The sequence below is a fragment of the Zingiber officinale genome, chromosome 6A (assembly GCF_018446385.1).
Source record: "Zingiber officinale cultivar Zhangliang chromosome 6A, Zo_v1.1, whole genome shotgun sequence".
In the NCBI taxonomy this organism is placed as follows: Eukaryota; Viridiplantae; Streptophyta; class Magnoliopsida; order Zingiberales; family Zingiberaceae; genus Zingiber; species Zingiber officinale.
This window is the reverse complement of record NC_055997.1, coordinates 147,433,618-147,498,257: the sequence shown is the minus strand read 5'-3', so window position 1 is coordinate 147,498,257 and position 64,640 is coordinate 147,433,618. Positions and strand designations below refer to the sequence as shown.

The 64,640-nt window shown below is 40.5% G+C and overlaps 5 protein-coding genes across 5 annotated transcripts; 2 read left to right on the top strand and 3 right to left on the bottom strand.

Annotated features, from left to right (window-relative positions):
* The first annotated feature begins 13,265 nt into the window (after nucleotides 1–13,265).
* On the top strand, nucleotides 13,266–15,823 carry LOC121998608. The gene has a single exon (XM_042553594.1). It carries the CDS (start codon nucleotides 13,533–13,535, stop codon nucleotides 15,591–15,593), a length of 2,061 nt encoding a protein of 686 aa, XP_042409528.1. The 5' UTR covers nucleotides 13,266–13,532; the 3' UTR covers nucleotides 15,594–15,823.
* A 3,142-nt stretch (nucleotides 15,824–18,965) lies between these two features.
* Nucleotides 18,966–24,535, bottom strand: LOC121998607 (hydroxymethylglutaryl-CoA synthase-like). The gene is made up of 12 exons (XM_042553593.1): nucleotides 24,264–24,535; nucleotides 23,504–23,610; nucleotides 22,832–22,964; nucleotides 22,378–22,521; nucleotides 22,126–22,284; nucleotides 21,836–21,909; nucleotides 21,678–21,753; nucleotides 21,538–21,593; nucleotides 20,578–20,665; nucleotides 20,356–20,496; nucleotides 20,123–20,272; nucleotides 18,966–19,427 (listed from the first exon to the last, which is right to left on the bottom strand). Exons 1-12 carry the CDS (start codon nucleotides 24,336–24,338, stop codon nucleotides 19,263–19,265), a joined length of 1,368 nt encoding a protein of 455 aa, XP_042409527.1. The 5' UTR covers nucleotides 24,339–24,535; the 3' UTR covers nucleotides 18,966–19,262.
* A 9,078-nt stretch (nucleotides 24,536–33,613) lies between these two features.
* Nucleotides 33,614–35,187, top strand: LOC121998604 (probable sugar phosphate/phosphate translocator At3g11320). Its single transcript, XM_042553590.1, has one exon. It carries the CDS (start codon nucleotides 33,792–33,794, stop codon nucleotides 34,920–34,922), a length of 1,131 nt encoding a protein of 376 aa, XP_042409524.1. The 5' UTR covers nucleotides 33,614–33,791; the 3' UTR covers nucleotides 34,923–35,187.
* Nucleotides 35,188–36,059: 872 nt separating this feature from the next.
* LOC121998606 (myeloid leukemia factor 1-like) lies at nucleotides 36,060–42,671 on the bottom strand. The gene is made up of 7 exons (XM_042553592.1): nucleotides 42,516–42,671; nucleotides 41,643–42,098; nucleotides 41,378–41,541; nucleotides 41,211–41,291; nucleotides 40,640–40,715; nucleotides 40,458–40,556; nucleotides 36,060–36,374 (listed from the first exon to the last, which is right to left on the bottom strand). Exons 2-7 carry the CDS (start codon nucleotides 42,079–42,081, stop codon nucleotides 36,271–36,273), a joined length of 963 nt encoding a protein of 320 aa, XP_042409526.1. The 5' UTR covers nucleotides 42,082–42,098; nucleotides 42,516–42,671; the 3' UTR covers nucleotides 36,060–36,270.
* A 1,758-nt stretch (nucleotides 42,672–44,429) lies between these two features.
* Nucleotides 44,430–47,483, bottom strand: LOC121998603. The gene is made up of 2 exons (XM_042553589.1): nucleotides 47,104–47,483; nucleotides 44,430–47,038 (listed from the first exon to the last, which is right to left on the bottom strand). Exon 2 carries the CDS (start codon nucleotides 46,812–46,814, stop codon nucleotides 44,664–44,666), a length of 2,151 nt encoding a protein of 716 aa, XP_042409523.1. The 5' UTR covers nucleotides 46,815–47,038; nucleotides 47,104–47,483; the 3' UTR covers nucleotides 44,430–44,663.
* Nucleotides 47,484–64,640: the final 17,157 nt, after the last annotated feature.

Genomic DNA, 64,640 nt, shown 5'->3' with positions numbered 1-64,640 from the left:
GAAATATAACGAAGTTTTAATTATGTTTAAAACTTTCCTTATTTGTCAAGACCAAGGAATATAAAAGAGGAGGAGAGGGTGCCTCACCCAATAATACATCTATTATTCCTCTCCTTTCTTCCTTGATGGTGGCCGACCCTCTCCTCTCTACTTTCTCTCTTGTCTTTTTGTTGAGGTCGGCGGCACTTGGAGGTTTGTTTTATCTTGGTGGTCGATTGCTTGTGGAGAAGAAGAAGAGAAAGAAAGCTTCCCTTGAAAAATAGTTGGTGGACGAAACTTGCAAGGAGAATGAGGCTTGGGTGGATTCTCATCTTGGTAGATCATCGTCCACACGACGTCCAAGATAAGAAAAGGAATACGACAAAAGATCAAGAGATCTATAGTTACAAAGAAAGACATAACTAGTTGTCTTATTCCGCATCATACTAGTTTTCTTTGTATGGATTTTGAAATATCAAACACAAAATGTTAATGATTCTATGTTTCGAATTTATGATTCAATTTTGTGTTTGTTTTGTTTTTTGATCTTGTGATTCGATTGTTCTTAATGGTTAAACCTAGGGTTACTATAAGGAGATTAAATATTGAATTTCGTTGAAAAGCTTTGTCTAGGAAGTGGTGGATGATCTCATACCCAAGAAGGCCTAGTGTCTCGTCATGTTTAACCTGGAAGCCGATCTATAAAATAAATATTTAATCAAATTTGTAACATGGATGAATTTGGATTAATAATGTTAAGCATCGTTAGCGATCCAAGTCTAAACATCTAAGAACATATAAGTTGAATTTGGAATCAATAATGTTAAGTTCTGTTTGCGATTCCAAATTTAATTTCTAAAGAACATAATAGGTTGTTAGGAAAAGTTTAGGACTTGTATAAAAATTTTTGTACAAGGGAACCAGTACGATATTTCGGGTAGCAACCAACACTAGGGAAGAGATCCCTAACGTTGGCTCTGCTGACCTTAGTAATCAAGTTCATTAAATGCTATCCGATGACCGAAGGACACATGCCGCCGCACGCTTGATGTGATAGGCGGATATCCATTTGCGACACAACGTGCACTTTTTCAAATTCAACGGTTGGATCTGCTTCTAGGTTTCCATAACTCTAGATCAAACGACTGAGGTCGATAGGCTGTGAGGTTTATAAACCTCACATGCGTCGTCGTGTTCCTCACTTCGCGTCTTCGACTTCGAGCTTCCCGACGACGTTGCGTCCTTCTTCCTATAAGCTCCTTCCTCCTTTCAACCGAATCCTTTCGTTACTCTTCGATATCTTAGATTTCGATGGCAAGTACCTCGCAATCCCTTGCGACCTTGCCCCTATCCTTGAACTTTGGTACACTTCCATCGAGTTCAGGTTCGACGAGGACGATGCTGAGAGTTTACAAGCTGCTTATGAGCTTCCCCCGACTATGAAATTGTTCCTCCTCCTTCTTTTGATTGGCCGAGTGAACCACCACCGGTTGTTTATGCTTCTTTAGAGATCAATCCATCGTCGGCCTGCGGTTCCCGGTTCACCCATTTTTTCCCCAGTTTGTAAATGTTTTCGTCTCTCTCTCCACCAATGAGTCCCGACTCCCGAACTCTTTTAGGCTATTGTGCGAGGTCATTGTCCTTTTTCGCTTGCATGACATTCCTTTGACCCCTTAGCTCTTTCACTACTTATATTATCCTAAACTGTCTGAGCCGAGAACCTTCCTATTTCAAGCCCGAGTGGACTTGATCTTCTTCGATAAAATGTCATCCTCCAATAAGTATTGGAAGGACTATTTTTTCTTCGTTTGTTTTCCCGAGCGGTCAGACTTTTCGACCGGCTGGTAGCTAGAGGTTGCGAATCCGCCATCGCTCGGTAAGTACAAAGGCCTAGCGGACTATCTCCAAGCAGCCTCAGACTTGGCTGGACAAAAGTATCACATTCACAAGTTGCTGCTTGAGAGCGTTCTCTACGTGTTTGGTCTGAGCCCGATTCGCATGAAGCTTTCGTCCAGCCTAGGTATACTTTTTCTCAATCTAACCTTTGAATCCAACTGATTTCTCTCTTTCTTTTGCAGCTCGAGTTATGTTGCGCACACATCAGACCGACAAATCCAAACTCGCGGACACAAAGATCAATATTGTGGTCGTAGTCGAGCTGGAGGATCGCGGCTTGCAGCCGGTCGACACGCAAGAAGATCCGCTCGGAGAGAGCGAAAGAGCGCCAACGGAGGGGAGTGAAGGGGGACCAAGCCGAACAGCTGGCAATGGAGCAAAAGGGCGCCCGTCGATCGGACTTTTGAGTGATCTCCAACACTGACGGTCGACTCAGCCCACAAGTCAACTTCTTCTGGGGAGCCTCAAATAATTCGGAAGAGGCGCCACGCGAAGATTACTGCTCGATCTGCCACCTCCGCTACGCAAACTCTAACCAGAACCAGTCCACGTCTTCCATCCGAGCCAGGCGAAACCTCCACACCTGCGCCCGAACAAGCAACGATCTTCCCACATATTTCGCTTTCATCCGATCGGACGTCGTCTTTGTCCAGGTTGCCACAAGGAACAATCTGCGCGCCGCCAGTCGCTTTCATACCGCCTCCACATCTGCCGAAGGCTTAGAAGTCTTGAATCCGAACGACGTCGGCGCCCAATTGACTGACAGAGCAACCTCAACCCCGTCCACTCTGAGTGGCCGACGCCACATAACGGCAGTCATTCATCTGCCTACGGATGAGTTGCACAACCCCAACAGCACTGAATTCCGAGCCCCGAAGTACCAAATAATTATCCAGGGGCCGACGCCCGAGCCCGCGCAGCGGTCATGCCTCCAAGAGTGCTTGCCGACAGTCATACCTAGATATCCACTGGAGTAAGTATTTTACTTGTATGTTTCTATTTATCGTCGCTCAACCCTAATAAATTCCTACTTTCTCGCAGTATTGGATAGAGAGTCTAGCTATATGCCCAAAGCTCACATTTTTAGAGCAAGAAGTTAAACAATTGCGTGCCGCCCTAGTGACATATCAAGGGGTCGAGTCTAGTAGGTTCGATCTCATGAAACGGGCCTACATCTGCTCGGACGCCTTTAATTACAAGGTCGTCGATTGAGCACTCTGTCTATTCAACTTTTCTATCGACGGAACGCCCGACTAACTGAAGGAAGGCGACTACATCCGGAACGCTCTTACAAGCAAGGTCATCAGCCAAGGCAAGCTAACTGAGTCGCTGCCTGACAATGCTTTGGATTATCTGGAGTGAGCTTGCTTGAGTGAATGCTGAGTTATTTTATATTGCCCTTCATGCGCTTGTAAATTTTATGCGAGTATCAATGAATGTTCGCCCGTTCGGCATGCCTTTTTACTTTTAATATTTGTCCTTCGTTCTACGTCATTTTGCTTTTCCTTTTCAGATTTTTCGCTTTGTTTCACTGCGTTATCGCTCAAGAGCAAGTCTGCGAAGAGAAGCCTTTTTTCGTCGATCTCGGATTTATAGTCGTCGCTCGGTTGTTGATGTAAACGAGGGTTTAAAATCGTCACTCGACCGTTGATAGACAGAAGACATGGATTTAAGGTCGTCACTCGACCGTTGAATGGTGGAGACAGAGGTTTAAGGTCGCCGCTCGACCGATAATGAAGAATGGGGTTTAAGGTTGTCGCTCAACCGTTGATAGGCGTAGATAGGGGTTTAAGGTCGTCGCTCAATCGTTGATAGGCGTAGATAGGGTTTTAAGGTCGCCGCTTGACCGTTGATTGGTGGAGACACATGTTTAAGATCGTCGCTACACCGCTGATGACGACTGAGGTTTAAGGTCGTCGTTCGACCATTGATAGACGTAGACATAGGTTTAAAGTCATCGTTTGACGGTGGACGAAGACAAGGGTTTAAAGTCGTCGCTCGAGCGTTGATGAAGACTGGGGTCTAAGGTCGCCGCTCGACCATTGATTGTTGGTGCGGTTAGCACTAACGGTCTAACTCAGGTTTTGATGAATGACAACTCAGGTTAAGTTAGGTTTGTCGTTATCTAACACTCTGACCGAGTGTGTAGGCGAAGTCCAAACGAGTCGACGGGCTGACCGGACGCTTGGCACGAAGTCCAAATGAGTCGACGGGTTGACCGGACATTTGGCACGAAGTCCAAGCGGGTCAACGAGCTGACCGGACATTTGGCACGAAGTCCAAGCGGGTCAACGAGCTGACCGAACGCTTGGCACGAAATCCAACTAGGTCGAAGGGCTGACCGGATAGCTGGCGAGAAGTCCAGACGGGTCGAAGGGCTGACCGGACGTCTGACAGGTGAGTAAAGGTAAGTCACTAGAAGGGAGTGACTGTGAGGACGCGTTCCCGGGAAGGGAACATTAGGCGTCGATCCGATTAAGATCAATTTCGGATATCTGAGTCGAGATCGTGACTAGATTCCGGTCTCGGAAAGACGGAATCTAAGTCATACTCTTTACGTTGAACTAATAAACTGTGCTAACACTTTGTTTTGCAAGAAATTCATTATATTTGTCTCGGACTAACCTTGTCTTGCAGGAGAAGGACTCTTTCTGGAGAAAGGTGGTCCGGGCACCTGGAAGAGATCTGAGCGCCCGAAGGCAAATATTATCCAGTTCGCGACGCAGACATGTGGAGCTCACTGGTTGGGTCTGCCACGTCGCACCAGGGCGCCCGGAAGGGATCCGGGGCACCCCGAGCCTCCTATATAAGGAGGGTCAAAGGCGAAGCTCAGAACAACTCAGAACTCTCAGACTGCTCTACTGTGCTCCTGCGACTCTACTCCGACAAAGCGCTGACTTCAGTTTACTTCTTTTCAGTTTATCGGTATTAATTTTCTTATTAGCATTCCTGTAATTCTTTATTGTAACATTCTTCGAATTGCTAGTGAATTGTCCAACGAAAGCACCCTTGTGTGCGGGCCTTGGAGTAGGAGTCGCCAAAGGCTCCGAACCAAGTAAAATTGGTTCTTGTGTTAGCATTGCATTGTTTTACTTTTCCGCTGCGTTTACTCGACGAATTTTTGTAATTGATATTCACCCCCCCTATCGAACGATCACGGTCCAACATTGATGACGACAAGGGTTTAAAGTTACCACTCAACTGTTGATAAACATTGGGGTTTAAGGTCGCCGCTCGACAGTTGATGACGACAAGGGTTTAAGATTGTCACTCAACTGTTGATGACGACAAGAGTTTATAGTCGTCGCTCAACTTTTAACTTGGTCGGTCGGCTCAAGAGTCTGGAAAACTTTGGTTTTTATTCATATTTGTCCTACATCCAGAAGGCATATACACAAGTACATCTATATTTGCTCACGGACCTCTCAGCCGGGCCAATAGGATTGGAGATTATTCACGCTTCATGGTCGCTCGAGCCGTCTTCCGTCTTCGTCCTCCAAATAATAGGCATTGAGCGAAGTTTCTGTATGACCTTGTAAGATCCCACCCTTAGCGCCTCGAGCTTGGTGATATCCCCGACCGTCTTGATTCTCTTCCAGACAAAATTGCCGACCTGGAAAGACCTCGGGATCACCCTTCGATTGTAGTTCTGCCTCATCTGATGTCAGTATGTCATTAGCCGAATGACAGCTTTATCCCGTACTTCATCCACCAAGTCAAGCTCCATTAACCTCCGCTCGATATTTCTCTCGTTGTAGAGTTGCATCCGGTCAGATTCTACCCCCAACCTTCACGGGGATCACCGCTTCTTCTCCATACACTAGCTGGAATGGTGTTACGTCGACCGTCTCTTTTGGAGTCGTGTGAAGTGCCCACAAGACACTCGGGAGCTCGTCAACCCAGCTGCCTTAGGTGTGGTCGAGTCAAGCTCGTAAGCCTCTAAGGATCTCCCAGTTTGTGACTTCCACTTAGCCGTTGCTTTGGGAATAGACCATTGAGGTGAAGGTCTGCTGAACGTTATAGCCTTCGCACCACTCCCTGAACTTCCAACCCGTGAACTGCCTCCCGTTATCTTAGACGAGCCGGTGAGGGTTGACGAACCGACACAAGATGTTCTACCAGATGAATTTGATGACTATATGTTCACTCATCTTTACAAGTGGCACGACCTTCACCCACTTTAAGAAGTAGTCCGTCACAACGAGCATGAACCTCCGCTGACTAATCGCCATGGGAAATGGTTCCACGATATCCATACCCTATTGGTCGAACGGGCAAGACACTATGGATGTCTTTATCTCCTCGATCAGCCGGTGTGAGATGTTGTGATACCTTTGACCGGATAAGCATGTGACTACTGTCCGAGCAGCATCCTCTTAGAGAGTTGGCCAAAAATATCCGGCCAAGAGAATCTTTTGAGCCAGCGAACGGTCGCCCGGATGCTTTTCACAAGAGCCAAGATGTACTTTTTGGAGTATATACATCATGTCCTCCGGGCCCACACATTTGAGTAGCGGCCTTAAGAAAGACCTCTTATAAAGCTCGTCTCTGATCAAGGTGAATCGTCCAATCCTCTTTTTTAGTAGTCAAGTTGTCTCCTGGTCGGTTGGCGTGATACCTGATTGGAGGAATTCAATCAACGTCGTTCTCCAACCGCTTGAGAAGACCACTTCTTCCATCCGGTCGATGTGTGCCACCAATGAAACTTGTTCAATCGACTGGCTAATCACGACCAGTGATAATGAACTAGCTAATTTAGCTAGTTCGTCCGCTGCTTAATTGTCCGATCGGGGGACTTTCTGTACAGTGACCTCTTGAAAATTTACCTTCAGCTTCTCAAAAGTTTCTGCATATAACTTGAGTTGGAACCTGCTAATCTCAAACATCCCAGATAGTTGTTGGGCAACCAACTAAGAGTCCGAGTGAATGAGAACTTTTGTGACTCCAACATGTCGTGCTGCCTGTAAATTGATTATCAAGGCTTCATACTCGGGTTTGTTGTTGGTGGCCCGATAATCCAGCCGAATGGAAAGTTGCATCCGATCTTCCCGTGGTGAAATGAGCAGAATGTCGATCCCGCTTCCTTGTCGAGTGGACGAACCGTCAACATATATTCTCCGAGTTGCTGTTGGTTCGGCGTTCTAAATCTCTGTGACGAAATCAGCCAAGGCCTGAGCTTTGATTGTCGTTCGAGGTTGATATTAAATATCAAATTTATTTAGTTCGGTTGTCCATTTGATTAGCCGCATGGACGCTTCTGGGTTGAGGAGGACTCTTCCTAGGGTACCATTGGTCATGACGATGATCGGATGGGCGAGGAAGTACGGGCAGAGTCTCCGAGCGACTGACACCAGCGCATAAACCAATTTTTCAAGACACGAGATTCTACATCATTCAATATATGACTTAGAAAATACACGGGCTGCTGTTCAGGGCCATTCTGCTTAACTAATGCCGAGTCGACCGCATACTCGGTGACCGACAGATAGATCCAGAGCAGTTCCCCAACGCTTGGCTTAGCTAAACAGGCAAAGAGTTAAGATACTCTTTGAGCTCTTCCAACGCCCGATCACACTCCGCGTCCCACTAGAATTTTGTCGCTCGGCGCAGCACTTTGAAGAACAGCAGACTCCGATCGGATGACTTGGATATGAATCTGGACAGTGCGATAATCCGCCCGGTCAACCGTTGGACCTCTTTCAAGCTGCGAGGCGGGGCACCCGAAACCCTTCCGGGCGCCCGGACCTGAAATATTTCCAGATCGCGGTCAAATAGTGATCCATGCGTAGGAGATAAAGTTTTATCCCCCCAGGGCGCCCGGAACCTTCGGGGCGCCCCGACCAAGGTTATAAATATAGCCTTGGTCCAGAAGCTTTAATCATCTCTGGAATCAACTTTGTATTCAACTTTTAAGCAACTGTCTGAGCTTCAAGTGTGTAAAAGGCTTCTCCGTCTTCAGAGAAGGAGACTTTCTTAGTGAGTTCTTTCAACCGCCTTGGATTAACAACCTTCTTGGTTGTAACCAAGTCAACTTGCTTAGTCTTCTTGCTTTTCTTTATTTCATTTTCTTACTGCTTTTCTTTATTTCATTTTCTTATTATTATTGTTGCTATTATTTTAGAGTTGAAAAGCTTGAGAAGGGTATCTTTGATTTGCAAGCAATTCACCCCTCCCCTCTTGCCGACCCCGCTGCGCCAACACTAGCATATTTTTTTATACCTTTCTTAGTGATCCTTCATCTTCCCCTGTTTAATTATATTAATTATCGACAAGAGACATCCTTGTCTTGACTTCTTTGCATTCAATTATAGATGAAGTGTTCTCTTTTGTTTTCTCATCCCTTTATTAAGTATCTGACTTTTCCTTTTTTTATTATTTTATCGATTTATTATTAATATGTACAATGTCATACCCCAAGCTGAACAGGTGGCCCGCTCGGTCCACTCTCTTACCGACCGGGCTGACCGGACATTGGTTCATCCAGACGGCCGACTGGACAGTGGTTCCTCCGATCGACTGCTATAGCCACTTGTAACGACCCGACCCCTCAGCCCCTTGGCGGTCCCTTGGGCGGCCCAACTGGCAATCCCTTATGTTGTCGACCGACGACCCTCGACCGTGCCATTACTCACTAGGACTTCCCACCCTGGCCAATGGATTTTTGCCTTCTCCAGGATTCGAACTCTAGACCTCCAGGCTAAGTACTAGAGTTTATAAATTATGGTAGCCAAGTGAGTAGCGGGTGGGAAGACCTAGTGAATAACGACACAGCCGAGGGTCGGCAGTCGACGACATAAGAGGTCGCTAGTTGGGCCGCCAGTTGAGCCGCCCAAGGGACCGCCAAATGGGCCGTCAGTTGGGCCGCCCAAGGGGCCAAGGGGTCGGGTCGTTACACCACTTCCCACACGGGGTGACCTAGCTTGAGCCATGGTGTTGATCGCTTTAACTTTAACCTATACCGTGGCAATTGACCCGTGCTAGGTAGGCTCCTCCTTATCGCCGCATCATTAGTTGTTGTTATTGAAAAATTTTTAAATTGGAATTAGGGAACTCCAAGTTAGACAATTATATTTTATTTATTTAATTTCAATTTTAAATTAATTATAAATGTTGATTTAATTACATAATGTATATGACTTTATTTTTAAATGTAGATTATGAAGAGATTTTTTAAACCTAAACATTTTCGTAGTGAAGTTCTTCCAATGATCCTAATATTAGTGAAGCGATAGAAATCAATCTATTGTAGAATTAGGTTTAAATGATATTGCTAGTGATTTAAGATTATGAAAACCAATTGAAAAGTTTGATATTTCTAATCGAGATCAAGTCAGAAAAGAGTACTTGACTAGGGGGGTTGTCAACCAATTGGACATATGTATCTAAAAATATAGTTTGATAAACAATAAAGGAGTTTCCAAGATAGTTCGTATAAATATATACAAGGATAAAATATAGCCTATCCAAAGATATGGCATTTTGCTTATGGTGTTATTTTTTTAAACTATCAAATAAAGAAGGTCGGTAAAAAGAGGATGTCTTTGTAAAAAGAGGATTCATTAATAGAAAAAATGCATTAGAAAGATTTAATTTACATAATGGTGTCGTGGATAGTTGTCACAATCATGTTAAATACAATTTGAATATTTTCAAGACCAAAGACATACTGTTTTAAATATATTACGAGTACGTCACCAAGATAGGGAGGTTTCTTATCGCACCCGTTTAATAGCAATGTTGGATATTATGCGATTTCTTTTGAAGTAAAGACTGTCTTTCCGTGGACATGATGAGTCAAGTAGTTCTTTAAATAGAGGAAACTTTCTTGAATTGCTTCAATGGTACCGTCAACGAAATGAGGATGTTTCTAAGGTTGTTAATCAAAATACTTCGGGAAACAATCAAATGATTTCTCCAACAATTCAAAGAGATCTTATGCGCGCTTGTGCCTATGAGATCACACTTTCCATAATTAAAGATAATGGGAACAATGTTTTATTCTTGATGATTGATGAGTCTCGAGACATTTCAATGAAAAAACAAATGAGAGTTGTTTTGAAATATGTGAACAAAAGATCACATGTGATTGAACAATTCCTTGCAATTATACATGTATCTGACACTAGCTCTCACTCTTTGAAGGATGTTATCGATGTTTTATTTGTAACATATGAATTATCATTATCCAGACTGAGAGGTCAAGGATATGATGGAGCTTCAATTATGTGAGGTAAATTCAATGGGTTGAAATCTCTTATTTTGTAAAAAAAAAATCCATATGCAGGGTATATTTATTATTTTTCTCACTAATTATAATTAATTATTGTTGTTGTTGACCAGAGTAATCTCAATATAAATAATTTTTTTAACTGTCTCTATATTGTGAATATGACTGGAGCATCATGTAAACGGAAAGATCAACTTAGGTAAATTGAACATGATATGATTATTGTAATATTGGGGATCACACTACTTGACATTATCTCATCTATTATCTATGTGACCTTCAGTGATACAAGTATTAGAGAATATTTATGATGATTCCAATTCTTTTGATAGTAGAAGGATTGCCAAAAGTTTGATTCAAAAATTGGAGAATTGTAAGTTTGTTTTCATGTTGCACTTAATGAAGATGATATTGAGAATGATATATCTTACAATAAAGGGATCAAAATATTATCCAAGTCATAATTTAATTGATAGAGATAAAGTCAACACATTTTATGAGTTGAATGAGATCCCAATGTCAAATATGGAAGACAATTGTTTAATTGATAGTTATTCACCAAGGAAACGGAATCACTTTTGAAGGAAATTATTCACTAACAGATCAAACTGTTTTTACTTTAAAAATAAACATAAATTTTTCACTTTTTTCTATTCTTAGTATAAGAATAATAGTTAGAAAATAATTTTAATTCTAATGATTCAAAAAAAGTTTCTTGATCATTACATAGATGTAGAAGGTAAATCATCACCAATTTACATTATTATTATATAAAAATTTTCTATCAAGTATTATTTCTAAAAAAAATATTTTATTATTATTATATTCACTAATAAGATTTTCTTTAATTATTAATTATTATTATTTTTGATTTAGCTATACAAGAGATGATTATTCGCTTTCCAAGTTGGCATAGAATTACTTAATTGTATAGCATGTCTTTACTCAAGAAATTTTTTTTCTAAATTCAATGTTCATAAACTAATTCAACTTTGTGATTTATATCCTAAGAACTTCTTAACAAATTATTATATAGTTATTTAGCAACAACTTTAAAATTTCATTCATAATATATGAGATCCAAATTTTCTAGAATTGATGATTTAGAAAGTCTTGCTCAAAAAATGAATAACTATAAAAAATCAAGTATATCCATTGGTTTATCGTTTGATTGAGATAATATTAATTTTATCAATTGTGATTGTTTTTGCTTAAAAAATATTGTCAACGATGAAGACGATAAAGACTAATTTACATAATAGAATGAGCGACAAGTGAATGAATGACGGTCTAATTGTATACATCGAGAAAAATATCTTTTTAACAATTGAAAATGAACAAATATTACAACGTTTCAAAAGATTAAAAACCACAAAATACAATTGTCTCCTCTTTCTTATCCGATGACTACAAGGTACGCAACCAACACTAATATGTCACCAAGTATTAACTAATACTTCAATAAATAATAGTCTAATAGCAATTTTATAATTTATTAATTTATTATTTTATCATTAGCTTTTTGCTATTAAATATATTTATTATGTTAAAAAAAAATTCAGCTAACCCTAGCCATAAATTATCTCTGGATCCGCCCTGCAACTTATTCAAATGTTCTATTTCCGTGTGCATAAACTTTAAATTAATTATTATAATAAATGCATGATTCAACTTGGTAAGAACCGAACTATCAGAGTTGGATGGTCAAACAAGTATTGGAATAATTTGTTACGATGTGAGGAGAAATAAATTTCGACTATATAAAAACCATGAAATTAAAGAAAAGGTCGCATTGCAATTATAAATGTGAGCATTGGTCTAGAAATTCGGCTTAAATGTGAGAAAATATATATATATCGACATCTTTGATATATATTACTGACAAAAAGTCGTATCTGTGCCAACTATTTTGAATAAACTATATGATTTTCATTGGTTCATTCATGGTTAGACTCAGGATCCAGATATTTGTCTAACAATGCAGCCAGTGACGGATCCAGATAAAAAAAAAGAGGATGCTCAAAAAAGGGAATTGGAACTTATCTTTCTTCTCGTTGCTCCTCAAACTACAATATACTAGTAGAATTTTCCGGAAATCAAGAGTGCTCAAGCACACCCCCGCTCCCCCGATCCGCCACTGAATGCAGCTACTTAATCCTGATAAAGTTAGCTTATTCAACCGGGTAAATGCAATGCTAGAAGCCATCTAGGACACGTTGATACCACATGGTGGGTCCCTGTCTCCACATCAAGTCAACCCGTTGACTCAGAATAGATGTGCTGACTTTAACCGCACATGGAACAGGCTACATAGTACAGACAAAGCATCGCCATTGTTAGCCCCGTGGTGGATCCATGTCTCCACTACGAGTCGACCCATTGACTCTAACTCGATCTGTTTGAGCACTACCACATGAAACAGGCTCCAAAGACTACCACCCTTATGGTGATTGGATGAAGTCGGAGCACTCACTATGGACCCACATGACTCAACCAATCAGACACTACCAGCCACAGAATGGAACAGCGAATGAAAATGAGATGCGTGGAGAGGAGGGCATGAGACAATAAGGTCTCCTCGTAGTCATCATCTCTTCCAAGTGGTGGCAAATAATGTTTTCCCTACCTTTATATCACACTAGCAAAAAGGAAATGGCGAGAGCTACCTGGTTTTGAGTTGACCATGGAAGGTGTTTGGAAAAATCTTCTGCAGCTTGAATCATGATAAAAAATCAGCAAAGCTTGCTTCCTGCGGAAACAGGTGGCACACTATTAAGTAGCAGCAGTAATTTCTTAAGAAAAATATTGTGGTTGCTAAGAAGAAGTTGAGACAATCAATCAATCAATCATTCAGCAAAAACATGAAGTCAAATAGATGAAGACTATCTGGTGTGTTAAGTTAGAAGCACACATCAAGGCCTAGCAGACTAACCGCTCATTGTAAAGGCATTCTGTCCTCTTCCTTACCTCTGGTAGTGTTTATGGTCTCAAACATTTACCGGGCTAGTCGGGAGTTTTTAGAATCATTCAAAGTAAGAAGCCACTACCGTTTACAAATGGGTACGAGAAGTTCAATCCATCTGAATTGAAATGGTCCATGCAGTTGAAGGCAACAATAATTTCATAGTAGAAGGTGGACCACAAATATAAGACGACCAAATGAAGGTCAAGGAAGCAGTTAAACACATCTGAAAAGAAGTGCTAGTTGTTGATGATGTAGATTATCCAGTCAAGGTACCAAAAAAGTGGTTGACTAATAAAAAGGTTGCTATGAAGTTATAAAAATGGCATTTTTGGCGGTGGAAGGAGAGCATGAGATTAAAGAATGCACAAGGCCTGCATCGAAGAAATCAGAAGCAGGGATGATGTGCTCAGTTGAGTAATCTGACCAGTTCCATGACAGCCCATCCCCTCCGGCCTATGAAACGCCATGTCCTCCATCCTCAAATACTTCAGAAGGCCACGAAAGGCTACTGGAAGAGACAAAGAAGGCCACGAGCAAGAACAAGGAGGGGATGCGATCTCAGAGATGCAGTATTCTTGCATCAAGGATAGATGTGCCCAGATATGCTTCCCAGTACCTTTCCAAGAGCCTAGCAACGCTATGCCCCAAGCGAAAGCCACAAGCACAAGGATCTCACGTTCAAATTTTGTGAAGTCAACGATGGATTCAATCTTCCCAAATACCCACTTCACCGACCATGAATCCGTCCCTCCTCTCGCAGAGGCCTTCTCAAACTTCATAGCAATTTATCCACAGTACGGTGAGACGCAGCAAGCAGACGAGATCAGGAACAGTGAATACTACCACTTAGCTAGACATGTCTGCTTTGACTACTATGGATTTAGCCTCTTCTCCCATGCACAAATGCATTCTGCCTTAGCATCTTCATCCACTAATCCCCTGGTTTCAGGTCTCCTGCAGCCTCCTTTCTTCAACGTCTCTTACAAGTCAGCAAGCTTGAAATCTCAAGTGCAGCCTAATGACCAAGATAGCGTCCTGGAATCTGCAATTAGGACAAGGATTATGCATTTTCTCAACATACTGGATGGTGAATACAGCATGGTCTACACAGCCAACAGGACTACAGCTTTCAGGCTGTTGGCAGAATCATACCCGTTCCAGGAGACCAAGGGCTTGCTAAGCGTGTATGATTATGAGAGTGAGGCCATGATTGCAATGGAGGAAAGCGCCCAGAGGAAAGGGGCCAAGGTCATGTCCGCCAGCTTCTCTTGGCCAAGCTTCAGGATTCATTCTGGTAGATTGATGGAGAAGTTGAGAATGAGAAGAAGGAAAAAAAGAGGATTGTTTGTGTTTCCACTTCAATCCAGAATCACTGGGGCAAGGTATCCTTACCTATGGATGACTATGGCTAAAGAACATGGATGGCAAGTAGTGCTTGATGCATGTTGTTTGGCGCCGAAGGACCTCGATACCCTTGGACTTTCACTGATCCAACCAGACTTCATCATCTGTTCTTTCTTCAAAGTGTTTGGAGAAAACCCATCCGGTTTTGCAGGTCTGCTTGTCAAGAACTCCAGCATTGAATCCTTGGAATCGTCGATGATTGCCAGGAGCATTGGGATTGTGAGCCTAGTACCAGCAAGAAAGCTCTCACAGCTAACTGATGATTATTCAGGAACTGATTCCGATACTCATTCCTTTAGACACCAATTTGAGGAAGCTGATGTTGAGAACTCCAGTTCATTCTCTGGACCAATACCTGGCCAGGTCTATAGTAGCTCTCTTAGCAATAACATGATTAGAGAAGGTGCTTCTGCAGAAAAACAAAAGCAAGTTATGATATCAGAGCAGGGAGAGAGTTCCAAAGCACAACATGAGAAAGAAGAAACATCTGATGGTATTGAAGAAATAGAATCTGAACATTCTATGCCAGCAGAGAAGACAGCAAGCAACGGTGGAGCAAACAAGAGCTTGGAGGTTTTGTGCAGAGGATTAGACCATGCAGATTCTCTAGGTCTGTTGCTCATCAGTACCAGATTAAGATGCATCACCAATTGGCTAGTTACTGCTTTGATGAAACTGCAGCATCCTCACTCCGAGAGTGGCCATTCCCTAGTCAGAATATATGGTCCAAGAGTAAAGTTTGACAGGGCACCTGCCTTAGCTTTCAATGTATTTGATTGGAAAGGAGATAAAATTGAGCCTGCTTTGGTACAAAAGCTTGCAGATAGAAGCAACATTTCTCTTAGTTGTGGCTTCCTAAACAATATATGGTTCTCAAAAGAATATGAAGCCGAGAAGGATAAAGTTCTGGAGAGGAGGGACAATGAGAGAATTGTTGTAAACAGAAGGAAAGAGAACAGTGATATGGGAATAAATGTCATAAATGTTTCCCTCAATTTCCTTACTAATTTTGAGGATGCCTACAGGCTTTGGATTTTCATTGCTAAATTTCTAGACGCGGACTTTGTTGAGAAGGAAAGGTGGAGGTATATCGCATTGAATCAGAAAATGATTGAGGTCTAATGTGAATGAGTTGAAGTTTCTGCAGCTGATGCTTTCTGGTTGAAATTCCATGGAGAGCTGAGAATAGCTTCCCTGTTCATATGAATGAGCAACATCAACCATTCATTCTTTTTTTTTCTTTTTCTTTTTCTTTCTCTTGATCAAATAATTGGGCATGTAAATTAGTATTCATGAGATCAAATCAAATCAATGTATGAAGCCAAATTTTAAATTAAATCGTTTTTAATGAAAAAAAATAGTTATAGAAAATCATAATCAAGATCGATAGCAAAAGATAATATTTCCAAATTTATTATATTCACTTCTACTATTATTATTATTACGATTGTACGCCAAATTATTTTGATAATAATTTTCATGTGGAAATAGTAGAATAGTTTACCAAATTGCCAAGGAAAGGCTCATATATTGATTCAGATTTCAGTAATGAATACTAGAGAGATATTCTCATTAAGAAGCCAATAGTCAGGACTCATATCACCAGTTGAATTTTAATTTTGGACAACTAGAAGAAATGATGGAAACAGATAATCATAAACAGAAGCTAAAGTAACAATGATCATCAAATGAAAAGTTAATCAGAAACCAGAGAAACAATCAACATAATGCTCTTCAAAATGGAGCAGTGATTAGGTATTCCATTCTGACTTTGGGGTAGATGGAAGCACATACAATTCTCTAATTCATGAACTCTCCGTGGTCCACAATGTACGCATGTGATTGTTCTTCTCACAACTGCTTCAAATGATTAAATTAGTACTACTAATCTTTGTGAATGAAGACATGGTCCAGAATGCATACATGTGATCGTTGTTCTCATGAATGCCTCAAATAATTATACTAATACTATTAATCCCCGTGAGTGAATCGGTCTGTATTCATGGGGGTATATCTTCCATGTGACACACGGCACCCATTGAAGGAAGATGTGATTTTTTTACATTTTTTGTGTATTTTTTTTTTTGGTAATAATCTCTTTTTTTTAATCACAATGTCACCCCTACATATTTCATTTTCATCCAACTTGTCTTCCAATTTTCAATTTCACTCCAAATATTTAATTTTGACCCCAAATATTCCAATTTCTCACATCACCCCCCATTTGTATGAAAATTTCAATTTCATCCCTAAAAAGTGCATTTCCTGACTTTTCTATCTTTTCACTATATATATATTATATACGCACACAAATGTGTGTATATAACTTACTGTATGTAACTAGAAAAAGTGAAAACAAATCCTTGTTGAACAAAATGACTAATACCATAATTGACAATGATGAAGAGCAAAAGGTAATCGGCTAGAATTACATGCACAAAAATTCCCAGCTCGCGCTTACGGGCAGCTCGGTTTGTTTTTGCCAGTCCGGTTTGGTTCGCACCTGATTTGTCCGCCTGGCTAGTCTCCGCGTGAGAAAGCAGAAGCAACACACTTCTTCGAACCGACGTACACCGCCTCACTTCCTTCTCAACTCACTCCAAAGCAAAGCATTCCTCTGCTCTCTGCTTTCTCCTTTCTTGTTCCCGAGTTCGAGTTCTGAGGCTTGGTTTCTGCGATCTGAGATTGAGTCCGAGTGCGGCGTTCGTCTTGGAGTGCACCTACGGACGACGCGAGCGGTTGTCGGATCTTGGGAGGATTTTGCCAGAGAGCCTCTGCACCGTGGGCGGCAATAAATTCTCTAAAGACAGTCGGCAAGCCCGACGCTTCAACCGGAGATACACAAATTCTTAACCTTACTCTTATTACCGTTAATTGCATGCTCGTCATTTATTGGTGCAATTATAGATTAGATTACTGTGTTAGCGTAATCATATCCCAACAAAGAACATGTCTCACAAACAGAAGCCTATTATTCGACTTGTCCCTTGTGACTTGTGATGCTTAGAAAATGCCAAGAATAAACCTCATTATGGCCATAGACCATCGTCGCACTTAGAACTCATAAGACATGAACGTAGAGACCATCATGGGTCTTAACTCTCGGAAGAGTTAGAGGCAACTGTCAAGTGCAACCCTTGTAATCACTAGAGGTAGTCATCAGCTTTGACCCTTGAAGGGCCTGAGGCACCATCAAAATCATAAATTGACATGCAAATCTTGCATAGGCTTTTGACGACATCAAAAAAAGCTTACAGGATCACAAAATATTTTCTAGAATTAGTTTAGCTTTGATGTTATAATTTTTATAGGCTGATGATCGAAGTAGCCATAACATTCAAGAAATCAACAAACGGATGTGTAGGTTTGCGCTTTGATGATCAAAGTAGCCATAACATTCAAGAAATTGAACTCGAGGAGTTAGAGAGATCTTACTTCGTATACATTCTGAAGTCTGGTGTGTAGAATCATAGGTGTGGAAGAAAGCTAGTGGCTGAAGAAGTCTGCAAGTCACTCATCATGCCTTCCTTGAAGAAAACTGCTCGGGCAGTCTCCTAGTAGCATGTGGTAAATTTCTTAATGCGCACTTTGGAAGCTAGTCATTCGGTTCAAGAATGTTCGGCCTTGCAAATATTGCTCAACATTTTTATTGTGGCAAACTCCGACCTCCTCGTAGGCGCAGACTCGGAATGAACAATAGAAAAACAAATTCTTTCTCGAAAGTAATGGTCAGAATAAAAAATCTGGCTCGGATCATCTCCCATGTTTGGTTATAACTTGCAACTATGGGGGCATATGACGTGAAAAAAAAAAATGCTTGCCACTTATTTTCAGGTATGCGCAGGGTGAAATATCAAAAATCAACCAGAGCTACCAGGTTTATTAGGGGAAGAGAAGAAACCTTGTACTCCGCCGGCATTACGAGAATGCACAGCTGCCGTCGCAGTATGGACGGAGCAGCGCCCTCCTGAGAGATGGTGAAGGTGAAGGTGAAGGAAGGCCCGTTAGGGCATTTAAGAAGCTCCCGTTGTTCTCTGATCGGGAACATTAGACACAGTTCGAGCAACACGTGAAGTAGCCCTTCGAAACCGTCTAATTTGAGATGGATTATTATGACCGTTAACATTTTAAAAGTCAGGATTAATCCGTAGAGATCCGACGGCTAGTACCCCTTTTCACAGAGTAAGCGTGAAAGGAGCCTGCACCAGTTTTCTTCACCAATTAAAATTGTCAAACGAGCCATGCCGGCCCGGGCTGTAACTGAATTGGTTAGTCAATGAACCGATTCGAATTAGAGAGATTTAAAGAAAGATTAGAGAGTTAAAATTAAACTTAAGAGCAATGAGATTATTTTTTAAAAAAAATATGAATGCATTTTAGGTATTTTTTAGGAACAATCCAATTCAACCTCTGAATAAATGGATATTTCTTTCCTTATCTAACCATTCAATGAATCATGAAACTCAACACCATCAGAAAATCTGGCCAAGAATGTCATAGTAAATGGTATAACTACATTCAAAACAAAGTTCTCAAACGAATGAATATATTGGCTACAAATTAGGAAGGTAGCTCAAACAAATCGCTTGCCACTTCATATATCAGATTCATTATTAAAGTGCTTGCCACTTCATATAACAGATTCATTTATTAGAGTGCTAAGTCCAAAAGTCGCATCGACATTAAAACTATTGCAACAACATCAGCTGGTTCTTTGCCAGCTTCCTTATTTTTGGAAGCTCATCATCAATGACCATCGGCTAAAGAACCAATTTCACCATGTTCAGCTTCCTAGGCATCCTTCCTGGCATAATGTCGACGGTACATGGAGTCGACCTTCATGAGGTAGAAGGTTCCCGGTGTCAGTAAGCTTGTGTCTCTGCTTGTTTCGTAATCCTTGGCTCCGTATCTATGTTCCATCAACTTCAGTGTCTCCACAAACTTTTCAGGTGGAACCTGAAGAAGCAAAGCAGCATGTGAATTCTCTTTGAACAAGTAGAAAGAAGAAAAAGATCAATTTTGCTTCATCTATGGTGCATATTATAGCTATGCAAAACTATGAACAAGGACATCAGTTGAAGGTTATGCAATTCAAACTGTTGGTTAGTCCTAGCAAATTTCAGATGTTTCCAAATCATGTCGATATGTTTTGGTGGTTCTAATAATTATGAATTATTTTTCAATTATTGATTAACTAGAAGTTGCATCTTAACATTCTTACTCATTCTCTATTGCCAGAATGGTTGCTCTAAGATTACTTCAGAAGAATAAATTGGATTGATTCCAATGGTCTCTGGACTGTTTTCTTCAACTATTAGACAGGGTTACTAAAATGTACCAAAACAGATAAAGGAATAGTCTTTCTCAACCTCCCAAGTTTGTTGCTCACATTGGATGGCTTAGCGAATTTGAACAAACATTGAGCATGCATCTATCTATGAAAGCAGTTATGCAACTTGAGGATGAAACATGAAAAGATGAAACCACCAGGTAGTAGGAACAGAAGCAAAAAAGAATCATTAAGCGCTTTTTAGTTGAACATTATAATTATCTGCTAAAAGATTAGCAGACAGAAAAAACCGAATTACTCATGATGCGATAATAATAATTAGCTAGCAGAATTGGAATCCAAAATCAAACAAGTTACATACCACATGTCTTCTCTCAAGCTTTTCTGATACATTGAGAATGGAGGCAATATTTGGCAGACTAAATGGATGTTGGCCTTCCTGAAGCTTGAAAGAAAACATAGTTGATGTAAGGCCACTTCCATATGAGAACATTACAATCCGCTGGCCGACCTACACAATAATTGAAAACCAAATAATTACCATTCATTTACGTTCTTGAAAAGTATGACAAGAAAAGAAAATAGTGTAGTTACCAGAGTTTTATGCTTGTTGTGAATAACAGATGCAAATGCAGCATAAAGAGATGCAGTGTACATATTTCCAAGTTGTTTTGGCAACAAAGTAGAGGGTTGAACTTTTGCATCATATAATGTCTTGGCAACTTGCTGAGAAACCTGAACAGTTTTAAGTAGGAATAAGCTAATAGGATCATAAATCTAAGATTCTATCAGACTAAACAATCAGAATAACTATACCTTTTCAAGATCACGACTTTGATAACTTTCATCACCAATCAAGTTTGAAAAAGGCTCAAGTTTCTCTTTTGCATCCTTCTCAACAGCACTAATGAGAAACAAGAAAACAGAACATAATCATCATCATTGAAGAAAGGATAAATTGCTATAATTATTATTTACAGTGAATATTTTCATCTCATATTGATCTCTTTTTAATGAGATTCTAAATTCAAGGATTTAAACTAGAATCTAGTATGAACAAATAAGTTTCACCTAAAACAGATTAGTCTCAAATTGTTCCATTTGAGTCCAATGAAAACTGGAACGAGCTTTTCTCTATCCTAAACATTGACAGCAGGGATCTGTTGCTAGGATGAATTAAAATACATACTAGGTACAAATTTACCTCGGGCATTCTCCATGCAATTAGTAACTCAATTATCAACTGATAACATGTTCAACCATGGGAATGTTGTGATGATCAAGTTCAGTTCATTTTGGTGATACTAATACGTCACATTTGGGATGCAAATGGTATGGGTACCAGGATTTAATTTCTTATGTGCCACTGCCCCACACAAATGAGGTGGGTGAGGAAAGTCTTTTGATTAGATAATAACCAACTAGTGTTATTATTTCGAACCCAGAAGGCTAAAACTGATGGATACTTTTATCTGGTATCATACATGAACCAGAGATAGAAAAAAAAAAATCCAAATAGTATTAAGCTTCATATAATTATGTGACATCACTACTGTGAACCTATAACTAGCATGTAAATAAACTAATGACAAAAGGATACATCAAGCTCCTTTAAGTATTCGCTGAACACTTAAAGATACGAAGTCGGGAGCGAGAAAATGAGAAAAAGTATAATTTTTAACAAGGTTAATGTATGTATTGTGAACAAAACTAAGAGGTATTTTCCTAAGAATGGTCAAGAAAATAAAAGGATAAGAAGTGTTGACAAGAATTAACCTTGTATTTCGCAGAAAGTCATTAAAGTAGAGACGAGCAAAGCTTTTCTGTACAAGCTGTTGTGAAACAATGAAAAAAAATTGAACGATTAAATTTTGAAGACAAAAAGACATAATAAATTATGACTAAAACTGATGTACCTTGTTATACGGAGAATGAAAAACAAAATAATCTGAATCAGAGATTGAAAACTGCTTTCCTTCAAACTTTTCAAATCTAACAACATCAAATGACTCAATTAGAGCACTTTCAAGAAACAAAATAAGAGAAGCTTTTAGAACAATATTCCATGACTTACTTGCTGCAGTACCGGTTATAACAAGCATCAAGGGCCATGAGGTAGCATGTCTGTGATAGCTTGCCATCAACAACCTAGATAAGTGCAATGAATATGAGAACCTTGCATATCAAGATTTTCATAACTAAAATCAGTTGAGCCTAAAGCCTTGAAAGAGATGCTTAAGAAAATATTTAAGCCCCTGGACATATTATAAAGAGGTTGGGAACTTAAAACCGCCACTGATTAATAATTGTATAGTACCCGGCAGAAAAAATGATAACTTAGACTAGGATTGAAAGAAAACAAACCGGATATTCACTTGCAAGGTTTGGCTTATAGAAATCATAGACATGACTCATATGGGTTCCCCTGTATTTACTTTCAAAAGCAAAAGGGGCATTTGGTCCAATCAGCATTGCAATGGCAGAAGCACCACCAGTAGGCCGAGCTGGCCCTTCTGCATAAACCTAGAGGAAAAGAACTAGTAGGTATAGAAAGAAACATCATATTGTCGTTAAAATTGGTTAGCATGAGAAAGTAAGCAGTTTCCAGAATCATACTGCACTATCTGTACAGACAACCAATCCATAGCGTCCATCCCATGAGCTACTTTCTACCCAGTTAACACAATTAAACAAGGCAGCTGTTCCGCCATAGCATGCATTTGTTGAGTCAACGCCTTCAACATCAGTATTACCATATTCCTGCATTTTTCAAGTTTAGGATGAGAAGTAAATGACCTTTGTAAGGAAACAGGAATAATTTGCACTTGACTGACTTTATATATCATGAAACAGAGAAATGGTATGGCACGTGGTTCCAAAAAACATAAAGAATAACTTGTAATTGATTGACTATATTTAACATGGGAAAAAGAATTGGCCCTTGGTTCCAAACTGTGGTCATCAAAACAATCTAATTCTCTTAAAAGATGTGTACTCTACAAACACAACATATGTTAAGAAGTGAACTATAAAATTACTGCCTAACCACAAGCTTGCCAAAGAGATGCACCTCAAATATTTGCATTATCCATGTCTTGATGGACTTGCTTTTGTCTATGACTGTCTCACTGCCAACTTCTAGACGGCCAATCTGTTTAGGATCAATCTGATATTTCTTTAGGAGGGATGTTACAACTGTCAAGCTGAACAGAATATAATTAGTATTCAAACTTAGCCAGAAAAATAAGGTGTCAAAAAATTTTATAAATCCAAATAATTCAGAACTGCCATTATCATCTTTAAGTACAGCCAGCATGGAAGTGAACAATGATATATAGTAGTCAAGAGAGGTATATTGTAATGAGCCACTGTGCAGCAAAATTATCAAAAGTTACATAGTTTCAGAGGTTATGAGTATTAGCTCTGAAAAAGTATAATTAGGTAGTATCCATCGTAGCACGACAAATCAATGAAGAAAATACACCTACAAATTGGCTACATCATGGAATCTTGATCAATTCTTCTATTTATGAGCTATGTAGCTACCTCCAAAACTAATATAGATCAAACGACCAACAAAAAGAAAAAGAAAACACTTAGGTAGTATATAATGACTCCTTTGTAGACTACCCAAGGCATTAAACAGACATTCTAACAACATTCCATCCAACTTCAATATGAAAACCCTTACGTCCTTCCCTTTTTATCTTGTGCGAACTGTACAGAATAGGTGGTTTGTTACCTCATTGAGATCACATCTTCCACCTCAGTGCAGAAGGCCATACAGTCTTGGCCAAGCCCAATAGTATACTTCCCTTTACTCGCCCCATCATGAACCTCAAGCGCTTCCTGCAGCGATAAAATGCAATATTATCATTAGCATAGATTCCGATTAAGAACATCCCGATACCGCAATAAAATAATTTACAAGGAAAATTATACAATTGTCCTAACATTCGTGAGGTAAATGCCAAGAACAATCGAAGAAAAGGCTGAGTTTTGCACAGGAAATCGGAATATATAGTAGACACAAAAACTAGTTACGACACACAGTTGTGTTCCCTTTTTATCCAGTTGGTGCCGCAAAACGCTCTTTTTTGAATTTGTTATCCATATACCCAAACATGTTTCGATTAAAAAAAAAACATGTTCCTCTAATCGCCAACAGAGAAGAGAGCGAACGGCCGCAGTTTAATAAGAAAATCCAACGAGAACGATTCGGCGCGTACAAATTGAAATCAAGAGAACGACAAAGGCCACAAAAATCCAGCCCACAGCCCCTTTCATCCTAAAAACTATCTCAAGCTAACCCAGCGATTCATGACCCGCCCAGGATAAATCCATCTCTACAGCCCCAGATCGATCAAAATCAGAAACAAAAAATAACTCAAAACCCCGACCGTGCCAAAGAAAGAACTCGAACCACATAAATCCACAGATCCGAACGACGCCGAATCGCAAAGAAAACTCGAAAAACTCAAACTGGCTCCGAGAGTCCGTACCTGTTGGACGCAAGACGGAGGGAAGTAAATGTCAATCGCGAGAATGCCCACATCCTTCGGCCTTCCCGATTCCATCCCAAACAAAGCGCAAACCCTCGTCCTCCTGATCGCTGCTTCTTCCGATCAATCGAAGTGCGCCTCCCCGAAGCTATCCGAGACCCGGACGAAACGTCGATGCCAAGCTGGCGGATGTGGCGGAGAGAAGAAGCGGCGGCCAAATTTGTACTCCACGGAGCAGCCCCGAGCCTATCATTCCGGCCATAAAATTTAGCGTTAATAACCGTCGTGCCACCTGTGGCCGACGGACTCGCCCGTGCATTGCCAACCGGATCGAGGGCCGGAACTATCGGGAGCCGCGCAATTCTATTGTCCGTCAGATCAAAATCCGACGGAGCATACGGGTCCGGATAGGGTAGGTGGAGAATAAAGAGCGCTCGCACACTCTCAAGTCTCAACGCCAACTGTCACATTTTGTTCCGGTGCGCACGTGGCCGATCTCTGCGTGTTGGGCCGTTCTTTCTATTAACCGGGCCGTGTTAAATTTATTTGTCATTCCTTACCCACTGTCATACCGTCCTATCATAACACTGCGGGTCCCATGGTTGACAAGTGTTCATATTTTTTTTATTGAGTGAGAAAAAGGATTTTTTTTTTTTTAATAAATTTAGCAACAACAAATAATATTTTAATAAATTGTGAACTTTTAATTTTGATATATTTGTATGGATAATTTTGATTTATTAACAAAAGTACTATATCATTAGTTTAATATGTTCCATACTTTCTAATTTTTTTATCAGGAATGTCAGTTTTAATAAAACTATCAATGTTTTATTATTTAAAAAAATCATATAAAATGTTACGTGATGCATATGAATTTGAGTTAGCATAAATTAAAAAGTGCATGCATTTATTTGAATATTATAACTTCATTAAATTAATCAAATAATTAATTTAAAATATATAAATATATCAACACTATGCTATATATTAAAAGAATTTAATAAATTAAACTAAAAAAATATGGTAAATTCATTATAATTAATCTGAAAGTATGAGTGTCGATCCTTAAAAAAAAAATATATATATATATATATCAAGGAAATAATAATTACTATAATAAAAAAAAATCAAGTCATGCCATAACTATAGTGGTAAAGGAGGGGTCCATCTAATTCGTGTCAGAAGCAGGGTTAATTATTAACGTGGAGATCAAAATCAAGATGATCAAATGTCATCGAGTTAACAAACTCATACATAATGACCGAGCGGAAGTTGACTATAATGGTCGATCGAGATAGGCAATGTCCGATAGACAGACGACTTCTCCAAGTAGAACGCTATGGTTAGATCGTCATGCGCTTAATATGGATTGAGGAACGAGATCGAAGCGCTTGTCCGATCAGGAGGAGACATTCTACTGAACCTAGTTACCACAGAGAAGAGCAGCCGAAGCCGACCTAGTGGAGTGGCCCCCAGTCGAGTGGCTACCCTGCTCGACCGAGCTGAGAGATCATTAGCGTATCTTTTAATATCCTTCTGGGAAATAGTGTTGCTGACACAAGACTAATATGTCCTTTCATGGGATGATTGGGAAAGTATACTCGTACCTTGGGGAGCGTACATATTGCCCATCAAAATACTATATAAAGAGGATTCATACGTCAACTAAAATACACATTATATATATATATATATATATATATCAATTTGAAAAGTAAGACTCTCAAATCACATGTCAAAACATACCAATATCAATAATTTAATCCTCAACATATGAGGTAAACTATATCATGATGACAAAAGGTGAATACGTTCGCCCCCAACGCCCTGTCAATCCGTCTCAAAGTCAAGACGGAGGAGGTAAATCACAGGTGGCTACTAATCTTTGGAATAGTAAGTAGCACATAAGAGAAGTATTTACTTCGTCTTTGTCGAAATTTGAACCCCAGACTTCATGATGATAATACTTCATGTGTTAATTATTAGTCCCATCAAAAAAGATATTAGGTAAACTATACCGGCATCAAGAGGTGCGTTATGCATATGAATTTGAGTTAGCATAAATTAAAAAGTGCATGCATTTATTTGAATATTATAACTTCATTAAATTAATCAAATAATTAATTTAAAATATATAAATATATCAACACTATGCTATATATTAAAGGAATTTAATAAATTAAACTAAAAAATATGGTAAACTCATTATAATTAATCTGAAAGTATAACCGTCGATCCTTAAAAAAAAAATATGAAGGAAATAATAATTACTGTAATAAAAAAAATCTAAGTCATGCAATAATTAGAATGGTAAAGAAAGGGTTCATCTAATTCAGGTTAGATGTGGGGTTAATTAATGTCACAGAGTCAACGGACTCATCCATAGTGGCTGAACGGAAATCGACTATAATGGTTGATCGAGGCAAACAATGTCCGATCGGCAGATGACTTCTCCGAGCAGAACGTTACGGTCAAATCATCAGACGCTTAGTACATATCGAGGAACGAGACCGGAGCGCTTGTTTGATCCGACGAAGACATTCTACTGGACTCAGTTACTACAGGGAAGAACAACCGAAGGCGACTGAGTGAAGGGGTCCCCAGCCGAGTGACCACCCCGCTCGACCGCGCGGAGGGATCATTGATTTATCTCTTAGTATCTTTCTGGGAGATAGTACCGCCGACACAAGGTATGGTCAATAGACGGATTGTACAGCGGAAGTTTCCACTGTCTTATCAGGGATTTACATACTTTGTTAAGATATGATTTCTGATATGTCCTTTCATGGGATGGTTGGGAAAACATATTTGTGCCTTGGAGAACGTGCGTGTTGCTCAACAGGACACTATATAAAAGGAGTCCATGTATCCACAGAGGTATATATTATTCACTATTCATTGGCAAAAGGTGGAACCGCCACCCTAGCGGTCCCCTGACCCCGACCCCACAAGATTCCAGAGGGAGTAAATCACGATTAATGCTGGGCAGGATAGGTGACCGGGGGTCGAAGGAATTTTTGGCGCAGCACCTAACCAACTATTTATGCATATGCTTATTGTTGCTCAATTTTCTTCCATCTTTCTAATGATTGACTTAAGCGTCGGAGGGTCAACGCCGGAGGCCCCTTCCCTAGTTCAGTACTAACATTTCTTGTATTATAGAATGGAACGAGATTTATATTCAATCAACAAAGAAGCAGAAATCATATTTCTAGTCAACCATCTTTATAATTTTTAGACAGACCATATAGTATCATATAGCAAAGATTATAAATAGATAATATTGAATTCACAATAATAACCATACCAAGCTCAAACTGTCATCTCACTTAGCTTCGGTTAAGTTTGTGCTTGGACTCGACCGTAGCCCCTCTCCGATTCCACTTCAATCCCAAGTTGAGTTTCAATTTGAACTAGTGAATTCCTCGGTTAAATTCATCCGAAAGATAGCTTGGTTGATCTGGGTTACGGTTCGACCATAACTAGATCCGCATCTAATCGAATCTGCACCGGTCACAAATCTATCATAATCAAACTGATGTAGATCTGGTTATGATACAACTGTAGTAGTGATTCAATTCAATAAAATCTGATCCTCATTCACTGTTCATGTTTCTGCATCGCCAACTGCTTCATTGTACTTTTTTTTATAACTTTAAGGGGCATGTAAGGATTTATGCCTAGAGGGGGTGTTAAATTGTCCGTCACGCACCGTGATCTCAGCTTTATTTATAGATTTTTTTTTTTCAAATTAGGTGTTGAACTTTTAAATCATCCACCGTGATTTTTTTTTTAGAATTTACTTTAACGGCAGGTGAAAATTACAGTAAAGCTAAATTGATCTTTTCACGTTCGATGTTACTTCGTGTATCAATAATTTTAATCAAGATTTATGAGAAAAATATTTTTATTGACATAAAAAATATCATCATTTTTAAAATCATTTTTATATTAAACATATATTTATTATAATTATAACGTGTTAAAATAAAAACATTCAATTTGTTAAAAAAATCATATAAAATATTTGTATATAAAAAAATGTTTATTAAATTAATCAAGATTATTTCAAAACTATTACAACAAGTAGTTAATGACGGCAAAATAATTCTATGGTGATTTGAATAATATTACAAATATTTTGATAAATTTAAATAATTTTAATCGAAATATTTTTTTATACATATAAAATATTCTTTATATAATATTTTTGATATTTTTTTAAAAAATGTTACAGTTTAAGAAATAAAAAATATATTATACTATTATTTTTTTAAAATAAAAAATAAAAAACAATAATTAAGAATTTAAACATTTTAAAATTGAAGACATGGAAGTTTGGATGATAACACGTCATACACTAATTCCGAGCGTCCCACATGATTGATTTTATAATTATTTGTAGAGAAATAAATCATTGGTGACTTTATCTTTAAATAGTGATCATTGCATTGGAGACACCTGAGAAGGATTTCGCCGCTAAGAGTCATAGGTTTGTTAAAAACTTTGTAAAATTTGAAAAGTTTAAAAAAAAAAATTAATGAGTGCGGCGGTAAGCTTTTAGGTTTTTTTGTTTAAAGATATTTTCCAAATTTATTTTTTTAACTATCAGTTGCTATATTTACTTTAGTATTTTTATTTTATTTTATTTTTAAAATTTTCACTATTTATAGATGATGAACTTTTTTTAAATTTCAAACTACAACTATCCATCTCTTTTATTGTTCATCCAAATTAATCATTTGATCCTATCATTCTAATTTTTATTCGAAATGGATAAAAATACTAGTCGATCTTTTAGTATTTTTTTTTTTGAATTTATAAAATCTTGAAAAAAATGCAACGCTTCAAAATAACCGCACTCTTCCTAATTCTCAATTATACCCATCAAAATTTCAAAATCTTTCTTATGCTCCATAATATCCACAAAATCTTTCATATTCTACACAATATCCTCTAAAATTTTAAAATATTCAATATCTTCAACAATATCCTCCTAATATACATCTTCCTTCACCACCATCGGTCATGATCTTAAATGAATCAAGAAGAACTAGTATAGATATATCCAGAGTCGATAAAGAACTCGCAACACCACTTCTCCCCTTGAGTCTCAGTTTCCACCACATTTGACACAAGTCAAAGTGGAAAAAATTGATTTATTAAATAAAAATATTAAATTAAATTTAAAAACATAACATTTTTAATTTATTAATTAAAAATTATAAATAAATGAAATTAAAGATATAATTAATTAAAATATTAAGTAAAAATTATATAAAGATATTAAATGAAAAAATAATAAATAAAGATATGCAATCTATAATGTAGGACCCAACAAAAATTGTATGATATTTTTTTATTACGGAGAGTAATGATGAACATTCGGTTAATTCGATTCATAAATTAACCGAATTAATAGAAAACATATTTAGTATTGGCTAACTGAATCAAATCAAAAGTTTACTATAACTGAATTAACCGAATCGATTAGTTCGGTTAACACTAAATTAACTAAATTTGTTTAAAATAATAAAAAAATATACAAAATTAATATCAAATTAAATGAATTAACCAAATTCTCATCCTAGAAAGGATAGTAAGATTTTTTATTTTTTGATATGATATTGATATGATATATTGAAAATTACAAACAAATTTATGAAAGAATTTAAGTGTTGGAGATGCCCTTAACATCTAAACCTCTTAATGGTAACAACCCGTGTAATGCTGTGCAAGACACAAAAGTCCTTGGCTATAATACTCTCATCCACAAGCCAAAATTTGAAGGAATGGACAATGGTAAAGCATCAACTATTTTCATCTTAGTCTGGAAATGAGCCAATTAAATCTATTTTATAATGTTAAAATTTATTTGATGAGAAAATCGAGTAAAATAAGTCAAGTAACAATAAGGAATTTGGTTCTAATTTAACTTATATAATTGTTTGAAATTTTTATATTTTGAAAGTTGTTGTTCATTTTTAATTTTTTTATCATGTTGATAAGAATTTATTGATAAATATGTTTCACAAATTTAATTTACAAATATTGTTCATAAATACTACTCAGTGTGAACGTATGTAATACAATGTATAAATACATGTAAATTATATAAAATAAATATTTACGGTAAGTAATTAAAACCTATTATTTATTATTTATTCTATAAAAATCTCAATCTGAAAATAAAATAGAAATTAAGTTATTAATTATACCTACATTATATAACGACAATGTCTTGTATCACTTTACAAATCGATAAAATAATTGACTTTTTATCAAAAGAAATGATCATATTTTTTTATTTACCCAAAAAAGTATTATAGTTTTAAAACTATTAAAAAAATATCAAAAATAGTGTTATTATCTTTCTACCCCCTCCCGCTAACCTCCTAAATCCTCTCTCTCTTCGTTTTCTAATGCATCCCTTCTCTCTAGGATTAAAAATGGTCGGATATTTTCCTACATCAAGCCCACCATTGGGCTTGATATGATCCAATATCAGGTCTCAGTGTGAGCCTGATATTTTCGCACATCAAGTACAATGTGGATCTGATATAGTCTAATATTAGGTTTAGTCTGGACCTAATGTGAGCCTGATATGATCCAATATCAAGTCTAGTGTGGGCTTGATATTTTCTCATATTAGGTCCAACGTGGACTTGATATTTTCTCACATCAAGGGTAACGTGAACCTGATATTTTTTCACATTAGGGCAACGTAAACTTGATATTGGATCATATCAGATCCATTAAGGGATGTATTGAAAAACAACGTATGAAAAGAGGGGATTTAGAAGATTGGCAGGGAAATAATACTATGTGTTTTTTTTTTTTTTATTTTATAGTTTTAAATTCATGGTGCTCCTTTTCATAAATTAAAAAAAAAATGTGATCGTTGATTTTGGCAACAAAAAAATTGATAATAAATGAAATACAAAGATCGATATATGCCGTTGTGATTTTTTTTAGAAAAAAATTAATGAGTAATATAGATTATATTATGTAATGTAATATAAAATAATGTATAATACTTAATAATGTTGATTAAAATAAAGGTGTTTTTTTTATCCCATTAGAAGTCTAGAACTCTTTGATATGAAAGACGAATATAGAATCTTAATTTTTTTACCGTCGTATTTTTTTACAAATTTTAATTTAGGTAAGTACTTTATCAACATATATAGGAAAGGAACATGTCTAAGTATCAATACACATTAAAAAAATAGAAATCAAAATAAAAAAGAAATAACAAAGATGGATTGATATGATAAGAAGGAGAAAATTATAATAAAAATTAAAAAAAAGAAGGAAAAAAAAGATAACATAAAAAATCTATGAGAATTGAGGCCGCGAGCATAAACGATGCAGACAGTAAAATATATAAATATATCAACACTATGCTATATATTAAAAATATTTAATAAATTAAACTAAAAAAAATATAGAAAATTCATTATAATTAATCTGACAGTATAACCGTCGATCCTTAAAAATAAAAAATTATATCAACGAAATAATAACTACTATAACAAAAAAACAGTCTAAGTCATGTAATAACTATACCAACGATTATAAACAGATAATATTGAATTCACAGTTCTGACTATACCAAGCTCAACATGTCATCTCACTGAGCTTCGGTTAAGTTTGTGCTTGGACTCGACCGCAGCCCTGTCCGATTCAACTTCAATCCCAAGTTGAGCTTCACTTTGAACTAGTGAACTCCTCAATTAAATTCATCCGAAAGTTATCTTGGTTGATCTGGGTTACGGTTCGACCATAACTAGATCTGTATCGAATCGAATCTGCACCGGTCATAAATAATCATAATCAAACTGACGTAGATCTGGTTATGGTAGTAGTTCAATAAAGTCTGATCCTCATTCATTGTTCATGTTTCTACATAGCCAACTGCTTGTACTTTTTGTTTTATCACTTTAAGGGGCTTGTAAAAATTTATGCCTAGGGGTCATGACGCAACGAGAGATACTGTAGGTACTGTAATTTAATCCTAGCTAGCTAGGAAGTATTTATAGAATTTTTTCTTCTAGACGAGGTGCTTAATGCTGAACTTTTTTATTGTCTGTCGAGAATTTTTCCTAATTTATTTGAATGACGATGAAAAATTTCAATAGAACTAAAAATAAAAATATTCATTTTATTGAAAAAATCATATAAAATACTTGCATGTAAAAAATTATTTATTAAATTAATCAAGATTATTTCAAAACTATTACAACAGTTGGAATAGCTGCTGTAATAGTTCTATGGTGATTTTAATAATATTACAAAAATCTTGATAACTTTAAATAATTTTAATCGAGATAACTTTTTATACATATAAAATAATCTTTATATATTATTTTTGATAAATCAATTTTTTAAAAAATTTGTTACAATTATGATATAGTTGTTAGAAATAAAAAATATATTAGAGTATTATTTAAAAAATACAAAACAATAATTGATAATTTTGAACATTTAAAATTGAAGACGCAGGCAAGTTATTAGAGTAAAGTTGTCATCTTCTAATCAACATGTTCTCATCGACAAATTAAAATTTATACAAATGGAGGATAATAAAAGCAGCAACCAATTTCATCAGAGTCGAGAGATAAGCCAATTTAATTAATTTAAATTTATTTAATAAGATAATTGAGTTAAGTCAAATCAAATCTAAAATAAATCAAGTAATTTGACTTGATTTCTTTTTCTATGAGTTTGGACTTAGTTATAATTTGGTTCCTTAAATTTATTTGAAACTTTTACCTTTTAAAAGTTTATGATTAATTTTATTTTTTTTATTTATTTATCATATTAATAAAAATTTATTGATAAATATGATTCATAAATTTAATTTATAAATATTATTCACAAACAATACACATCTCTATTCTCATCAATATTATGAGATTCGAGGTAAATATCTCCTTTATGTGTTAGTCATTATTCCAAAGATTAGTAGCAGTTCGTGATTTATCTTCTTCGTGTTAACCCTGAAACGAATTAATAAAAGTCCTGGGACGAACGTGTTCACCTTTTGTCACCTTTAATATTATCGTTTGAGATGAGTCATGTCATAATAAAAAATTCTTAGGAAGCCCCATCTGCCTGCAAGGCCATTTGTTGATTCGTTGCGAACGACGAATGGGCTGGGCTCTCCAGAACATGTCTTTTCTCGATCCACCTCATCCTCGCGGGGCCCAAATCCTCTGCGTCTCACACGTCGAACAGAAGCCAACAGATCAGGAGAGCTAAAAATGGGACCAATTTAATAAAATTATGTTTATTATGGAATCATTGAAGTACAGTTGCCAATTTATCTTAATTATAATAATTATGTCGCCTGAATCCACCACCGACACCGTCAAGCAAGCTCAAGCTCAAATCTCCTTTGGTTTGGATCCTCTCAATTTCCCGCAGGATCCAGACGATCCAAAAGCATCACATTAATATGAGACAGTGAGTGAGTGAGTGAGAAAGGATAGTCCTCACTGCTCACTGAGCAGAGCAGAGGCCATGATGGATTCCGGCGGCACCACCACTCGCCGGAGCAGCAACCCCGCCCGCCTCGACCCCACCGCTCCGCTACTCCTCGACATGCCGACTACGCCGCCCGCAAAGCAGCCCATCTCCTCCTCCTCTGCCTCCTCCTTTTCCTCCCTTCTATTTCTCCCTTTCTTTTCCTCCTCCTCTTCTTCTTCTTCTTCTTCCTCCTCCTCAACCGTCTTCACCGCCTTCATTATTGGCGCTTGGTACTTCTCCAACATCGGCGTCCTCCTCCTCAACAAGTACCTGCTCACCGTCTACGGCTTCCGCTTCCCCATCTTCCTGACCGCGCTCCACATGGCTGCGTGCTCGGTCTATGGCCTCGCCGCCGTCCGCGGCCTCCGCCTCGTCGCCTACCAGCCGCTCGCCTCCCGCGCCCACCTCCTCAAGGTCGCCGCCCTCGCCTCCATCTTCTCGCTCTCCGTCGTCTCCGGCAACGCCTCCCTCCGCTTCCTTCCCGTGTCGTTCAACCAGGCCGTCGGCGCCACCACCCCCTTCTTCACCGCCCTCTTCGCCCTCGCCCTCACGCGCCTCCGCGAGCCGGCCGCGGTCTACGCCGCCCTCCTCCCCGTCGTCCTCGGCATCGTCCTCGCCGCCAACAGCGAGCCGCTCTTCCACCCCCTCGGCTTCCTCCTCTGCCTCGCGTCCACCGCCGGCCGCGCCCTCAAGTCCGTCGTCCAGGGAATCCTCCTCTCCTCCTCCGACGTCGAACCCGCCGACAAGCTCAACTCCATGAATCTCCTAATGCACATGGCCCCCATCGCCGCCGCCATCCTCTTCCCCCTCGCGCTCTGCTACGAGCCCGGCGTCCTTGCCGCCGCAGCCGGCAAGATCCGCGCCGACCCCTCCCTCGCCCTCCTCCTCTTTGCCAACGCCACCGTCGCCTACCTCGTCAACCTCACCAACTTTCTCGTCACCAAACACACCAGCGCACTCACTCTCCAAGTGCTAGGCAACGCCAAGTCCGCCGTCGCCGCCCTTGTCTCCGTCCTCGTCTTCCGCAACCCCGTCACCGTCATGGGCGTGCTCGGCTTCGGCATTACCATAGCCGGCGTCGCCCTCTACAGCGAGGCCAAAAAGAGGTCCAAACCATCATCGTAATCGAATCCATTCCGAAGAAAAAACAGAGACAAAAAAATTTGCAAAATTTCCATTAATCGATTGGCGGTGTCGTCATTTCCATGATAACTTTGATCTCTGTCTCTTAAAGCATAAGGGATAAGGACGGAGAATCTATTCCAGGAAACACTTCCTTTGATCACAAGATTGGAATTTCTATTTTCTATTTTTTTTTTCATTTTCCTTTTGGCAATTGTTACAATAAAAATTGTTCTTCGGCCAATAAATTATTTCTATTATGTTCCTAGTTCCCTTTTAGTAGGAGCCAATGAGTGGCAAGAAAAAGCAATTTATTTTTATTTTTTATTTTGCAATTTTGGATCGTCATGTCTTTTAGTGCCATATAACTTCCAAAGGCACTTAGTCTAAAAATATGCTTCAATCATTGAGAAGTTTACAGTGTTATCACAACGCAAAATCATCTTGAAAATTATCCCACCAAGAAATCATACCAAAGAGATCTACTCAATTCTATTATGTCTAATAAATTGCAATGATTGCTTTTGCCTCTATTATTATCTAATAATTTTCTCTCGAATCTAACTGTTCATTTATCAAAGACCTTGTGCAGTGAAATCGTAGAACTCGTCCGGGTTCTCAGTTATTGATGATCAAGTTTTTGATCCTATTGGTTTGGTTGTCCTCAATATCAAGCAGTCAGTAGACTCAGTATGGTCAGGCCATGTAGCGTTTAAGCATTTGTCTGGCCTGGGCATTGAAAGTGAACCATGGTGATTAGTGATCCGTCACTTCGCCATCAATGCTTGATCAATGGGGCACAGCTTTAGCTTGTGGACTCTTAGGAAGAATTCACCAGGTGATGAGTAAGGTATCATGTGGAATGTTCCGCTCATCTGATTTTTAGAATTGAATAATGGAAGATGAGAGTTGAGAAAGGGCCCTCAAAATTCAATATCTTTTTCTCGTGCTTTAAAGTTTAATTAACGCCAACAAAAAGTTGTATTGTTTAAGCATAGACTGTATTGTAGTCAATATATTGTCAGAGAAAAATTCTCAATTTACTCCTATAACTGAATGTGATTGTCATACAAAAAAAAAAACTTGAAAAAGAGGAATCAAACATATTCATCAAACATTAACATCAAATACAAACAGTAGTAATTTAAATTCAGCATTCAATCTGATATTAGGGTTTCTACTAGTTTATACAACAATATCATCGTTAAAGCAATACATGCATAGAAATCCTACGAGGGAAGATCATAGTGCCAAAACAGTGCTCATTTTAGAGGAATTCGTGTATTTATTCATACGACTAAACTGTTGGTTCATTCATGGCACCTTTGGTTTTGAAAGAGACCGAGACCAATCACGGCTGCGACTGCCACTGCATCCTTCCAGTCTCTTGTGGTTTCTCGGGGGGAAGAAGAAGGGCCTTTCCTCTTGCCGTTTGAGCTCTGCTGCTGTTAGTTACTACATGATTAAAGACCAAAAGGTGGAAATTAGGGTTATATGACAACACAAATTATCGTATCATGGCCATACAGAAAAAATTCATTTGGTTCTTTGTTGGTTTGTGCCGAAAAAAAATGGTATTAATATTTTTTTTTAAACAAATGTAATATTAATTGATAATGTTACAAGCTTTATGTATGTGCTGATGTTGAATTGAATATAAACCAAACCACATCAACTGAAGTATTCTATGGTAAATCTAGCCATACTAATTACTAGAAGATTCTTGAAGGAACATTGCTGTTACTCAAAGCTCAAGCAAACAGTTCGAGTGCCATTGACCTATCAGTTTAACCTAGCGTATTAAACACCGACATTATCAGTTATCAGCACTAAGCCTAGGTAGCTTTAGCAGAAGATGATTGACTAACAAAGCTATGATAAAGCATTGAATAAGGTCAAAACTCAAGCAAATAATAGAGCTTCAATTCCCTATCAGTTTTTTTTTTATCACAGAAACATAATCTGAAGTGGGGAAGAACACCAGTATTATCAAAAAGAATCTCCTGACAACCAGATCAATTACTGCTGCAGGATATATTATAGTTATGATTCTGAAAATATGTGAACAACGAATAACTCTTCAGGGGAGAGTTTTTGATGTGTGCCAATAGAGGGAGAATGTAGGATTTAAGTTAGGCCTTTGTCCCTCTACGAAAGGTTGGGGGAGAATGTAAGGTCTATATTAATGCCTTCATTATCCAACGGAGGAGTTTGCCCTCTAGGAAGGGAAAGCCTTCATTATCCAAAGGAGGAGTTTGCCCTCTAGGAAGAGAAAGAATGAAGAAAACCCTCATTCATGCCTTGGCATGAAAAGAAATTGAGGCTATGAGATTAGCATAACTTAAAGGTATTATTAAACATCAAAAAGGAGGAGATTGTTGGTACAATATCCCCTGGGTCAAGTTGACCAGGTTGACTAAGCTTGAGTTGGCTCAAACTTAAGTCTCGATGTTTGATTTTCGATGTTTGATAATACATGGAGATTGCAGATGCAATCGTCCGATTGGAAAGATTGTTGATACAATTCCCAATTGGTTAAGAGATGACTAGTTTGATGTGAAGAATAGTCAAGTAGATCAAGGATGATTGGATACTTGACTGGGAAAATCCTAACTGAAGGTTAGGCAGGTGAAAGTCCCGGTGAGTGAAGCCGATCAGTAGGAAAATCCTGGTGAGTGAAGTCAGGTGAAAGACCTAGTGAGTGAAGCTAGGCAGGTGAAAATCCTGGCGAGTGAAGCCGGGCAGTGGGAGAATCCTAGTGAGTGAAAACCCTAGTGAGTGAAGCTAGGTGAAAGTCTTGATGAGTGAAGTCAAGTAGATGAAAAGTCGTAGTGAATGAAGCTAGGTAGATGGAAAAACCTGGTGAATGAAGCTAGACATGTGGTAATCCAGATGGGTCAAGGTTGACCGGACACCTGGTGCTGGGAAGCTCAAGTAGATCAAAGGATTGACTGAATATTTGACACGAGGAAATCTAGATGAGTCAAGAGTGGCCGGACATCTGGTGGAAATCCAAGTGGGTCATGGAGGACCGGACACTTGGCACGAGACAATAAGTCCAAGTGGGTCAAAGGATTGACCAGACACTTGGTGAAAAAGTCCTAGCAGGTCAAAGTTGACTGGATGATAGGCATGAGGAGTCCCAACAGGTCACGGTTGATCGGATGTTGGATGTGGAAACCTTGGACTTGAGTTTAGGCAAGTCAAGGTTGGGGTAATCGATCGACTAATCGATTGATCCAAGCCCAATCGATCGGCCGATCGATTGGGAGAGTGCTGCGACAAGCAGCGACCCAATCGATCGGCCGATCAATTGGGAGCAAATATCGCGAGCACAGAGAGCTACCAAATCGATCGATCGATTGGGGGTTGTTTCTTGTGCGTGGACGCGAGGGAGGTTGAATCGATCGGCTGATCGATTCAAGCCTCCCCAATCGATCAGCCGATCGATTGGAATTCGACCGTTGCGCAAGATGCAGGCGATGAACGATTGCGATGGCTGGGATGTGACATGGCAATCGATTGGGATGAAGCCCAATAGATTGGGAGCGAGCTGCAGGAGCGCACAGTATATAGCCGTTGCGAGCATTTTTCTTAGTAGCCTTTCGCCCGATTCTTCTCCGACGATTTCAAGCGATTTCTCCATTGCTTCTTCGCTAGTTTTTGAAGGCTCTTGGGGACAAGTGCTGATGCACTTCCAAGGTTCAAGAGGCAACAACAAGCAACAAGTAAGCAAGAAGAAAGAGTTTTCATTTGTATTCTTGTGTTGTTCTTTTTGCATGTGTTGTATTTTGTTGTGTGAGTTTGTACCAGACTTCTCCGCCTCTGGTTGCGACCGAGAAAAAGTGTTTTTATTAGTGGAGAGCGTGTCGTGTGCAGATCCTTAGATTAGTCACCTTTTTTTGAGGTGGATACCAAGTAAATCCTAAGTGTTGGCATTGCTTGACCCTAACAATCAGCACTAGCTTAGGTAGCTTTAGCAGAAGATGCTTGACTAACAAAGCTATGGGAAAGCACTGCATAAGGTCAAAACTCAAGCAAATAATAGTTATAGCTTCAATGCCCTATCAGTTTTTTTATCACAGAAACATAATCTGAAGTGGGGAAGAACACCAGTATTATCAAAAAGAATCTCCTGACAACAAGATCAATTTACTGCTGCAGGATATATTATAATTATGATTCTGAAAATATGTGAACAAGACATATCAAATCAGTTTGACTCCTTACTGGAGGAATTCTTCATAATTTAGATATAGTTAACAACAACTGTATTTTTACAAGGTAACGTGAAGAATCCAACAATTACTCCCAAGAAACAACATGATCACGAAGTACATACAATTATACATTCCATAAAATCATGCAATATAAAATATTTGTGGAACTTCAGTTACAGTAACGCATTGAGAAGCAATAAAGCAAAAACTGAAACCAACATATAAGAAACTAGACACTCATGTGCACACACAGAAAAACTAAGTAACAAAATGTCTATTTCATATTTCTCAAATTGAGAACATACCTATTGAATTTTGGCTGGATGGTGAAAAAAACCATAATTCTTATATCAAAAAATTTATAGAAGAGAGCAAGTTGGACCTTTGACTGTGATCTAAGAAACAGCATTAGATGGCTATCATGCCTTTCTTACTATACAATATACATTTAGCCTTAACTGGAGCTATCTCATTTAAAACAGATTTGAATTTAATTTCTCATGTAATCAAGACGATCTTTTTGCTATGTTATGGTAGCCAACTTGAATGTTAGCTTATGTAACCAACTACTCAGTGATCAATGTATACTAGTTCTTTAGATATGCAACTTGCATAGTCATCAGCTAATGTCAAGAACATGTCAAATGCCTACTTAAATAGTAAAATCTACAAAATACAAGAAAGAAAGCTTCATGAACTTATAAGAACCGAATCAATAATTTATTCAATGATCGAATTAGACTTGATGTCTCTCTTAAACTTCTCTTCTATGCCTAACTACAATATAGCCATTCTGCCACCAAAATCATAATGGAAACATTAGGTCATTATTGCAGGGCAACAATAACCCAAACACAAGTCTACTGTGATGCCAGATTTAAAGTATATTCAATATATGAAGCCAAAGACGAGCTTTAATGTGATGTTGAATTAAAGTTGAATCAATAATGCATGATTACTAAAAAAGATATTCAGGAAAGAAAAAATCATAAATACTCTAAATTCATTGTTAGAGAAAAAGTTAAACTACAGGTGTGAAATTCAAACAAAGGTTGAAACAATCTCATATTTTTATCATGTCCTAATATGATTTATCATGTTTGTCTCCTAATACCAATTTCAGGGTTTCACTTTGCATATATAATGATATTCCAGCAATCACTTTATTCACGCTTCATTCAGGGTGTCAAATAATGTAATCCTTTTCTTAATAACCATTTACCTTGGCAAGGAAATAATACTTTAAAAAATCTATTCCACATGATAATAATTACAAGATCATAAATGAAAAAAATTATTGAATCAACTAATTACTTACTAAAGCCTTTATTCTCAAAGGAATCATGCCCCTGGTCCCATCCAGGCAAGTATTTCTTAGAATTCCCTTTCCAAGCATTCTCAAAAGCAGGAAGCTCATCTAATGTTAGGAACAAAGTCAAATTAATCAAATTAGGAGGAAAACAATCATCCTCAAAGCTGTTCTAGAACAAAGCGTCTAACCTTGATTGAGATTATGTAACGTCTGCATTGTGTCTACCCTCCCATCAGAATTCAGTTTTCTTGTGACTGAGTGACCCTGATAAATATAATTACTAGGTAATTTTATAAAGGGACAAAACCTATGATGTACAACATTGCATCAGAAACTCAATAAAGGACCTTGCAGCAAGTTCAGAAAAGATTATTTATGAAAACCTAATTTTAATATTCTAGTGACTTCCATTTTCAGAAAACAAAAAAGATGGAGATTAGAATTCCAACGCCCCAACAACTTGAGGCTTGGAAACAAAACTAGTGGAATTCTGCCTGAGCATTACTAAAAATTATGAGATCAAACGACTCTGTAATGTAATATTGTAATACCAAATATATCCCTACGGTTCCAAACATGAGAAATTGAATCACAGGTCTCATTTAGTCATTTCCGCACTTTAACCAAAATATAAGAATTGAAATCGTGATTCTAAGAAAAAAAGGGGAAATTATGATAAGGTGTCCAAGCATATAATTTTCCACCGGTTCCAAACAAATCGATAATCAAGAGAAGAATGTCTATCCAAGTTGTGCATACTTTGTCATGAAGCCCACGAGATATCCTATGAGTAGCTCTACCAGTAGTGGTGTTGGCTTCCTTGCTCTCTTCCATAACAACCTGGCAAGATTATAAAGCACAGTAGTGTAAGTGGAATGCTGAGATAATTTGATATTCTGTTCCAATTCACAGTCTTGATCACTTACTCCATTGCCTCCCATTCTCCTTGTTGTGGATGAAGTGTGATATGCACCATTTGGGCCACCATAAGTCACAGTTGAGCTTTGGAATGTAAAAGTGTTACCCTGTGGTTGCATCATCCCAGGGTGATTGAAGTTGTTCATATATTGTATATGCCTGCTCTTGTTTTCTGAAAACAAACAAGCTTACTTAGTTTCCTTCATCGGTTAATAAGCATTGACACTTAATAGCCTACAAGAAGCTGAAGCTATCAGAAAGGTATATGTGTACCTTCAAGTGCTTCATCAGGTTCCTGAACAAATGGCTCCTCATATGGCCTAGAATGTTTTCTTGTGTTCTCTTTGTGATCCTCGCCAGCCTTCTTTTCATCTCCATCATCATCATCAGAGAGCTCCTCAATTACAGGACCCTTCGACTTATTGGCTGGAGGAGCCTGCTCCAAGAACCAAGGGTTGCTAGTCTCCCCAAAGAGGGTTCCTTGATCAGGAAACATGCTAGGACCAAACATGCTAGGTCCCAACATGCTAGGTCCCAACATGCTTCTTCCCATTAAGCTTCCAAATGGCTGTGTGAAGAAAGGATCATCAAAGGGGTCTCTCCCACCGAAAACACTAGACATCAAATTCCCTGGTCTGCGGAAGCCACCAAACCCAGCAAATGGATCCCCAAAACCAAAGAAGTCATCCATACCACCTCTTCCCCTCTTCATTTTCTCAGAGTATGACTCTGCGCAAGGAAAATGAAATCCCCATCATGCATTAAGCACAAACGATCTCAATAACTACTTAAATCTTGCACAAATAAAGAACAATAACTATAACATGACTAACAAGAAGAACAAAGCCAAGGCTCTTCTTTCCTTTAAAAAAATAATGAAGATCGATTACGAAGTTCCAAATTTTCCAGTTAGATAACATGCCAAGCACGATTTATCTCAAAACTATAACAAGTTTATCCACTAATCTGACAAATTAACGTTCTGAAAAGCAAAACCCTAGATCATTTCCAAGAAATACAAAACTCTTCCCACAGAACCACGTCTAGAACAAGCACCGATCATCACTACATACAGGAAGCCCTACAAATTGTTTCAAGACACGAACCGACAAAGCCTAATTCGATAAAGGGGGAAAAAACACGCACCGCTCTCCGAGCTACGAACCGGGAACGACGAGACCTCCTACGGCTGCGCGATCGTCCGCCCCAACGATGACGGAATTGAGAGGAATCACCGACGACGAAAGTAGATCGCTTAAAGGCAAAGCGAAGAGAATATTTTCACTTTGCACCCCCGATTCCTCCTTTTCAAAATGCCGCCTAGAGATTTTAATTCAACGTTTTACCTCCTATAGCTTCGGCTATTTGCCAAACTACCTCCTTACTTTAAGAAATAAAAATTAAGTGTTTTTTAATTAATTAATTATTTATATTGAAGATTTGAAGATGCAGCACAGCACGAGGCTGCGTTAAAGGCGACAATTATTACTCTCATTGAGTTTGGCTTATCTCGCTGCATGAATTGCAGAAGCACTGAGAGATGATCACCAGTCGAATATTTGGAACAGAGGACTGGACTCTGCAGTGCTTTCTTTAATCACAATTTCTGTGGCCAAGGCAGCCAAAGCTGACATCGAAATCATTGAATTAATCCTCACTGGGGATTACCAGTCTGCACGTCCGATTGCGCTTGGCAATTGGGCCTAGGCAGGCTTTTTTGATGGGCCGATTGCTAGATGGAGGCCCGTTAACCAGATGCCAGCTGCTTCCGAGTCGGCCGCCGCCATCTCCGCCGCTCTGCGCTCCCTCCGGCCCCGACGGGTCGACGTTGCAGATCGCGTCGCCACGCCTCCCCCACAGTCCTCGCTCGTCGTCTTCGCTCCGGACGAGCGGTGGGTAGATCAGAGGGGGCCGGGTCTGGCCCCCCGTACGGAGGGCGGGGGAGGCGGGGACCACCCGTGTGCCAAAGCCGATCGCTGCCGCGCTGCGTCGGTCGGTGAGCGACGGGGTTTACGCCTGTTCCGTACCTGAAGAGATCATTAATTGCGTCGAGAGGCTTCTCGGTTTAAAGGGCGCTATTATTGCCCGATATATTCATTAGTTTTGTCCCGGAACCCCGATTAAATTCGACCCTCGAAATTTACCATTCTACCCTCGCACCAAGAGGAAAATAACACCGACACGGCAGCAAACCTTGAACACAAGCATCGCCAAGCTACCTAGCGAACGATTTGTTTTCAACTTCAGCTATCAATGAAAGTGTCTCTGATCGTCTTCCAATCTGAAAAAAATGGATTCCTATTAATGGAACTGCAGCACTGGGCGATCAAAATGGCAAGCTCTCGTGACTGCTAAAGAGAAAGGGCTAGCTGACAGTGAGAAAGAAAGCAAAAGGCAAGCGCTGGGAGACAGAAAGGCCATATGGTCTCGCTCGTCAGAGAAAAAGCCACCCAAAGACGATGTCACGAAAGAGAAGCCCTTTATGAGCTTTTGCCGATTGCAACAGGCGCACTAGGGTTCAGATTGCTCTTCCATGTCCCCCTCCCCGGTGGGCCTTGGCGGCTGGACTTTGAATCGCTGCCTGCCCCGGTGGTGGGTCTCAACGGAGATTCAGTCTTTTTTTTTTCTTTTCTTTTCCCTTCTCCGACTGTCTTCTTCTGAAGTTGACCTCCGGCTTACCATTCTGGCTCGCCATCCGCCCAGCCATGGCCTATCGACCAGTCATCTCCTAGAAATGATAAATTAGAGTGTTAGTCATGCCAAAGCAGGCAGCGTTGGGAACTTTTTCTCGTAAATCAATCATTGATAAAGCTGGCAGGAAGAGTACTGCTTCATTAATCAATAGTGCAGCAGTTGATAGAATCCAAAGACGCTAACGTGCATGCAAATATCACAAGGCCTCTATTCTACTACCTCATATTTTTAAGGTCATGCATGCAAGGATTTTAGGACAAGCCTAGATATATAGGCATGTGAAATACATGAGTAGGGCATGCCGCCAGTGAATTGTTTGTTAGTCCTGTGATCATACAAGGCCAGAACTAGTCGAGTAGGCGTGTCTTCCTTTCAACGAGTCTCTGCAAATTCCAACCTTGATCTGCAAAGCTTGCTGTTCAAACTAATCAAATTCAAAGTTGATAAAACAATCACTCGAACAAATAATTGACAGTTCTTTATGCTTCTACTCCCCACTCCAAACAAAATCTCGAGTAAAAGTCAGAAGAACAAGGCTGATCAAGAACTCAAACAAAGAATCAGCATTCCTACGATCCTAGTCTATCAAGAAAACAGAGGTTACAGCGCTGAGGAGGCATCGGCGAAGTCTCCAAGTGCGTCGTCGTCCGCCATGTTCGGGACGTCCACGTCCATCGTCTCGGTGAAGGAATCCATCTTGGCGATCGTCGAATGGGCGGTGAGAAATGCCATCTTCTTCGGAACCTCTGAGTGAGCGTGAACGTGCATCCATCGCATCAGTGAGGAATCGCGCTTGATCCCGCAGGAAGTGGCGTGGAGGAAAACGAGCCTCACGGCGATCTTCTGGAGGCATTTGAACTCACTCAAGCAGGTCTCCCACACCAGCCTACGGCTCTGTGGATTGGCGACCTTCATCTTCCCCGTCGAGGGGTCGCGCTGCTTCGCCTGAACGGCTTGGGCGTAGAAGGGATCCAGTCCTTCTGACCTCCATTTCATTAGCTCCATCAGCGCAATGTGAGCTTCCTCCGGCGACACCGACCGCGTGATCAGCCGGCCGACGTCCTTATCTTGCTCCGGGGACAAGCGCTTGAAAGGGGGGAGGCACTTGCCGCCGGCGTCCTTGATCAGGAAGAGTGGATCCAACACGAACGCTGCTGACCATGCCGGGTGGTAGTTCTTCGAGAATCTCGTCTCAATCAATTTCTCCACCGCCTCGCTGTTCATGCCGTGCTTGACGCCCCATTCTCTGACCCTGGTCCTTAGCTCGTCCCAGAGAGGCAGGCATTGGCCGATCAGTGGCCGCTCGAGCTCGATTTCATGGGCCATGGCCGTCACTAGCTTCACTAATGAGTGAACGGACTCCAGTTCGCTCCAAAACCCACCATTTTGAATCAATTCCGCCATTTCTCCGGCGAGTTGTTCCTCGCGGTAAACCAGCTTGTAGTCCTCGTCGAGAGCAGCCATTCGGATCGGACGGGCGAATTCCATCACATCCTCCACCACTGCTAGTTCGTCTGAGGCTCGATGAGCACCAATGGAGGCAGTTCTTGGAAGGCGAGCGTGCCCGTGCTCTTCGAGCTGATACCTGAGAAAAATTCTTCGGACTTGGGATTGGACGTTGATGAAATTGGCTAACTTGAGGCAGTGGCCGGAGACTTTTCGAAACAGGGGGAGCTGCTGAGCGAAGTCCTTGATCAAGCCGTTGAATGCTTCGAGTTGGCAGGAGAGGTTGACCATGCGTTCGTTCCGGCTCTCGAGGTTGCGGAGCGCCGTCTTCTTGAAGCGGTCGGCGACAATGCCGGCGCACCGTTCGGTGAATCCCTCACATAGTTTGGCGACGGCGTCCCGCATCACCTCCTCGGCGTAGCTTGAGGGCGCTCTACTGACGGTGAGAATGGAGCGGTGGAACAATGTTTTCCCGTTGGGGAGGTTCACCGCAAAGCTCACAATCGCGTGGTCGGATGACGTGGCCGATGACTTCCAGCCGTCGGAGGAGAGCTGGAAGAAGGCGGCGTCGTGGATTCTGGCCTCTGAGTCGGAGAGGACCTCGAGGTATCGCGCGTGCAGTTGAGATAGGATGAGCCGGCGGGAGGAAACAGACGGGAGACCGACCTGGTTGAGGAACGACCGGAACTTTGGGTGGTCGAGGGAGGAAGGGGAGACAGAGACTCCCGACTCCAAAATCCAGTCGGCGAGGAGGGCGAGGGCGGCGTCGGCCTGTGGTTTGGGAAGAGCCGCGGCGGGGGCGGCCATGGGGCTCTTGAGCTTCTTCACGCTATCCTCCAGCCTGGCAAGCGCGACGAGGTCCTCCTTCCCTCCCGAGAGAACGAGGGCCGGCTTGGTCAGCGGCGGCGGCGGCAGAGCGGGCCATCTCATAGCCAAGGGGCAGCGTCGGGGCGAAGCGGGCGGTAGGGAGGAGATGGGCAGGGGATCAACCGCAGCGGAGCAAGGCAACGAGAAGTTGGGGCAGCCGCCGCGCTTCAGATGCTCAGAAGCAGTCCGCGAGGGGTTCGAGGCGGAAAACAGAGCGGAGCAAAGACCGCACCGGAGCTTCGTCTCCGCGGCCTGCCCCACCCCGGCAGGAGTCACCACCATGACCGGCTCCAGGTGCGCCCAGTACCACGCCCCCTTCCCCCTCGTCGCCTTGCTTCTCACCGCCACCAGCCTCTCATACCGCTTCCTCGCTGCGCCGGCAACCATCCCCTCCGCTACCCCCTCATCGCCGGCGACCTCCTTCACCTCCGCCTCCATCCAACTCCCCACTTCCTCTCCCTATATATACCTCCGAAACACTTACCTCCACTAACAGCAGCAGAATCTCGCCCATCCATGCAACGCCATGAACTTCAACTAACAGTCACTGTCTCCATCCATCATTCAATTCCTGTTCTTTCTCTTCTCCTCCACGAAAGAAGGATTAAATCTCAATCCCTCCAACTCGTAACGAAGCAGTCAAACCGAGAATTCAAGGGCCTCTGCAAAAAAAAAAAAAACATAGGCGTCTAGTAGCGGTAGTAGGTGATTGCCCATCCTAGCTCACCATTGCCGCTGCCGCTGCTGCTGCATGATGCCTCAGACGCAGCACTAAAGCAGAGGGGCACAGCCTTTCTTGTAAGCTGCATCTCCATCTACAACAGGAAGATTTGTTGGTAGATTTATATACATCTCTTCCTCTCGCGAGGCCTGCTCCTTCTGGCTCCACTCCTCTTCCACCTCTTGTACTGTTGTCCGTTCCTGCATCGTCTTCTACCTTTTTACTGCAATCATCTGTACACGTATCGCGTATCCTCTACTTCATCTCCAAACTCCCAAATTTAGATTGCGAACTTGCTCCAATAGATGAACTGGATCGAGAATGCAGTGTGATGCATCCTCGTTGCTATTTTTAGGCCCTGTACTGTTTGACAAACCATCAACTCGAGCACCGATAATCTTCCAGCAGCTTCATAAAGCAGAATGCATATATTTGGAACCGTGACGTTGAGATGCTTAAAATTCGATTTCATTTAATTCTTTTTATTTTATTTTTCAGTGAAGATGGTAGGAGAACTAATTTAGAACGGTAACAAAGAGATAAACTAGTTTCTAAACAATTTTAAAAGTAAAGAAATGGAACTAAAGGCTGTCCTTTTAAGCGAAGAAAATGAAACATGCATGTAAAGAAATAAACGAGACGTTTTGATAAGAATTTTTACTTATCCTGTCCCAACGAAGGAAGTTGAAAAATTAAAAAAAATGAGATGATTACATAGAATGAAGATTTTAATCCTGTAAAATAAAATTAAATTAGGGAAAGATCTAATGTTGATCCTCCGATACTTAAGTTAAGGAAAGATCTTTTTTATTTTCTTATCTCCTCTTGTGTAGTGTCATTCTTGCACTGGATGAGCGGTCCGAGCGGCTTGCTTTCCTGTCAGACGGGTTATTTGAGCGGCTCGTTTCTTGCCGACTGAAACAACCAACTACGGGTTGTCCATTCATCTGACTGACCCATGATGTCATTTGTCTAATCGGACAGGTGATCCACTCGACCACTTATTTGTCGACGGAATAACCAGACAGCCACCTTTAGCCGAGACTCTTTCGGTAAGTTCATGACGTTGACCGCCTTGACTCTGACCGACACCGATTGACCCGTGGCAGGTGGGCTCCCCTTTATCGTCGCATCACAAGCCTCCCCCTCAAGTCTAGTTGAAGGAGGCTGCATGTCCGACTTACTGGACCACTGGTTTTATTGGTGAGTTCTACGTCCGATCGGAGTGTTCGATCCCTAGTATCTGATCGGTGCATCAACCAACGCCGCTCGGTCGTTGTCTAACCTTGGAACATGGACGATTGATCCAGTAACCTTATGCAGATCGGGGCGATGAGCCGCAATACTTACGAGAATTTTCCAAATGCATTTCTTTGAGTGAGCGTGGTCGTCACTGATGTCATCTATATTTCTTGAAATCTGCGCAAATCCTTGACAATTATGGCCAAACACGTGACCATCCCTTTTAATTAAGTTCATTAAATGTTGTATGGTAACCGCCTGCCATGTGACCCTCTTTCTGTCCCCGCATGCCTAACAAGACAGGCGGATATCTTCTATTGACGTGACTAGCGCCCTTTTGAATTCAACGGTCAGATATTCTTCTAGGTTTTCGAAACCTTGGATCGGACGGTTGAGAGCAACCGACTGTGAGGTTTATAAGCCTCGCGTGTGCCGTCGTCTTCTCCACTTCGTGCCTTCGTCTTCGAGCTTTGCCACTGTGGCATTCCGCTTCTTTGTCGGTGATCTCCCTGTACTCCGGTAATCTCCCGCTTCTTTAATCAATTCTGTGTAATCTTCCTTGTAAGGTCTTCGATCGATTCGGTCTAGTGTTCTTTATCGTTCATCTTTAATCTTGTTCCTTCGTTCTTTCGATGGCAAGCTCATCTCAGCCTCCCGTCACCGTCCCTGGACTCTGGTACATTTCAATTGAGTCTAGGTTCGACGCAGGCGATGCGGAGAGTTTGAGGGCTGTATATGAAATTCCGCTTAACTATCAAATTGGTCTCCCCTCTGACTTTAACTGTCCGGTCGAATCGTCGCCTGATTTCGTACCATTTTTTAGGGACTAATTTACCGCTAGTCTGTGGTTCCCATCCACCCTTTCTTTTCTACTATTTGTAAATATTTTCGTATTTCTCTCCGCCAACTAGTGTCAAACTCCTTTCGGTTAATGTGCGGGGTCGTCGTTCTATTCCGCCTGCATGACATTCCCCTTACTCAGCTCTTCCATTATTTTTATTATCCTAAATTGTCTGAGCCGAGAACCTTCTTATTCCAAGCCTGAGTGGACTTAGTCTTTTTCGATAGGATGTCGTCTTCTAATAAACATTGGAGGGAATACTATTTTTTTGTCAAATTCCCCGATCGTCCCGATTTCCCGATCGGCTGGCAATTAGAGGTGTAGAATCTCCCAAAGCTCAAGAAATACAAGAATCGCTCGGACAACCTCCATGCAACCTCACAATTGGCTGGGCAAAAGTACCATATTCACAAATTGTTGCACGAGGGGGTCCTCTACGCGTTTGACTTGGGCCTGATCCACACGAAGCTTCCGTCCAACCTAGGTATGCTCCTGTTTGGTTATAACTTTTGAATCTAACTGATTTTTTCTTTTCTTTTGCTGCTCAAGTCATGTTGCATGCACGTCTGGCCTGCAAAGCCAAGCTAGCGAACGCTGAGATTAATGTGACGACCGTGGCTGAGTTGGAGAGCTGAGGTGTGCAATCGATCGACTCACAAGAAGACCCGTTTGGAGAGAGCGAGGGAGTGCCAGCCTTAGTGAGCGAAGGGATAGCCAGCCGAACGCCTAGCGGTGGAGCGGTTGGTGCATCGAATTATCCCTCCGCACGGCTGTCGGTGATTCTGGTTGAGAGGACGTTGGACTTGACCTCTTCTGGGGAACCACTGATAAGCCGCAAGAGGCGCCAGGTGGAGGCGACATCGCGATCTGCTTCCTCCGTGGTGCGGACCCCCACTAGGACTAGCCCGTACCTTCCTTCCACCGAACGGGTTGAAACCTTGACGCCAGCCCCCGCCACGATGACTATTCCCCTTACGTCATCGGATCGGGCACCATCCCTGTCCGGTCTACCTCAGGGAACTATTTGCCCGTTGCTAGTTGCTTTTATGCCACCGCCGCCGAAGATTCAAAAGTATGGTATTAGGCCGACATCAACATCTCGCCCATCTGGCAGAGTGACCTCGACCCAATCAGCCCCGAGCGGCCGATGCCATATAATAACAGTTATCTAACTTTCGACTGAGGAATGACATGAGTCGGACGATGTTGAATCCCGAGCCCCCGAGCACCAGATAATCATTTAGGGGTCGCTCGCACAAATATAGGAGGACGCACGAGCCCGTGCGACGATCATGCCTCCAGGGGTGCTCACAAACAACCATACCTGTCCACTGGGGTAAGTGTTTTGTATGTTCTTAATGTATCTCCGATCGACACTTATAATTTCATGGTTCCTCGCAGTATTGGATGGAGAGTCTGGCCATGTGTCAAAGGTTGATATTTTTGGAGCAAGAAGTCAAGCAGCTGTGTGCGCCAAGCGACCAATCATTTGCTTCCCCATGCACAATTGGAGCAGAAGAGTGTTGAGGTGGCTCAACTAAGAGCCGATCTGGCTAAGAGCGCTGAGCAGCTAGAGGCGAAAAAGGGAAAAAACGCCGAGCAAGCCACCCAGTTAGCTCGGCTTAATAAACAGGCCAACACACTTGAATTAAAAATTCATTCGGCCAACACTAGGAAACTCCGGGCTATTGAAGATGTTAGATCGAATGAGTGTGATAGAGGGGGGTGAATATCGCGCTCTTTTAAAACTCTTCTTTTTATTTGGAAATCAAAATCGTGTAGCGGAAAGTAAAAAAGACAAGTTCGTTTACTTTGTTCGGAGTCTAGGTCGACTCCTACTCGAAGGCCCGCGGTCCTTGACCGCACCGATGGGCAATCCACTATAACCTTTCTTTCCGAAATCCTCGGAAAGAAGCAGATCGTACAAATGAGCAAGATAGTAACAACCTACTATTTTGCTTAAGTTAATTACAATGCAAGCTAATAAAATATACTGACAAGTAATTGAGTTGAAGTTTTGGTCGGCACTATCAGACGGAATGACTTGCAGAGCTGATGAAGACTTGTAGCACGAGTAACTTGCAGAAGAGAACTTCAGTCGATCAGAAAGTGTTATCATAGCCTCAAACCATGAGCCTCTTTTTATAGGTGTAATGGGCGTTCGGTCGACCGAACCAGCTCCCTTCCTTCCTTGCTGGAGTCTGACGCTGGCTCGATCTTCTGGCATTAATTGGTCATTAAGGGTTCGGTCGACCGATCCATCTTTTCGGTTGATCGAACAGGCTCCTTCCCTGTTCATCGAGATTTGCCGAGATTCGCATTTATTGTGCATTAGTGTTGACTGGTTCAGTCGACCGATCCATGGGTTCAGTCGACCGATAAGCCCTTTTTCCTTTTGCTTCTGATAGATGATGTTCAATTGGCATGTGTTGAGTCATCATTGTTTGGTTGATTGATCTTACTATTCGGTCGATCGATCAAACTTTGATCGGGCTATGATATGTTCTGGTCTGATCCGAACACTGCCATGATTTCTTCTTGTTCTATCGACCGATCCAGCTGGACCTACAACACAGTGTTAGATAGAAAAAAATCCTGCAAAACTGATGTTAGCACAGTAATAATATTATAATGCATGAGTAATATAAAAGACAATAGAATTGTCTTGATCTCAACTCTGAAATCTTCCCGGTTTCTTCAGTTGGATCAACGACCTAAGGTTATTCCCTTCAGGAACCCGACCTCACTCGCTCCTCCAGTTGTTTACCTCAACCTACCTGCCAAACATGGTCCTCCAGACATGTTTGGACTTTGCCTTCTCAGTGTCTGATCGCCTGATCCACTAAGACATTTTTTGCAATACTATATTAGCCAACAACAACAATAGTAATACAGAATATAATGGTAAACTTAAACTTAGATTTACCGAGATCCGCTGGTCCAGTCGACCACGCGCGGTCGACTGGAAACCATCCGATCAACCTTGCTTGGAGTTCACTCCTTCAAGACTTCTTGTTACCTAAGGTTACCACCCCCTAGGGTTTTCTCCACCTGGCTTCACTCACCAAGACTCAGTATTCGGCTACCCAGGGATCATGTCCTCCAAACCTATCCACTTGGCTTTCACGATATACCGAGATTTCTCTTGCCTAGCCTCCTACTAGGACTTCCCTTGCCTAGCCTACAACTAGGACTTCCCTAGATCAAGCTTCATACTTAAACATACTTAAACATATTTGTCTGACATTAAAACCTTGGAGGTCGATTGCACCAACAGATGATATGGAGATCAAAAACAAAGAGTTTCGGGTGTTGATCCAGAACTTGGAGGCTGAAGCTGCACTGAAGGCCGAGCGAGACGGACGATTGACCGATCAAACTACAGCAAAGGCCCAGCTCGATACCAAAGATGAAGAGCCGACGACTAAGATGAAGGAAGAGTTGGAGGCCTCCCGAGTGGCCTTAGAGACTTATCAGGGAGTTGAGTCGAGTAGGTTTGATCTTATGAAGCAAGCCTACATCTGCTCGAATGCTTTTAATGATAAAGTCGTCGATCGGGCTCTTTGTCTGTTCGACCTTGCGATCGACGGGACGCTCAACCAACTCGGGGAAGGCGGCTACCTCCTCGCCGCTCTAACAAGTAAGGTTATTAGTCGGGACAAGCTGACTGAGTCGTTGCCTGATGCTATCTTAGATTATCTGGAGTGAGCCCGTTAAGAGTTCTGTCTCTGTAAAAATTTGAAGTTTCAATGAATGCTTGTCAGTTCGACTAACCTTTATTTTCTTCTAGTATTTTAATTTTTCAACTTGTTTTTCAAGCCTCGCGTAGTGTGGCCTTATGATTTTTTTGATCGGCAACGACATATCTACTTAGTTGATCGATCCGTTTTGTTTCAAGGTCGTTGCTTAATCGATATAGCGTAGACAGGGGTTTAAGGTCGCCGCTCGACCGCTGACGAAGACAGGGGTTTAAGGTCGCCATTCGACCACTGACGAAGACAGGGGTTTAAGATCACCGCTCGACCGCTGAAGAAGACAGGGGTTTAAGGTCGTCGCTCAACCGTTGACGGAAACAGGGGTTTAAGGTCGCCGCTCGACCGTTGATGGAGACAAGGGTTTAAGGTCGTCACTTGACCGTTGACGAAGACAGGGGTTTAAGATCGTCGCTCGACCGTTGATGTAGATGGAGGTTTATGATTGCCGCTTGACCATTGATGATGATAGGGGTATAAAGTCGCCACTCGACCGTTGATGACGATAGGAGTTTAAGGTCACCGCTCGATCGTTGATGACGATAGGAGTTTAAGGTCATCGCTCGACCACTGATGGAGACAAGGGTTTATAGTTGCCGCTCAACTTTTAACTTGGCCCGATCAGCCCGAGAGTCTAGAAAGCTTAGTTTTTATTCATATCCACCCTGCAACCAAAAGGCATATACACATACATTTATATTTGCTCACGTACCTCTCACCCGGGTATGTAGGATTGGAGATGATTTGTGCTCTACGACCGCTCAAGTCATCTCCGATTTTTGTCTTCCAAGTAATACGCCCCCGAGTGGAGTTTCTGTACGACCTTGTAAGGTCCCACCCATGGTGCCTCGAGTTTGGTGATGTCGCCGATTGGCTTGATTTTCTTCCACACCAGATCACCGAGCTGGAAGAATCTAGGGATCACCCTCCTATTGTAGTTCTGTCTCATCAGCTGTCGGTAAGCCATTAGCCGAATGACAGCTTTATCCCGCGCTTCATCCACCAAGTCGAGCTTCATTAACCTTTGTTCGCCATTTCCCTCGTCATAGAGTCACACCCAGTTGGATTCTACTCCAACCTCTATAAGAACCACCACTTCTCCTCCGTACACCAGTTGAAATGGTGTTACGTCGGTCGCCTCTTTTAGAGTCGTGCGAAGCTCCCACAAGACACTTGAGAGCTCGTCGATCCAGTTACCTCCTGCGTGGTTAAGCTAAGTTTGTAAGCCTCTGAGAATCTCTCGATTTTTTACCTTCACCTGGCCGTTGCTGGGGGGTAGGCGACTGAGGTGAAGGCCTACTGGATGCCATAGTCTTCACACCACTCCTTGAGCCTTTGACCCGTGAACTGCCTCCCGTTATCCGAGACGAGCCGGCGGGGGATGCCGAACCAACAGAGGATGTTTTTCCATATGAACTTGATGACCATCTGCTCACTTATCTTTGCAGGGGCTCAACCTCCACCCATTTTGAAAAGTAGTCCACAGCAACGAGCAGGAACTTTCGCTGACCCGTCACTATGAGAAATGGTCCCACGATGTCCATGCCCCGTTGGTCGAACAGGCAAGATACAATGGATGACTTCATCTCTTCGGTCGGTCGGTGTGAAATATTGTGATACTTTTGGCAGGACATGCATGTGGTTGTCGTCCAAGCGACATCCTCTTAGAAAATTGGCCAAAAGTATCCTACCAAGAGAATCTTTCGAGCTAGCGAACGACCGCTTGGATGGCTTCTACAGGAGCCTTAGTGTTCTTCTTGCAAGATGTACGCTGCGTCCTCCGATCCAACACACTTGAGCAAGGGCATAGAGAAGGCTATTTTATATAGCTGATTTCCGACCAAGGTGAACCGTCCGACCCTTTTTTTTAATAGACATGACACTTCCTGGTCAACCGACATACTACCCGATCGGAGAAATTTGATTAATGGTGTTCTCCAGTCGTTCAGAAAGACAACTCCCTCTATCCGGTTAATATGCACCACCAAAGAAACCTGTTTAATCGGCTGGTTGATCACAACTGGTGATAATGAACTAGCTAACTTAGCCAGTTTGTCTGCTGCTTAATTGTCCAATCGAGGGATCTTCTGTACAGTGACTTCTTGAAAATTTATCTTTAGCTTCTTGAAAACTTCTGCATATAACTTGAGTAAGGAGTTGTTAATCTCGAACACCCCTGCCAGTTGCTGGGCGACCAACTGGGAGTTTGAGTGAATAAGGACCTTAGTGGCTCCGACGTGCCATGCTATTTGTAAGCCGACTATTAAGTCTTCATGTTCAGCCTCATTGTTGGTGGCGCGATAATCCAGCTGAACGGAAAGTTGCATTCGGTCTTCCCTTGGGGAAATGAGGAAGATGTCCATCCCGCTGCCTTGTCGGGAGGAAGAGCTATCAACATATATTCTCCAAGTTGATTCTAGCTCGTCGTTCTAGATTTCTATGACGAAATCAACCAAGGCCTGAGCTTTTATTGTCGTTCGGGGTTGGTATTGAATGTCGAACTCACTTAGTTCAGTTGTCCACTAGATCAGCCGACCAGATGCTTCTGGGTTAAGGATGTTGGTGCAAGATTTCCTAGGTCAAGGTTAACCTGTTTGACTGAGCTTGAATTGGTTCAAGCTCGAGTCTTGATGTTTGAGTTTCGATGTTTGACAATACATGTAGACAATACATGGAGATTGTAGGTGCAATTGTTCATGTGGGCAGATATGAAGGAGACTCAAGTAGGTCAAGGTTGACTGGATACTTGACTGGGAAATCATAGTGAGTGAAGCTAGGTGAAAGTCCTGGTGAGTGAAGCCAGGCAGAAGGAAAGTCCTGGTGAGTGAAGTCTGGCAGAAGAAAAATCCTAGTGAGTGAAGCTAGGTGAAAGTCCTGGTGAGTGAAGCCAAGCAGAAAGAAAATTCTAGGAAGTGAAGCTTGGTGAAAGTCCTGGTGAGTGAAGTCAGACAGATGGAAAGTCCTGGTAAGTGAAGCCAGACAGATGAAAGTCCTAGTGAGTGAAGCTAGGCAGATGAGAAGTCCTGGTGAATGAAGCCAGGCAGTTGGAAAATCCTAGTGAGTGAAGCTAGGTGGAAGTCCTAGTGAGTGAAGCTAGGCAGTTGAGAAGTCCTAGTGAGTGAAGCTGGCAGAAGGAAAGTCTTGGTGAGTGAAGCCAGGCACGGGAAAATCCAGGTGGATCAAGGCTGATCGGACACCTGGTATTAGTAAGTCCAAGTGGGTCAAGGATGACCGGACACTTGGCACGAGGGAAAAAGTCCAAGTGGGTCAAAGGGATTGACCGGACACTTGGTGAGGGAGTCCTAGTAGGTCGAGGGTGACCGGATGCTAGGCATGATGTACCAACAGGTCATGGTTGATCGGATGTTGGTTTAGGGGACTTTAGACTTGGTTTTGGGCAAAAACCATGAGCTGGATCGATCAGCCGATCGATTGGCTCATGCCCAATCGATCCGCTGATCGATTGGGTGAGTCCCTGCGACAAGCCTCCTCCCAATCGATCAGTGGATCGATTGGGAGAAGCTTACGATCGCACAGAATAGCTCTGGATCGATTGGGAGCTGCGATTTCGCGCGATAAGCCCTGGATCGATTGGTCAATCGATCCAGGCAATTCCCGAGAGCACAGAGTCGCTCTGGATCGATCGGCCGATCGATCCAAAGCCTTCCCAATCGATTGAGAGCAATCCAATCGATTGGGATTCGACCGTTGGCGTTGGATAAAGACGTTGGCGTGTGATTTCGTCGGCAGAACTTCCATGACTTTCTCGGCTTTCTTCCACGCGACTACAGGCGATTTCTCCATATCTTTCTTATCCACTCTCACGCTAGTTCTTGAAGGATCTTGGAGGCACGTCCAAGTCAAGAGGCGAGAATACAACAAGAAGAAGAAACTAGGGTTAGGGTTTCTTGTGTAAATCTTGTAAGCTTTCCCTTGTATTTGCTTCTCTTTATTTCTTGCTGTATTGAGAGTGTTGTAAGACTTCTCCGCCTTCGGTAGTTATCGAGAAGGAGTATTTTTATAGTGGAGGGTGCGTGAGTGTGTGGATCCTTGGATCATTCACTTTTTCTTGAGGTGGATACCAAGTAAATCCCTAGAGTTAGCATTGTGTGTTTGTTTCTTGTATTTTTGCTGCACATCATTTCAAAGAAGCGAGCAACGACGAGTACGAGATCGCGCCGAGCTATTCACCCCCCCTTCTAGCTATATTTTCGGTCCCAATAGAGGAGGACCCGATTGGAAATCCAAAGTCAGACCCGGACAGTTTAGAGACTGTCAAACACTATTCTTATCATATTTATTTGTGCTAACTTTGTCTTGCAGGGTATATGTGTATTTTGTGGACTAACACGTTGTGCAGGGACAAAAGAGCACACTTGGCTTCGGATGAACAGTGTCCGAGGCGCCTCCATGGAGCTTGGAGGCGCCTCGGGTACAAGCCAGAAGAAGTCAACGCAGCAAGGCTTGAGGCGCCTTGGAATAGGCTGGAGGCGCCTTAAACCAGGCCTTGGAGGCGCCTTGGACCAACCTTGGAGGCGCCTTCAAGTGGATGAGGTGCGACCGGATCAATGCTGATCCACGTGGCTGATTCAGCGGGTTGGAGGCGCCTTGGATGAGCTTTAAGGCGCCTCCAACAGGGTATAAAAGAAGCTCTCGAGGCAGCACTCAATACATCACCTTCTAAGCGATCCTTTTACGACAAGCTGCCAACGGGAAGTTTCCAAAGTGTTGTAGCAACATCCTGATGACCCGGAACTCCAGATTTGGTATTCTTGTTGTTAGTATTGCTTTCTTTACCGTTCAAATTGTAATTAGTTTGTAATAACTTTTCGAGCTTATAGTTGTTGCCCACCGGAAGCGATCAACGATCGCGGGCCTTGGAGTTGGAGTCGCCACAGGCTCCGAACCAAGTAACTCCTCGTGTCTTTGTGTGTGATTATCATTTTAATTTCCGTTGCGTTTATCACTCGTGTTTTAAATCGATCAAAATAGCCACGAGCGCTATTCACCCCCCCCCTCGAGCGCTTCTTGATACAATAATTGGTATCAGAGTGGGGTCACTTCGATTTGGTGCAACCACCAATCAAGCATTTTTTGTGGTTATTTTCAGTTTTACGGAGTCAATTAGAATTAGCTTAATAGCTACATTTTATTTGTTTTTACAAATCAGTTTTTGTTCGAAATTGGTGCAACACCACTCGAGCTCGTTATTTCAACTTTTTCCCGCACTACTAATCCAAGACTTAGTCTTGGGACATTTTTTTTGTATTTGCATATTAATTAAATGGCCCAGCAAGAGGGATACAGTGCTGTTCGCCCCCCGCTCTTCACCGGAGAAGATTTCGGGTACTGGAAAGGACGGATGGAAACTTTCCTAAAAATCCAGTTCGAGACGTGGATGATCGTCAAGACTGGATAACAACTGCCAACCGATGAAGATGACAAGCCTACACCCTGCGAAAACTGAGAACCAACTCTAATCAAGAAGGTGGAAGCCAATGCTAGAGCCACCTGCACCCTCCAGTGTGGCCTGACCAAGGAGGACCTCAACAGAGTTGGACCATTCTCCAGCGCAAAAGAGTTATGGGAGAAGCTGATCGAACTCCACGAGGGCACCTCCGACACCAAGGTAAGCAAAAGAGATCTATTATTTAACAAATTATATAATCTCAATGTAGGAAGGAGAGACAGCAAGTCAACTCCACGCACGGATTCAAGACATTCTCAATTCCCTCCACGCGATCGGGCAAAAGGTCGAGAACAGAGACATGATAAGGTACGCTCTCAACGCGTTTCCGAGGAGTACATTGTGGGCATCAATGATAGATGTTTACAAAGTCTCGAAGGACTTATCTTCCATTAAACTAGATGAGTTGTTTTTTGAATTCGAACTACATGAGCAGACTAATGCACAACCAACCGAGAAGGGCATTGCTTTGATTGCAGGTACAAGCAGAACACGTGAAACAAGAACACAGCGAAGAACCGAACCAGAGTCGGAAGAAGAACCCGACTCAGACGATGAAGATGACAAACTAACAACAGAACTTGTGAACCTTGTGAAGACACTATACAACAAAAAGAAGGGCTTCAACAAGAGAGTCCTAAAGAAGGCAGTACAATCCAAGGAGAGCCAACCAAGCTCAAAAGTTAAGTTCGAGGTAATTTGCTACGGGTGCAATCAGAAAGGGTATATCAAGGCCAACTGCCCAAATCAAAAGGAAGTAAAGAAGCAGAGAAAGAAGAAGGTGCTGAAAGCAACTTTTGAGGAATCTTCAGAAGAAGATACAGACGACGAGCTCAACGAGACGAGCCTCCTCGCACTGATGGCCCGGGATCAAATCAACGTGTCTGAGAGCGAGAGCGAATCAGAAGCTGAATCAGAAAGAAGCCACAGATCCGTATCCGTTTCCGAAGGGCCTGACCCCATTGTAAGTATTCCGCGGTTAAATAATTTAGTTAATTATTTATTACGCAAATTAGCAAAATCAAACATTCGGGTCAAATCACTTCTAAAGGAAATAACGATCCTGAAAGAAGTGACTAACTCTAAAACCTTGCCTGACTGACCCAGTTCAGACTGGAAATTCAACTCAAGTCCAAAGGCTTGAGGAAGAAAATTCTAGTTTGAAAACTCAGGTCAAGGATTTGGAGAAGACCTTAGAACGGTTTTTCTTTGGGGTCCAAGAACCTTGACCTGATTCTTGGGACACAAAGAGTCGTTTACAATAGAACTGGACTAGGTTTCAAAACCAAAAGGAAATATCGGTCCTATCTATCCTTAGTCAACAGACCAAATAGTAAACTAGTCCAAGCATGGGTACCCAAGTCCAATTTGGTCAATCAAGTTCGACTTGGTCAATATTGGGTCCCCAAGGATCAAGTACATTACCTTGATAAACCTTATCGAGGCTATGATCTGGGAGGAGCAAAAAGAAAAATTATCTTAACAAAATAATTAAATAAATAAATAAATAATATCTTAATAAATAATTAAATAAATAAATAAAAATTATCTTAATAAATAATTAAATAAATAAATAAAAATTATCTTTACCTTAATAAATAAATAAAAATTATCTTAACAAATAAATAAAAATTATCTTAATAAATAAACAAATAAATAAATAAATAAAAATTATCTTAACAAATAAATAATTAAATAAATAAATAAAAATTATCTTTACCTTAATAAATAAATACAAATTATCTTAACAAATAAATTTAAAGGAATATAATTCAAAATTAAAACTTTAAAAACAAGTTAAAGGGAAAATCAATAATGGAGGCTCCAGAATAGCTGACACCTCCAAAAGGAATCTACCCGACAGGGTAACCAAACGCAACCTACCCGACAGGGTAATTAGGGCTAGAATAAAAAAGGGCTAAGTTTAACTTGACCCACGATACTGATGAAGTATTGGATAATAGTACGTTAGGAAAGCTTAGTCTATGCATGCCTAGGAAGATATGACTTCGACCTGGTGCATTTGGCTAAGTGGAACTGACTGAAGCTACCATTTATGGATCCTAACTAGTTAGACCAAGGTTTTGTACTAAGTTCAGTGGATAGGACTATTTGGAAAATCTCGAAGGCATAGTTACTTTAATGATGTCCAAGTGACTCACTATAGCCCAGAAGTTTATCCAAATAATGTCTATTTGTTGAGGCCAAAGCTAAACCTAAATCTAACATAAAGTTAAACCAAACCCTATAATTGAACTTAATTCATCTCACAAAATTATACGATCCCCTAATTGAAAAACTTAGATCGGGTGAGATGATTAAGAATTAAAATTGAAATTAAATTGAAATTCAATTAAATTAAATTAAAAATAAATTAATTCAATTAAATTAAATTAAAAATCGTTTAAATTAATACTTTTTAAATTTAATTAATCTAATATTTTTTTAATTAACTTAAAACTTTTTCAAATCAACTTAAAGTTTTCAAATCAACTTAAATTAAATCAAATTTAATTAACTTAAATATTTTTCAAAATTTAATTAACTTAATATTTTTCAAATTTAATTAACTTAATGTTTTTAAAATTTAATTAACTTAATATTTTTCAAATTTAATTAACTTAAATATTTTTTAAAATTTAATTAACTTAAATATTTTTCAAAATTTAGTTAACTTAATATTTTCCAATTTTAATTAACTTAATGTTTTTAAAATTTAATTAACTTAATATTTTTCAAATTTAATTAACTTAATATTTTTCAAAATTAATTAATTTTTTCAAAATTAAGTAACCTAAAAAATTTTCAAAATAAATTAACTGAATTATTATTTTCAAAAAGTTCATCATTAAAAAAAAAGGTTTAAGGCCTATCTGAGGCGCCTCCCACATAAGGGAGGCGCCCTCGACAGCGGCGGAAAAACTCCCGCCAACTCCGTTTAAGGCGCCTTAACATGCATATAAGGCGCCTCGAAGAGCCGGTTTAAGGCGCCTTACCACGCATATAAGGCGCCTTAAACCCGAAGTTTTCTCACCGAACAGAAAGACTTCTATTCATTTTTTTGCCGAATTTCTCCACAAGTTTCCCGTGCCGATTTCACCTCTAATCCATCAACCAAGGCGCCTTCAACCCAACACTTCTCTTTCTACACCTAGCAATGCCTCCTAGGTATACTCTAAACTACTCTTAATCATCTCCTACATGATTGTAGTGCTAGTTTTGCTATTTTTTTTTTTTTTTGTATATTGTCAAAAATAGGAAACGTCGCAATGTTGATCCTACTCCGGCTAGAACCCCATCCACGGATCTCAGATTCCCCTCAGAACAACATAGGATTAACTTTGCTAGATACACATTTGAACCCATTAAACCTTGGTATCTAAGAAGATCATTTTTTGATCAGTTTTGTCACCCATCAGTCCAGATGATAGAGTACTATCAACTAGGTAGACTGGTTTACTGCAGTAATGCAGTAAATCATGATTTATATGCACAGTTCTATCACAACCTCGAGAAGGTTGATGATAGTACCTATTCTACCAGAGTTGGTGGGACAGACATCCAGTTTACCCCCTCACTCATCCGCACTAGTTTAGACCTTAGGGCATCTGCATGTCCCTTTTTATGCTACCCTAGTAGGGATCTACCATTTGGCAATCCCTACTCCCATATTACATTAGATACCATCTATATGTACTTTTTCGGGGAGGAGAGACCACTTGGCTTGACTGAGTTCAAGTCAATCTCTCTTAGGGTTCAGGACTATGTTATGTATAGAGTCCTGACAGCCTGTATCTTGTCGATCTCATCTCGGGACGTCCCGAAGATGCGACCCTGGCATTCATTCCTTTTGTATGCCTTGAGTCACTGTTTAGACATAGACATAGCATTACATATGTTCCAGAACATTATTCATGCATCAAGTACAGTCACATCCCATGTAGTCCATATGCCCTACTGTCATGTTTTGACCTACATCTTTTCGACCCTTAGGATAGACACGACCAGAGGGACAGTTATCCCTCTTACCCTATATGACGAGTTTGGACAACGCAATCTTAAATTAGCCCGTGTTCACGTCACCGCTGAGGGGATTCTAGCCTGGAGGGGTAGACCACAGCTAGCCGCTGCTCCGATTGATCCAGAGGTCGATGATGCACCTCCCGACATTGTCCTGGGCGAGGGAGAGGAGTGGCCCGACTTCTTAGCCGAAGAGTTATTCGGAGATCCATTACCTTCCACCTTGGCCGGGCCTTCCACGTCAGCCGAGCCTTCGACTTCGGCACCACTCTCCGTCGAGGACAGACTCGCTCGTCTCGAGGTTCAGTCCATTCAGATGCGACAGGCTGTTCTAGATAGCCATCGCTCCCTCCGATCCGAGATAGCTACTGGATTTGCCTCTCTCCGGGATGAGATACGTCGGCAGGGACATCCTACACCCGAGCAGCCCCTTGCACCGCTTCCAGCTGATGATCCTACTCATTGATGCTATCATTTCATGCATTGTACCTTGGATTTTGGACACAGACACTTTCATTTCCTAGTCTAGTTAAACTTGTGCTTAGTAGAATTCAGTTACTCTTCTTATTTCTGCTTACCAGTTTTTATTTTTATTTGCTTAATTCTGCACACATAGGAATGTGTTGGGTAGAATAGATTTTGATTTTCAAACCAACTTCTTACATCTAATTTTAAAATATTTTTTTTGTTGTTGTTCAAAATTGCTTAATCTTAAAATTATCTTTTAAAATTCTAGGAAAAACAATGCTTTCAAAATCCCAATCTTATTAGTTTTCCAAAATTTGGACTCAACTTAGGATCTTCCCCCTAGAAATCATGTTCCCCTAGTTTCAGCCAGAGCATCTCACAAACACACTAGGCATAACTTGTTTGTGTTTGAAAGAAACTTAGAACGATGTGAGATGCATAGGGTACAACCTCGACTCCAGAATGCTTATTTCTGTGCATCATAGTGAGTCTGGGTGTTAAAAATTAACTTTAGATTAATCAAGTTAAATGATCCAGCCCTAGTCAAATCTAACTTGATTACTAACTTAACTTGACTAACCAAGTGAAAATTGTTGCCCTCTAGATATTTAGCCAGTAGCTAAAGGTTAGACAATTGGTTAAGAATATTAAAATTTCAAGTTGACTCATTCTTGCACCTTAGGGCTCTAATAGCTCACTAAAGGAAATTGGTTAATTTGAAATCCACTTAACTTAACTCATGCTTAGACATTAAGTTCTTAAATAATTGCTCCTCCTTTGCCTTTAATTTAAAATTCTTTATTCATCTAAATATTTTATGACTTCTATAGCCGTCTTCAAAATTAACTAGGTCAAATCAAAAGATTTTTTTATTTAATATTATTTCAAAAAATTCCTTTCCACTTAGCTAACCATTTTTCTAAAAAGCTCTATTCAAGCATTTTACAAAAAGTCTCAAGGTTACCTAATTTTTTTTTGAAGCTTTTAGAAATTATTCGAAAAGCTTTTCGAAATTAATGTCTTTTAAAAAGCTTTAACGAAATATTTTTCAAAGTCTTTCTAAAATAGCTAAGTCATTTTAAATTGCAAAACTTAAACTTACTATTTTCAAAACTTACCTCTCGAAAATCGTTTGCTTTAATTTTTAAAAATTTAACCGCAATTTGTACAAATTTTGGCTAAGTAAAAGGAGTTGATCAAAACTAAAGAAATTTAAATTTAGCTATCTTTCGGTTCAAAGAAAAATCTTTTTAGCTAAATTACTAAACTTAGTTTTTTTCTGCATTAATTTGTTTACTTCAAAAACAAGTTTTTACTTAGCCAATGTTTTTTTAAAAGTGTAACCTTTTTGTTGAAAACGTAACTTATTGGTTTTTTATCTTATCTTTTCCATACAAAAGTTTTTTGATATATGGCAGAGGGGGAGAGTAGGACAAATTCAAATTAAGGATAAGAAAAAGAGAGCTCTTATTAAGGGGAAACCTTATACATTTAGCTTATTTAGCTTGCTTACGTTCTTACTTAAACTTCTTACTTAAAAAGATAACGTTCTTACTTAAACTTCTTACTTAAAAAGATTGCTTATATTCAGTGATACATCCGTTTACTTATGCCTGTTTTACTTAATTTTGAATTTAAGTTGCCATAATAAAAAAGGGGGAGATTGTTGGTGCGGGAAGCATTCGACGATAGAACCAGCGTTTTAATAATGACAAAGGATTCAAAGTTAAGGTTATGTGTGATCTAACAGTTT

Bases quoted from the DNA above. Each gene is read 5' to 3' on its own strand.
- LOC121998608 (XM_042553594.1), top strand. From the start codon at position 13,533: ATGTCCTCCATCCTCAAATACTTCAGAAGGCCACGAAAGGCTACTGGA.
- LOC121998607 (XM_042553593.1), bottom strand. From the start codon at position 24,338: ATGGAATCGGGAAGGCCGAAGGATGTGGGCATTCTCGCGATTGACATT. The intron at 22,285-22,377 runs GTATGATTCTGG...CTTTTCCTCTAG, and splicing joins TTGTCTGTACAGATAGTGCA to GTTTATGCAGAAGGGCCAGC. The intron at 20,497-20,577 runs GTATAGTTATTC...AAAACTGTTCAG, and splicing joins AAAGTCGTGATCTTGAAAAG to GTTTCTCAGCAAGTTGCCAA.
- LOC121998604 (XM_042553590.1), top strand. From the start codon at position 33,792: ATGATGGATTCCGGCGGCACCACCACTCGCCGGAGCAGCAACCCCGCC.
- LOC121998606 (XM_042553592.1), bottom strand. From the start codon at position 42,081: ATGAAGAGGGGAAGAGGTGGTATGGATGACTTCTTTGGTTTTGGGGAT. The intron at 41,542-41,642 runs GTACACATATAC...GTTTGTTTTCAG, and splicing joins ACCTGATGAAGCACTTGAAG to AAAACAAGAGCAGGCATATA. The intron at 41,292-41,377 runs GTAAGTGATCAA...TAATCTTGCCAG, and splicing joins GGAGAATGGGAGGCAATGGA to GTTGTTATGGAAGAGAGCAA.
- LOC121998603 (XM_042553589.1), bottom strand. From the start codon at position 46,814: ATGGAGGCGGAGGTGAAGGAGGTCGCCGGCGATGAGGGGGTAGCGGAG.